Genomic DNA, 72,089 nt, shown 5'->3' on the forward strand with positions numbered 1-72,089 from the left:
GCAGGGGTTGGTGGAAGTCTCATGGATGAGTGAGGTCGAGCAACCACCATATGCATTTGGATTGTTAGGGTGTTGTGATGATACTTGAGACAAATATGGGTAGGTGTGGAAGGTAGTATGGGCCCATACTACTGAAAGCACATGACTCATACGCATAGCAAGGAAGTCACGACCCCTAGGGTTTAGTCGGGAGTTGGTTCCCAGATATTTATGCGGATTGTCTGATATCTTCCTGTTGTATTTTCAATATGGTGGTTACTAGGTGTTTAGTGGCTGGATCCAGATCGGGATCAGGGCAGGGCGATTAGGAGGCCTCGGTAGCACATGAGGTCATCGGTCAAGAGGGGAAAGTGTTGATAGAGGATCGATTAAGGGAGATCATTCGCAAGGAGGTGGTCGAGGTTGTCCGGAGTTAGATTCCGAAGTTTTTTGTGTCTATTAAGGCCGCCATGATGGAGTACTTCGATGACACATACGCAACCCTTGCGGAGACGGTTGTCGCTGCAGCTGCAGCTGCATCAGTTGTAACAGCGGCAGGCGAAGGAGTAGGAGCTAGTCGGGGATTCCAGTATAGGGACTTCGATAACATGAAGCCCCCTACTTTTGATGGGACTTAGGACCCCATCAAGGCTATGAGGTGGGTTTCCGATGTGGAGGGATGTTTCTTTACTTGCTTATGTCCTACTGACTAGAAGGCCAGGTGTGCTTTGAACCTGCTTAGGTACGGGGCCAAAGACTGGTGGAGATTAATAATCGGGTCGTACACTGATGATCAAAGAGCTATTGTTACTCGGGAGTAGTTCAGGGATATGTTCCGCGCTCGGCACATTCCATGGGTTGAGAGGGAACAATTGTCTTAGGAGTTTTTGAGTTTGAGACAGGATGAGGAGTCGGTGTCAGAGATCACCCATATGTTCACTGATAGTGCGATGTTCTGTCCAGAGTTTTCTTTTGAGCAGGCTCAGATGATTCGTTATCTGAGCATGCTCAAGACGGACATTCGTTAGTTTGTTGCCACACAACGATGTGATACTCTTATGGATCTACAGGAGGCTGCTAGACGGCGTGAGTTGGAGATTGAGCTGCAGTTGAAGGAGCAGCGTCTGGCCCCAACACACTCTCAGACGGCGCCAAAGCGGCCTAAGACCGCTGATTCTAGGACCGGGCGTCAACAGAGCCGCACTTGTGGAAAGTGCGGTAAGAGTCATTCTGGAGTTTGTCGAGCGGGTAGTAGGTGCCACAAGTGTGGCAAGGAAGGACACTATGCTAGGGACTGTCGCCAGTCCGCCCCTGGATCGGATATGATGATATGCTATCACTGTCATCAGGTTGGTCACATGAAGACCAACTTTGCACAGCTCGCAACCAGGCCGACATAGGTTCCAGCACCAGCTACATTAAGGATTGGGGATGGGAGGCCAGTTAAGGCGGTGCCTCTGAAGGCTCAGGGGGGTGCCTTCCAGCTTACAACCGATGAGGCCAGGGCAGCATCGGATGTGGTTGTTGGTATGTTTCTATCCTTTGTCTCATTTATTATATTTTTCTTATGCTTATCTGTTATACCTGTGTTTAGGTATGTTTTTAGTGAACTCCTTGCCTACTTTGGTTTTATTTGACTCGGGGGCGAGTCGGTCTTTTGTATCTCAATCTTTTAGTGGGAAGTTCAGTGCGCCAGTGGGCGAGATAGAGTGTCCGTTGCGAGTTTCTATCGCTAACGAACTTTCCTGTTGGCGAGCTAGATTATATATATATATATATATATATATATATATATATATATATATATATATATATATATATATATATATATATATATATATATATATATATATTCTGAGGGTTTGTCCAAACCTTGATTTTTTTGAATTAAGGTCCTTTTGAGCTTATTTTTTGGTTTTGATCCCTCAGAAAATTAAAAAGACTAAAATGTTCTTTTGAGCTTATATATATATATATATATATATATATATATATATATATATATATATATATATCACACGATTTAAAGAAAAACCCCACATTGATTTCTTTAACTCCACCTTTCATTCGTCTGTTCTAAAACCTGGAACTCCTTCATCTGTTCTAAAACCCGGAACTATATATATAATAGGCGAATGCCCGCGCGTTGCGCAGAAACACCTATATAGTTGAAGTCTTTACCAATATATTTTTTTTTAAATATAACAATAATGTTGTTGTTAAATTTGATATATTAATCTGTATATACTAAATTGATATAATATATTGATTATATGATAATATATACATTTATTATAACTTCATAATTTCAATCGTTTGAATGATTTCTACCCGCGAGTTACACATGAATAAAATTAAATATAATATATGATTTGATGTTATTTATAGTTGTTTTTATTGTTAATTAATTTTTTAAAATTATTTGTTTAATGTTTTAGTTTCTATCATTATAATTATTTAAAGAAAGAATTTCATATATACCCCTCTTAAACTTCAAAATATCATATTTGTCCAAATTAATTTCTCAATATTATATTTACCCTTCATAAACCTTCAAAATATCATATTTGCCAAAATCCTTTTTATAATGTTTTTAATATTTTATAATTATTTTTATACCTTAGAATTATTATAAGAATTTAGAAATTTAACCATATTATCCTTACGTCTATGATAATTGAATGTAAACTTTTAAATTGTTGGAATGTCGACCTCTTGACAGGCAAAAAGATTCATCTTCAACTCTTTCTATGGAATGTATATTTTGATTGTTTAGTTTTTGTTGTTGTTGATTATTATCATGTTGTAGATGGAGGATATTTTAGGTATTACCATTGAGATTTTGATATTTAAGAAGAGTATATATATGATATTTTGATATTTAAGAAGGGCATATATGATATTTTGATGTTTAAAAAGGACATATATGATATTTTGAAATTTTATGAAGGGTAAATATGATATTTAGAAATTTCATGAAGGGTAAATATGATATTTAGAAATTAAGTTGGGTAAATATGATATTTTGATGTTTAAGAAGGGTATATATGAAATTCTCCCTTATTTAAAACATCAAACATTGTTTTTTATTTTAAAACTAACAATATAATCATTTATTTAGAGTAGTTTTTAACTATTGCTATTTTGAGTTATTTTAAGCTGCTTATTTGGAAACTTTTAACGATTATAAAAATATATTTAAGAAATATTTTAGTTAAATTGAGATTACAATTTAGTTTTTGCTTTTATCACTATAATTTATCACTTTTAACTATTTATAAAATATTCTTTAGTTTTTTAAATGGAACTGAAATTTATATTTGAGTTGACATTGTAATGCGCAGAAACACCTATATAGTTGAAGTCTTTACAAATATATATATATATATATATATATATATATATATATATATATATATATATATATATATATATATATATATAACACTAACATTGTTGTTAAATTTGATATAATAATTCATATATTAATGTGATATAATATATTGATTATTCTGAATTATATGATAATATATACATCTATTATAACGTCATAATCTCAATCGTTTGAATGACTTCTACTCGCGAGTTACACATCAATAAAATTAAATATTATATATGGTTTAATATTATTTATAGTTGCTGTTATTGTTAATTAATTTTTTAAAATTTATTTGCTTAATGTTTTAATTTCTATCATTATAATTATTTAAAACATCAAACATTATTTTTTGATTTTAAAGGTAACAATATAATCATTTATATAGAGTTATTTTTAATTATTGTTATTATAAGTTATTTTAAGCTACTTATTTGAAAATTTGTAATGATTATAAAAATATATTTAGGAAATATTTTAGTTAAACTGATATTAAAATCTAGTTTTTGCATTTATCACTATAATTTATCACTTTTAACTATTTACAAAATATTATTTGGTTTTTTTAGTGGAACTGAAATTTATATTTAAGTTAACATTATAATATTATATTTAAATTAACAATTGAAGTATTTTGTCCAAACTGTTCAAAAGTTGTAGCTTTAAACTGATAATGGTTTACATGCAACAACATTTTTAATCTAATAAATTGAGTATAATATGTTAAAATTTAAAGACATAACTTTATAAATAGAAGTAAAGATATTATTTGAAAATTGAAATTTAGTCAATTTATGATTATACTTTAGGTTTGATATTTATTTAACCTTATTAATCAACTTACAATCATTATTAGAAAAACACTACAATTTATCACTTTTAACTATTTATAAAATAATCTTTGGGTTGTTTAAGTTAAATAAAATTTATATTTAAGTTGAGCCTATAATGTTATATTTTAATTAGTAATTTAAGTATTTTATACAAATTGTTCAAAAATTATACCTCTAAAATGATAATGGTATACATCCAGCATTATGTTAAAACTAATAAATTAAGTATAATATGTTAAAAGTTAAAGAAACATAATTTTATAAGTAGAAGTAAAGATATTATTTTAATACTGAAATTTAGTTTATATATTATTACACTTTAGATTTGATATTTATTGAACCTAATTACCAAATTGTAATTATTATTATTAAGAAATTGAAAAGTCATTGGAGTTTCAAATGAATGTGGTGAAAGGAAAAAAAAAATGAAGGATTCAAATGCATGAGATTCAAGAAAAAATGTTAGCTTTATAAGTATGTATGATATTTATGATTTAAAGAAAAAGCCCACATTGATTTCTTTAACTCCACCTTTCATTCGTCTGTTCTAAAACCTGGAACTCCTTCATCGGTTCTAAAACCCGGAACTCTATAACATTACAATGGGTGATACAAGGATGCACATCATTATCAGAGCTTGACTCTTATATAAAATGAAAAACTAAGCCCTCAATCGAGCCTAATTTTCAAAAAGAGAGTTTGAATTTAATTCCTACCAATTAGGGGAATCGGATCCATCTTGCCTGGTGAGTTAAAAGTTTGAACTTACATGTTAATCAAATCCTCTTTCTACATGAACATCTGATCCAGGATGACGATGAGTGCCATGGCAACAATTGAATCAATCTCAGGTTGCAGTACAAACAAACAGAATACGTCTCTACCAAAAACGACTTCTCCCACCGCTTCCTTTAGCCTAATCAACCACGCGGCGCTGTTTCTCATCATAAACACGGCGCCACCTCTACAAGTACGATCCTTCAATCTTGTACATCACCTTCTTTGTCGTGGATCCTGGAGCATGAGCACTTTGTGTTGGATTTTTTAATCTGATTTTTGTACTTGATCTAGATTGTTATTAGTTTCGATTTTTTGATTTTGATTTCTGAGTGGGATGTTGGCGATAGAATGGGGAAGTGAGATGGTGGGTTCGAAGGTGTACTATGGCTAATATGGATCGTTTCAGTTTCGATTTTGGGTTGTTTTTTTGTATTGTCATACCACCTGTACAGGATTCAAGTTTCATGTTCATCTTCTTCAGTGTGTGTCTCACACAATCGGTAAAGGAAAGAAAGAAAATAAGGTGAAGGGAATACATCTAAATGCAAGAATCGATTGTTTGAGAAGGGTAAATCAGATCTTTGATGGTGGAATCGAATGTTTGAAAGAAAGAAATTGCATCTCTAATGTTGGAATCGATTGTGAACAAGGGTTAGATTGCAAGTAGGTTTACACAGGAGAGAGAGAGAGAGAGGCTCAACTTTATTATTTATTTCTTTTTTTTAATTAAATAGAAAAAACATAATATATATATATATATATATATATATATATATATATATATATATATATATATATATATATATATATATGTTCAGGTTCATTTGAGACCATGCTAATTTTGTGAGACCGTGAAACCAAATCTAAAAATAATTTTAAAATGCAAAATAAATGGAAAAATCCAAAAAAAAAAAAAAATTAAATATTATTTTCGGAACTTTAATTAACTAAAAAAAATTAAAAAAAATCCCGTTTTTTTTAAAAATACGTGAAATATTCTAAATAGAATATTACACTGACATATTCTAAAAAATAATTTTAAAATGCAAAATAAATGTAAAAATCTAAAAAATCTTTTTTTAAATATTATTTTCGGAACTTGAATTAACTAAAAAAAATCCTTTTTTTTTTGAAAAATACGTAAAATATTCTAAATAGAATATTACAGGTGTACATATTCTAAAAATAATTTTAATATGCAAAATAAATGGAAAAATCAAAAAATTCTTTTTTTAAATATTATTTTGGGAATTTGAATTAACTATAAAAAAAATACATCTCACGGTCTCACAAAATTAGGCCGTCTCACATGAACCTAACCCTATATATATATATATATATATATATATATATATATATATATATATATATATATATATATATATATATATATATATATATATATATATATCGGAAAAGTGAATATACCCTTAAGGGTATATAAGCTTAGGTACCCAAACTCACCATACTACATCATTTTGTATCATATATAGACATTGTAATTATCCAATGTTCTTATAATTCAACTTCTAAATTGAATTACTTCAAAGATTTTTATAAATTTCATATTTATCTTCCTCTTACATAATTGTCATTTTCAACAATAATATATATAGTCTAGTAAGTGTTCGACAAAAAGATGTGATGTAAAAAGCAGATAATAGTGAAAATTTAAAAATATTGAATATAAATCAAATTAAGGATTGAAGTTTAACAATATTATAATAAATATATCAAACAAAACGACGTATTATTATGAGTTTGGGTACCTAAGCTTATATACCCTTAATGGTATATTCACATTTCCCTATATATATATATATATATATATATATATATATATATATATATATATATATATATATATATATATATATATATATATATATATATATATATATATATATATATATATATATATATATATGGTTACATTCATTTGAGACCACCTATAATTTGTGAGACCATGAGACGTATTTTTTTATTTTTTTATTTTTTTTAGTTAACTCATGTTCCGAAAATAATATTTAAAAAAAGAATTTTTTGATTTTTCCACTTATTTTGCATTTTAAAATTATTTTTAGAATATGTACAGTGTAATATTCTATTTAGAATATTTTACGTATTTTTCAAAAAAAAAAGAATTCTTTTAAATTTTTTTTAGTTACTTCAAGTTCCGAAAATAATATTTAAAAAAATAATTTTTAGATTTTTCCATTTATTTTGCATTTTAAAATTATTTTTTAGAATATGTCAGTGTAATATTCTATTTAGAATATTTCACGTATTTTTCAAAAAAAAATGGAATTTTTTTTTTTACGATTTTTAATATTTTATTTAGCTAATTCAAGTTCCGAAAATAATAGTTAAAAAAAGAATTTTTGGATTTTTCCATTTATTTTGCATTTTAAAATTATTTTTAGATTTGGTCTCACGGTCTCACAAAATTAAAATGGTCTCAAATGAACCTGAACCTATATATATATATATATATATATATATATATATATATATATATATATATATATATATATATATATATATATATATATATATATATATATATATATATATATATATATGAGAAGGATATTACAATCATTTCCATTTAGTGAAGAACCAAAAACACAAATAAAATACCTCAAAATGACCATGAAGCCAAATGAAACGAGGTTTGGACTAAACCTCGGAAAAAATACATACCATAAGGACCATTTTTGCAGTTTTGTCTTGATTTTTTTATATTAAAATTTTTTGAATTTTTGCAGTTTTGTCTTGATTTTTTTATATTAAAAATTTTTGAAAAAAAGTCCCTTATTTAACACGTAAAATGACACATTAAGAATCCATTGCACTAACAAAAGTTTATTGAACTACAATAACATTTTCTCAAAAAAGAAACTAAAATCTAATGATTTGAATAAAAATACCTATTACATAAAGAATGGTAGAAAGAGCGGAACAACCAGGACCTCCGGTAAGCCAAAGAATGAGAGGGTCGCTTTGTGGGCTCCCTTAAGATGGAATAAAGTAGTAAAATAATTGAACGTCATTGGATTCTCCTACCCCAATATAACTTACAACACATTCATGTCATGATAAGTTAGCATATAAGCTTTATTAAAGAAAATATATGATAATAATCATAAACGGTTGACAAAATTCTATTACAAAGAAAGTGACCTTACCCAGTTTCAAGTGTGAGGCAATGTCTTAACTAGGATCCGTGATTCAGTAACCTCCAAAGAAACTAACAAAATAAAAACATAAAATAACAACGGAATGTTGAAGCTATTAAAAAGGCTCGAAGGTTGAAGTCGAGATTTTGACCTTGATTTCATGCTGCTTAATTCTAAGAAAAAAATATTGTAAACAAGATTGGGAACTTAAAGATTTCTATCTCTTTAGGTAGTGGTAAAATCCACACCCCCAACGCTATTATTGAATTCAATAGTTAAGCTTTTCGTACAAAAGCTAAAATGTTATAAACAAGAAAAACGTTTTTTTTTTGTCACACATGTTTATGTTTCCTTGGTAGACGTTTAATCAACCAAAATCAATTAAAAAACAAAAGTCAAAGACATTTTTATATTGTTTTTTTGTTAACTTAAATCAATTTATAAATAAACTATGATATATTTGGTCATTGCGGTTTGCAAAAAAAGAATACCGCATATCATTTTGAGAAATTTTGGGCACGAGGGGTCAAGAAATTTCATGTTTGAAATGAACACCAATGTTTTTTTTTCCGACGATCTTAATTTTTTCAGTTAAGTCCAATATAAAATGGCATGGTCGTTCTTTCTTGTTAATGCCATAAACCATTTTTGTAATTTTGTCTACTATTTATTATTGTTTTTAAACAAAATTGTAAGAATTATCCATGTGGTATGTCGAAAATTGGCACTTTGGGCCAAACAGGTTTTGACTAACACAAATTGTCAAAAAGTTTCCATTTTGTTGATAGTTTGGTCCATTCTGCTTTAATTTTTTATAAAATAACGATTTTGTCCTCTATATTTTCTTTTTTAATTTTTGTATTACAAAAATAAAAGAAGAAAACAAAAAAAGAAAAGAAAAAATACCCTCTCTCTCTCTCTCTCTCTCTCTCTCTCTCTCTCTCTCTCTTGTCTTGCTTACCACCAACAAAAGAAGAAGAAATCGGCGACTGTCTCCGAACTAGGCTACCCCTCCACCTCCTCCGGCCAGGTAGCCTCGCCCCAAACACTAGCTTCGATCGTTGGTGCCCTCCCTTTGAACCTCGACAACCTACAACGAGAGAAAGGAGATCGAGAATTGATGTTATGGTTTCATGGCGGCTAGGGTTTTCAGATGGGTGTTTCGCTACTGGAAATCGAGGCGGAGACACCTACAATGTACTGCTCGACGAAGCTAGGGTAGCTTAAACCCACGATGAGACCATTAACAAAACCGGATTTATGTCAAACTCTACCCAAGTCTGTTCAAACACCACCTCAGATCTGTATGAGAGAAGCAGAAGAAAAAAATAACGTTTTAGATATGTGTGTGCGTGTGTGTGTGTGAGAGAGAGAATCGATTTTTGGGTTTTGTGTGTGTGTGTGTGTTTGTGTTGAATCTGTTGAAAAATCGATGGATGTTTGTGTTGATTTGTTTTTGTGTTCTTTAGGTTTCATGTGTTTGTATGTTCATTTGATTTCGTGTGTGATTGTTCATCTATGGGTGGTGGCGGACGGTGCTAATGATAGATGTTCTTGAGTGTTCTTGAGGAAGAAGAAGATGGAAAAAAAAGATGTATCTAGGATAAATAACATGAGAGAGAAAGAGAGATCGAGAGAGAGAGAGAGAGAGAGATCGAGAGAGAGAGAGAGAGAGAGAGAGAATTACTACATGCGTGTTAATGACACGCAATGCGTATCAAGGAAGCCCCTGTCATCAATGAAGATGACACACATTTTTGCGTATCGTAATTTTAAATGTTAAAAAAATATATTATTTATAGAATTACTAATTTTCTATACAAAAAATACAATACATTGCATAAAATTTAATATCATACAAATAATCGATCCATGGAAAGATAAAACAAATCAATAGAAGTTGTTTTCTCCCTATACATGATTATTACATAAAGTGAAAGATAACATAAACTGAAACTCACCCGAATCATATGCATAGCCTCACATTATCTCAACATGGAGTTTCCTTGAGCAGGTGTTGGTGTTGGTGTACTGGAAGTCAACAAACCAGTGGTGGAATTCATGATGGAGGAAGAGGGGGGTCTTGCCATCTTGATGCCTCTAGTCATCCCACACATAACACCCATACCGCTTCCAGCTGGAAACATGCGTACACCTGTAAAATGTAATTTAGAATATTTTAAGCTCAAGTCCAAAACAAATAAATAAACTTACTTACAAATAAGATTAGTTTCAATTCATCACATAACTAACATCACACTTCTGGCTAACAAAATCCCAAATACAACAAACAGAATCTCAAATCTCAAATTCTGAATAGGAGGTTTTGAATTTAAAATTGGAATAGCATATCTGATTCATATCCCAAAGCTTCAAGATGAGCAGCTATCGCCTTGTTCACTGGTGGTGGTCCACATCGTAAAATATGTTCACACAACAAACATATAATATGTATTTTAGCCTTTTTTACCACTGTTGAATAAATATTTGAAAACATGTTTGAATGAAAGGAGTAGAATTAGAATAAGATACCTTGATATCAGATGAAGGTGCAGGTAAATGGTCTTGGATCATTTTTTTTCATACAAACCCAACGCCACCTGTCCATCCCTATGGTGGCTTCACAAATACAAAACCAGGCCCTTTATTTTAATTTATATTTTATAATAAACCCAAAAATTATTAGGTTTAATTCAATGCAACAAACAGCAACCTACTATCATTGATTTGTTTATCATAGGCTTTTTGTTACTAAGAATAATACCTACCTGATTCAATACATAGTAAACTTTGAAGCGATTAGGGTAATTAGAAGTAAGTCCCTCCAGTTCTTCGTGTAAGTATAATTAATCCCTCATCAAATTATTTAAATTATCCTTAATTTAATACTTTGGAAAAAAAATACAAATTCATTAATCTAAAATTCCAAAAGTAGATGACTCCTCTTAGAGAAAATGGAAACTACTTGTTTTTGTTTTTGTGTGTGTCATGGAAATTAGCATTTTATTAATGTATAGTAACAAGTAGAATCGAAAGTTGTTCCTATCTTCTCTCATTTGTGTCGTGAATTTGATTATCAGAGTTGCAACTTCTTGGTGACAAGCTTGTTACACAAAAAGTTACTATCAAAGAAGTATATAAAGTTCGCTTACTTTCAACTGATCGATCTCATATAATGTACGTTGGTTCACCAGATTCACCATCTGTATTCATAGGGGTAAATTTGGAAACAATGTAATATCCAACAGCTCCTAAGGGTATACGAAAAGCCTGAAATGAAAATAGTTATAATTAATCAACTAAAATCATGTATTTTTATAAGTGTCCATGTTCATAAGATCATAAGAGTTAAAAGACCACTAACCTTGGCCAATTTGGATGGCTAAAATATAGTGTTTATCAAAAAAGTAAATATGCAAATAACTAATATAAGGAAATCAACTTCAAGAAGCTTTTCAAAGATACACATTAGCTACCTTGTATCTCCTTCAAGTATGAAATAATCTATTAAATATGAAAGAAAAATCTATATTAGGGATGATAAGTTGGTGGTTATGTGTTTTTCAATTGAGGCTAAAGAGAGGGTGTTACCAACAGAGACAATATTAGTAAAAATTAGAACAAAGATATTGTTAAAAACATTACCTGATCAGAGTAGTATTGGCCCCTCCTTTTATACACAAGACTCGCTCTTTTTCTGATATGTCATGCCATCTGTCTGGGATAGTAGAACGAGCTCTTCAAACCTATGACTTCAACATTTTCACATAACCTGAAACCAATAAAGATGGCGCTGAAAGGATTGAGAATGTGTATCAGAAATCAATCATTTAATATAGATAAGTTGTTAGAGGCATTTTTACAAACAAGTGGTGTGCACCATGAAAAACATGTGGAATTAATCTATCTAACGTGGATGATGATCACTAACTCCCATGATCTAACAAGCATTCATATCTAAGTATCCGAAATTAAACCTTTAAGCTAGATAAGTTCAATTCTTTGGGCGAGTAACGATAAGATGTAAGAGACATTTTTACAAGATGAGTCCAATCCATACCAGTCCAATCCTACATATTATACAGAATACACCACTAAAATGACTCATCCATAATTCCAGATGCATCAACTCAAATACTAAAAATACAATAAAATGTTTTACCTTTTGCATTTCAAAACCAAGAAGCTCAATCACCCATTCAACATAAGCACCTTCAGGAACATTATCTGGCCTACTCACACAACAAACAAACAAACATCAATATTACTTCATTTCATAATTTTACATATTTGTATGTATTAAGTTATCAGAAATTTACCTTGTGAACTTGTCATAAGCATAATCAGGGGGGCAGGTGACATGTGATACCTCTTCAGGCAACATAGTCGAACACACATCTCAAAACCTTCAGGTACCTAATCACAATCACAACCTCATATTACAATTTACAACAAAACTAACTAACACCAATCACATTTTTTATTTAAACTCAAAACTTACAAGCCCTTCCCCTGAGGAAAACTCCAAAGGTTCTCCATCATTATCAACTTCTGTATCATAGAAAACTATCTTTTTCTCAACAAGAAGCATGCCCTTGTAATGGACACGTAGTCTACTGTCTTGAAGAGGGCAATCCATAGGAAATTCACCTAATTGTTTCAAAATTCACATCCAGTGTCATTACTGGTATAAACCAAGGACTAATATGCAATTATGTGTTACTTGAAGGACTGAGATAGCACCTTTTCCATCTCTTATTCGACGTTTGATTAGACGACCATCTCCTATATGTTGAAAATAAGAGCAAATAAAGATACCTGAGACAAAAAAAAAAAATGGAAACCTTAATAATCAGAATTAACCAGACATCCAGACGAAACAACACATAACGAGAAGGAAGAAGAAAGGTTATTGTTTGTTTATTGCTTCCGGACAGGATGAGGACTTTGTTCTTTTTGAAGAACTAGCAATAGATGCACGAATAAGTCCAAATGGGCCATTACTACAACAAATCAATTTTATTCATGAAGTGTTAAGGGATTACTACAAGAGGGGAATGTCGACTTTCAATTTCAAATGAAGTATTAGAAGACGTTTGACCAAAAACCTAATAAAAGTCGTCGGAGCCAGAAGCACGGGAACTACCGGAGGTATTATTGACATGAACAACTTACCTGATGGATTTAATAAGCAAGTCAGGGAATGAAACCTATGTAAAATTCACACAGATATACATGAAAAGAGATGACTGCATCAACATTTGCAGTCTGAACACCAATATTTAGGAAGTTCATAAAGTTATGTCAGAAAGGAATTGTCAAAAACACAAATTTTAAGATAGTTTACGGTCGGAGATCGTGATTTATATCAAGTTGTTTCTCCTGTAGTAATCTATAATAAATCTATCAAACAATCAATAACCAATTTCACCAAAACAAGCATGAAATCGAACTTTTCTTTTTGACAACATAATAATCGAGATCAGCTTCAAGTGAGAACGATTTTCAACTCCAATCAAGTAGACAACCCCAAAATAAACCCAGATTTAACAAAAACAACTGACCCGTTGTCCCCGGGGATGATGACTTTTGGAAGCGTTCTTCTTCTTTAAGGCATCGTAATTTAAAATAATAGACGTTAACTGACCTGTAGAGACAATCGGTGATGGAGAGCGACGGTGGCTTGGACCATGGTGGTGAGCGACGTTACGTAGACTAAATTGATCGGAACTGATAGCGGTAAAACTGAACTGCGATGACGCAATCGATTTGCGAGACCTGAAGACCACAACGCCTCCAGTCACCGCCACTGGCAACCCACGCCGTCGCACCACCAATACCAACAGCGACAACTGAGAGAGTTGATAGTAGAAGAGGAAACATCGACAATATCCACGACAACCAAGACTTTTAAATCTGTAAAGGGACAACTGATTACGACTTTTTAGGGTTTGTTGAAAGACCTGTGGGGGTGTAGTGGTGGTTCTGGGCTGTTGCGAAGGCAGTGTGGTGGTGGCTCAGGGCTGGTGTTGTGGTGCAATGTTGTAACGGTGGAGTCCGAAAGAAACCACAAATTGTGATGGAAGCTATTGTTGTTGGTGATGTCTGATTTATCAAAAGAAAATCATTCTTCGGTCAATCGTCTATTTTGTGAAAGAATATATTACTATTGCAAATGCATTATGTTTGATTAGGGTTTGCACATAGAAGGAAGTGAAAGTCGATCCGAGAGGAAGGGGTTTGCAGAGAGAAGGAAGGGAGAGAATGAAGTCGATCTGGCGGGTGTAGAGAGTAGAGAGGAAGAGGAACGCGGGTGTTCAAAATTTTGGGGGATTTAGTTTTCCCCTTACCTATCAAGGAGTCCAGAAACGCGCGTTTAGTAAAAATTATAAAGCGACGTAAAAATTATTTTTGTTTCTTGGACATTAATTTTAGGGCGCGCAAAAATACCGTGTCCTCTATTCTTCAAATTTTGGAAGGTTGACATTGTTTTTAGGGGCACACAAAAATGCGTATCGTAAATCAGCGAGTGTTATTGTTTGCGCATTATTAAAGGGTATTTTTCTTGTAGTTATACTAAAAAATGGTACTTTTATGTTAAGTGTTGTATACCAAAATGGGAATATATTATTTTTCTTTTTAATCAATGTAATATTTTTTTGAAGAAAGGGAAGGTGTGAAAACGACAACATCTGCTACCCAAGTTTCTTAAAATGACTATGATTTCATGTATTCATTTGTTAAGTCAAATACGATATATGATTTCAGAATGATAAAGTAAGATGATGAGTACTCATAGTGTGTGGTTTAATATGGACCATGTATATTTTGCCTCAAGAGAGAAGGTAGAAACAGAGACAAAGAGAGAGTGACCATGCAAAGATTGCTAAAAAGTAGTAGACATAACTAGACCAAGTAGGAATGAAGTCAACATACTTATGAGGGTCAAAGTCGTTTATTTTACTAGCATATGTTATATTCAAACTATTTGCCCACAAAGCTTAATAAAAATTTGGGATGTTTTATCTGAGAACCAAGAGAACCAAATGATTGAGCTATTCAAAAAGGTGCGTATTAATTTTGTTTGAGACATAATAGTACTTTTTCATTTTTCCTCTAATTTGTAGATATCATGTTCCTTGCTTCTTCTCAATTTGAGAGTTGAAAGCATTATATTCATTTCTCAAATGAATCGCAACTCATTTACAATATGTTAAAATTTAATATAATGACTAGATTTTTTATTGAATTTTATAGATAATCATATTTATTTATTTATAACATAAAAATATTTTTAACAAAGACTGAAATAAAAAATTTATAACATAGAAAAGCATATGCACACACATATCCCACCCACTCACACACACATTCCACTCACTCACTCACACACACAACAGACATAGCCACATATACATGTCCTATCACAATACGTAAAAGAATGGTGGAATATGTGAGATAGCTAATTAGGTATAAGAAGTTGAATGACAGGGACAGATAATGAACATTCAATACCAAAATAGAAATTAAAGTACCGTGATAACCATCCGCCTTTAAAGGTATAGCTAACTACCTCTTTCGATAATAAAAATTTATAAGATTAATCAGGTAGTGCCTAGAACTTGCATATAAAGTTCCTTAAAATAAAATAAAAATAAGAGAAATTCCATATCTTGTCCAGAAGTCCCATAGGCAAGTCTAGGGAAAAAAAACGAACATGGACTGTAACATACACCACCACCAGATGCATAGATTATTGTAAACAGTCAGATTAATGACAAATTAAAAGTTTCCTGTCAATTTAAAATTTGCAATTCAGCTAATTGCGGTATTTGAGAGGGATGGTATTACTGAAAAAACATAAAATCATATGTACCTCAAATAAAAATGAGGCTCTGTCTCTTTTTCCTTATCAAATCAATAGTTATACACTACTCAAATTTGAAAATGTAATTAACTTAAATTTGACAGGGAGCTTTTGTTTTTGTTATGATTCAATTTAACGTCTTTGTTTATTATTTCAAAGAAGCTTAAATGTATAAGCATCTGTTTTTTTTTTTTTACCACAATTGCCTGCCTCCCAACATATGCTTGCCCAAAACCAATGTTCCCAACTTATATATAGAAGAATATTAACTTGTATCAGCATATAAGCATCAACGATTATTCTATAGAATGTATATAACATGATTATCCAAACAACTACCATTGGTAGTTTCATCTTGAATCTGAAAAGTTCCCAAGTACCTACATATATTGCCCATTTTCATGATTATATAAGACTTGCCTGACACTTAACCATCAAAAATCTCTGTTCCCATACTACCCCAACACAAAACACCTTTAACTACCCTTGAAAATAGATAGAAAATGCAATTAGGGCTAAGAAAAAAACGAATTAAGCTAGAATACTCAGAATCAGGGGAGCAGAAAGAGTCAAACGCTGAATCAAATACTTATACACTTCAAATTGCCAACTGTAAGAAAACAGTAAGATGAATGTAATAGATAGGCGCTTGGTGAAGCAGCGGAGATGTGTTTGATGAAGGAATTGGGGTGTCGCTGGAACAAGAGAGAAGAAAGTGGCATAAGGAAGGCATTGGGGGAACAAGGGAAGAGGCGATGGACAGATAATGGATTGCAGTTGAACCATAATAGGAAAATGGAGTTATCTTGACCCAAAATCACGATCCACAAGAGGAATATGCTTCACCTTCAACATGTCATATGTTTTTCTCTAACTTTTCATACGTACGCAGGTTCAATGGGTTTTGAAGAAGAAAAAATCATATTGGGATATAGGTGTTCTGATGGATGATGGAAACGGTGGGATACATGTTTTGAATCGATACCACAAGCGGTAGAGAGAACTGATGTGATGGTTGAGTCACCTGTGAAGGATTTAGTTGGGCGTTTTCTTGAAGAAAAATTCGGAGTTGTGGTTAATGGAGAACGGGGATCGGTGGAAGAATTGAGAAGGGTGGACGATTCGTCGGGGAAAAGTGTTTGAGTGCAGAATTCCAGAAAGAAAAGTGGATACGGCACAATGGAACCGAGTCATAAGAAACGGTGGTTATGTCCATGGCGTCCTTTCAAGAGAAAGGTGACGTGGCGTGAATAGAACCGGCTTAAATTGATGTAGAAGGCACGACAATAATAGGGTTTTCATATATATATATATATATATATATATATATATATATATATATATATATATATATATATATATATATATATATATATATAGGATGTAGATCCGGTAAGAATTTATTTTTGGTAGAAAGGTAAGAAGTTTTTTTCTACATATTTTTTTGACGAACAAAATAAATGAATCACTAGATGATTCATTTGTAAGATGATTCACAAGAAAAAAATTCCCAAAAAAACATCTTTATGATTCATTTTTAAGTAAATTAAGAAAAAATTTATTTTTATGATAATTTTAGCGAATAACAACAAAATCATTGTATAAATAAATCATCGAGATGTTTTTTTGAGAATTTTTTCTTGTGAATCATCTTACAAATGAATCATCTAATGATTCATTTTGTTTGTTCGCGAAAAAAATATGTAGAAAAAAAAAAAACTTCTTACCTTCCTACCAAAAATTTCATTCTTATTTGATATTGACTCTCTCTCTTTATATATATATATATATATATATATATATATATATATATATATATATATATATATATATATATATATATATATATATATATATATATATATATATATATATATATATATATATATATATATATATATATATATATATATATATATACACACACTAGACTAAGTTACACTTTGGTACCCTCTACAATACATAAAGTACTAGTCTAATAGACATAAATTTCAGCCGCATATAAGTAAGATGATATTTGGAGTAAACATATAAGTGTTAGTACGATGCTATTCTATTTATATGTGTTGTGCGTTTAAAAAATCATATGATAATGAATAGTCAAAGTTAAATTATTTATTTAAACACCATAATTTGAAGAGAAAAATTATACAATTTGTCAAATTGTAAATTTTGGTTGTATGTATTCCTACAAAGGATCACATGAATAATCCATTTGTGATGAACAAGATTCGGAAGCTGAGGATCTTTCCCTTTGCAATGTAGGTTTTGATTTTTGAAGTTATTTATGATCGAATTAAAAGTGTAATGTACTTTCAACAAAAATTATTACTTAAACTCCCGCTACAACATGGTTGCTTAAATCGGTCGTTATAAGACACAAATATCAAACTCCACTATTGTTGCTTACAAAGCATCATTAGCAAGCCACATTATCAGCATGTTGAAACATTCTTTAGGTTTGTATTCTGGAGCTGTGTGACCTCCTCCCTTTAACATTACAAAATATTCAACCATTAAAATCATAACAAGAAATGTTTCTTTTTCCTCGTGAAAACTATAAAATTTATTTTTTTTCAATAGGTTCAACAAATAATCCTTCTAATTATAAAGTCAAGGAATATAAATTTTCACCTTCAAAGTAGCAAATGTCAAGTTGTATTCATGGTGTGAATATTTCATGGTGTATCTGCAAAAAATAAGATAAAAGCGAAGTGTCGATATATTGTCTTTTTTAGCTTTTATTGTGATGATAGCAATGAAAACGCAACTAACCCGGCTACTTGTTTGTCGAAAAACCAAGGTCTCCAATCATTCACAACTAACAAATTTAGAGATTCAATCCATTTCATTGTTCCCAAATATGGATGCACCATGTCATGATCTCCACTGCTCAAACAAAAGACATAAACATGCAAGAATGCAATGTATATTTGTTTGTTTTCAAGTTCTTAGAGGTAGTGTTTAGTAAGATGGAACTAGTCAAAGAATAGAATGGTTCATTACATTCGAATAAAAAATTGTTTTATTGTCCAATGGAATGTTGTAATAAACCATTCTTGAAGAAATGTTCCACTCCATTCCTATGTGGCAAAAATGTACCATTTTATTCCCTTTTGGATTATTGATATATTGCATACCAAATTGTGCCTAAATACCACATGCATACATGGACAAGATCGACCAACAATGTACGCTAGGAGAAAAAGAAAATTAAAAATTAAGAAGAATAGCTAAGGTTATATATAATACCTGTATACAAGAGCTCGACAATTTTTATTAGCAAGGTGTCTATGATAGGGAACAGTATTCAGGACATTGTGTGTGTAAGAAATGGGTTCCTTATCGATATAAAAAAACAGGGTTTCATTGCAACGTACCCACTCGATTTTATCAAATTCCTGTTGATCATAAGATTATTAATTATCCCATCACATTGTATTAATTTAAGAGACCTGAATATAACTCACTATGAACTACAAACCTCATCAATATGAAGAGCCTCTCGCACGTCTCTACGGTTAGCCCATACATAACTGAATAAATAATGATCATCCTATATACATAAAAGACAAAATTATAAAAATTAAAAAGTTTCATATCTTTCCCTCGTTTCTAAACAAAACCATAGGGAAGCATATAGTTTGGAGAGAGTAATACGCGACACCCTTGTATCTGAACTTGCGTTAACGACCATATATCCATAGAGGCCTTGTCAAGAGATCTTAACCTCCTCCGGAAGAGATCGGATTTTAAGGTATTTGAAGTGTCACAAGCAGGTTCTAGAATCTGAGGCTTGTTAATTCTTCCAATACACTGACATCGAAATAGAAAGACATGCATTAAATTGAATACATACTCTCATGATATCATTACTAGCTAATAATCCAAGTTAAACTGTATAGCTCATGTACCTTATCCACGACTTGAAGATCATTTATGCAACGATTGTTGTCCGGATTTACATTAATGTACTCTCCGTGGCAATTTTCTTTAGTCGACTACAAAAATTGATATGCAACTTAATTCCTAGTCGTATTACAGAAAATGATACACAGGAACTTAATGTATTAGTGGGCAACTCAATTGTAGTTTTTACTTTGTAGATTTGATCTGATAAGAGTCCGACGCGATGAACAAATGGGATTCTTGAATTACAGTCGCTACTTGTGTCTGTTAGAGGATTACCAAGCATGTACCCCTAATTTGAAAAAAAGATATATCAAGTTCAACGATCGATGAAAAGATTATTTAAATATTGTTCAAGCATTGCAGATGATCAAATTCATTGCAATCAAGAGTATACACCGACAATTGTTTATTTTGGATATTGATCAATTAGTTTGTACCTTGATGTTTATCTTTGGCCCTTCTCCAACTTCATTACCTACAAAAGAGGGAAACAAAGCAAGCTTTATAGCACACAAATCAAGTATTTGTGAATCAAACTAGTGTTTTTCAAACCCAACTCTATAACAAGAACGTCAATTATTTTAGATACCTTTGTATATTTCCTGAATAATCATTGGCCCCACTATGCCCATGTAGGACTCACCACCAAGATAAAATGGATTGTTGAGAAATTTAGGATGATCCACAAGCCACTGGTGGCATAGACATAGCAAGAAAAAATTCATGATCTTAGCTAATTTTACATCTAAACACAGACAGATTAAATTATGCTCCTGATGCTTGGATGACATGAAATGTATCATTGTCTTATATATTGAAAAAGTCAGTTATAGAATTAGTAACGAATCCATTTACAAGAAAAGAACTAGAGCATATGTTAATGACTTCGATTTGTAGACGGCTATATTTATTATTTGGTGAGATATGTTAACTCAAAAAATTGACAAAATAAACTTGTTAGCATGAAGTTACTATACCTTCCTCAGAAAATCATATGCATGCATTGATGATAATGTGTCATTTGTTATGTAAGCGTCAAGAGTTTTTGCATAAGAGAATCCGGTCCCAGCAGGTTGATCGAGGAATACTATGTTGGCCACCTAAAATGCAACCAAGATTTCATTATATCAACAAACTTGTACTCAGTTGGGTTGTGAACATCAAACATGTCGAAGATTTTCAAATGAAAAAACCCATCCTTAGAGCATCTCTAAGAAATGTATTTTATGACTAATTACTGTTTGATGTTTTTGTAATTTATCATTTAGTTCCATTGTAGTACATACTTTTTTTTGTTTTTTTTTATTTGACCGATTACGATATATAGTGGTCGATACACTTTTATATTTTGTATATCTAACTCATCATCCTTTAATCATATTTTATTTTACTTCTTTAATAATATTTTATTTTTAATATTTTTTTATTTTGTTAATTAATTATTTTTTTAATATATAATGACACTTCACTTTTGAAATATAACTTTATAACAATTCCAAATATATATATATATATATATATATATATATATATATATATATATATATATATATATATATATATATAACAAAAATCAAACATAATTGTATTTATACTTTGTTGTTTGCAACATTTTAGATGTTATGTGTTAAAAAAGAGTAATGAAATGAGTAAGTTTGATAAAATATTTTAGTAGATAGGGATAAATTAGTTATATTAATAAAATAAACTATTTAAAGAGGTTAACCGTTGGAGATATCATTTAATTAGAGGTTAAAGTTAATAAATGGATGGGTTGATAATAATTTTGAGTCATAACATAGATTAGGTAGGTTATTGAAGATCATGTATTTATAAAAATCACTATGACAAGTCAAAAACAATTGCCAAAAAACAAGCAATCTATATTTCATACTTTTCTATTCTTACATATCAACTCAATTTCCACAAATATTCAAAGACAATATTGATTAAGGTTTGTATAAAATACATGGTAACAAGTATGCACCTTAGTCCAACTGTGAGGATTTATATCAAGCATTGGTTTCTCCAAAGTGGAATTTGCATAGTTGAATGTGAAGGGTCCTATACATATAACCACCAACGCATTTAATACATATACATAGTAGGACTATCAAATCTGTATCACATAAAATCAACCAACATGTTATCTACTCAAGTAAAAAAGTTGGTGGCCTGTTTGATTGGTAGTACAATTTCAATTGACTATATATGTGTGTGTGTGAGAAATCTTATATTTCAATTGTCAAGTGAGTTTGTTGTTTACAATTTTAAGACTAATTTTAGTAATGGTCAGTAGTTATTACCATAATAAATAAATAAATAAATTACTATAAAGTCGATTCAATAAAATTCTTAGTTAAACGAAGAATCACTTCATTATTCTCTTTTACCAAATGAAAAAATTAATCCATGCCTTTGTTAGTATTTAAATATTACAATTGTAAATTAGAAATAAGTTGATACATACCATTATAAATTTATACCAAAGCAGCCAAACAAGTGAGTTCCAAGTATATTTAATATGATATTGATAGCAAAATTTGTATAATACACGGTTTGGGAAAAATAAATCAGTAATGTACCATATTCACTCTTAATACATGCATTATGATATTAAAATACATATTCTTAATATATTCTTAATATGATATTGGTAGCAAAAATTTGTATGGTACACACTTTGAGAAAAATAAATCGATATCATATAATATTCACCCCTAATACATGCATTATGATGTGTAAAATACATATTCTTGATGCAAGATAATAAGAATAACATGTCATGTGTCCTACTAAATTTGTATATTCCGTACAAGGATGTGTCTACCAATCCAAACCAAAATGTTTGCCAATATATAAAAAAAAATTGCAAACAATTTATCATTCTTAAAAAGAGCATATCCAATTATACATCTCATTTAGAGGTCAAAAACACTACCATTTGCGCACGGGCGATGCAGGATTTCATAGTATGGGTTGCACGGGAAGATTAGGGGTTGCATGATAGTAGAAAAAATAAAAATTTTAAAAAAATTCGAAAATTTTTCCACTGCAACCGGAAAATTTAGGGGTTGCCGGTGCCACCCCGAAACCCCCCTAAATCCGCCCTTGCATTTGCGTCATCTAAATCACCAACATATAAAACAAACTCTTGTTTTGATAAACCTATCTCAATTATTCATAAAATTTTAAATGTTTATAAATGGGACCTAAGATGGGCCCTACCATTTTATTTATTAGTTTAATGTATACAAATCATATTAAATCATAAAAGACAAACAAGATGTTGTTATAAAAGTAAAAATATATGTGATAATATTAGTCTCATTTCTGTAAAACTAAAAATAACGTTAATGATACAAAAATGTTTGACAAAAATACTATTCTCGTTTTAAATTTATCTATTAGCTCCTCTTAATTACATAATTTACTGATTAATATTTAGATGGTCTTTTGTATTTATAATACATTAAAAAAGAAATACACAAAGTGGAAAGATTACATTTTTAAAGGAGACTGAGATGAAAATTTATATTAAATGGTGGGTCCATCTGTTTTATATGCATGAAATGCTCATACATTCCACACCACATATGCATGGACCCAACGTCTCGATATGTTGTTACCCTTAACATTTTTTTTTTTTTTGGGTTGTCACTGCTTAGATGATGTACCAATAGCCCCTTAACTTTTAAAAAATCTTGATACACAATTTTATTTTATGAATTGAAGTAGAGTGGTTATAATATTTATAATTTATGTCTCAACTCTAAAGTCAGATTTCTTTTCTCTCTTTATCTCCCTTTACCCACATTAAATAGGAACACATGCCATTTTGATCTCCATTCCTTTCAAGCCATATGAAAAACTGTTATATTTAATGTTTTCGTAATAAGAACACATGCCATTTTGATCTCCATCACTAGCTACTTCGTTTGCATTCTAGTGTTTTGTCAGCAGTAATTTGAGCAAGATAACCATGGTATTTTTGCTGCAAAAGCAAAGTAACTAAATGCCAGAAAAACAAAACAGAACAACCACGTTACAAGATAGTAATTATTGTTTTGGTTTTTATTTGCTAGCTAGATGCTTGGTGGTGTTTTAACATAACTAGCTTTGTGAATTTTTTATAGTGTGAAGTTGAATGGTAGAAAGAGCTAAAAATATTGTCAACCCACTGAAAAAAGAAACTAAAAGCTAAAAATCTTGGTCAGAAATACCTATTTCATAAAGAATGGTAGAAAGAGCAGAACAACCAGGCCCTCCGGTAAGCCAAAGTATGAGAGGGTCATTTTTTGGGTTTCCTTCAGACTCAATGAAGTAGTAAAATAATTGCACATCATTGGATTCTCCTACCCCAACATAACTTACAACATATTCATTTCGTTATAAGTTAGTATATAAACTATATTTGAACAAAAGATATAATAATAATCATAAACGGTCGACAGAATTCTATTACAAAGAACGCAACATTACCCGGTTTCAAGTGTGAAAGGAAGATCACCAAGCCAACCTGGAAGTGTCTTAACCATGAACCCTGATTCAATGAGCTTCGATGAAACTAATAGAATAAAAACATAAAACAACAAGAAGGGAATGTTGAAGCCGTTAAAGAGGCTCAAAGGTTGAAGGTGAGACTGTGACCGTGGTTTCATTTTGCTTCTAAGAAAAAATATTGTAAACAAGATTGGAACTTAAAGATTTCTATCTCTTTATGTAGTGGTAAAATCCACATCCCCTATAATTTCTATCATATTAGCTTTTCATACAAAAGTTATCATGCTGTAAACAAGAAAAACGTTATTTGTTTCCAAGAAAAATGTTTATGTTTTTTATTTGGATATTTAATCGACCAAAATCAATTAAAAAATAAAAAAACAAAAGACATGTTTATATTGTTGTTTGTTAACCAAAATCAATATATATGCCCGTTTGCCTTTTATCGATATGTATTGAACTATATTTGTGTTTATAATCCACAAATATATAAGTATTTTGTAAGCATGATCGAGCTATCAAAATTTGTAATTTGCTCTCTCACAACTTACAAAGTAGTGGCCTACCGGCTAAGGCATTGATCGGTGTTCAAGTATTGAGGGTTTCAACTAGGAGTTGGCCACGGGATTATAGGTGACGTACTTCGATGTCAAAATATATCGCCCAAAGGGCGAACCTGTCCCCTATCCTCACAAAAGTGAGGAGCTGTAGTGGGCGGCCGAAACCCATGCAGATTCATTCACATATTGTCGGGGACGAACAATGTCTAGAAGTATCCCGTGCTATTACTTAGTTTTTTTGTATTATTGTAATTTATTATTATTATTTTTATGCACCTGTAAAATTATATATATGTGTGTGTGTGTGTGCGCGCGCACGCGCGTGCATGCGTGTGCAGAACTAGAGTTGTGTCCTATGGGTTAAGGCACATAGGTAATAAACAAGAGGTTTCAAGTTTGAAACATGCTTCTAACATTTCCTTCAATTTATTTTTCCTCCACTTTAAAAGCGTCTCACGTAACCTATGGTTTAAAATTTAATGATAATATTACGGAAATGTATGAAGTCAAATAAGCAAATTTAATGATAATATTACGGAAATGTACGAAGTCAACAAATACACATAAATAATCACATAACATAAACATATAAACACTCATCGGTCCCCGCCCGGCATCGTACCGAAATCCAAAAACATATAATATAAACATATAAGCATTCTTCAGGCTTACCCCGACATCGGATTGAAGTACGGAACATATAGCAAGCACATGCAAGAATCACGAAGACACCAAGTAGTGCTCCCGCATCTCCTCCTCGGGCTCCCAAGTCCACTTTGAGCCCTTTCGTTGTTGTCACTGCACCTTTACCAACTCTACCCTCTTGTTCCTGAGTTCTTTCGTCTTCCTATCGATAATGGCTACTAGTCTCTCGATGTAGTTTAGGATGTCATCAACCTGTATATCCTCTAAGGGAACAACCGCGGATTCATCGACTAAGCACTTCCGCAGCTATGAGACATGAAAAGTATTGTGGATCTGGCTGAGCTCTGCTGGAAGATCCAAACGATAAGCAACCCGACCCACCCGAGCCAAAAACCTGAACAGACCGATGTATCTGGGGCCCAGGTTGGCCCGCTTCCTGAACCGGGTGACACCTTTCCAAGGTGACACCTTCAGGAGAGCCATGTTGCCCACCTGAAACTCCAAATCTGAACGGCGCTTGTCGGCATAGCTTTTCTACCGACTCTGAGCAGTCTGGAGCCTGCTCCGGACCTGCTGAATCCTCTCAGTAGTCTTGAGTACTACCTCAGTACTCCCCATGACTCTCTGACCGACCTCGCGCCAACAGATTGGGGTCCTACACTTCCTCCCCTACAACATCTCGAAAGGTGGTCGATCTATGTTGGCGAAGTAGCTGTTGTTATACGAAAATTCCACTAATGGAATATACATATCCCAATTGCATCCAAAATCCAATACACATGCACACAGCATGTCCTCTAAAGCATTAATCGTCCTCTCACTATGCCCGTTAGTCTGAGGGTGGAAAATGGTACTAAAGTGAAGACGAGTACCCATATTGTCGTGAAACCACTTCCAAAATCTGGAAGTGAAATGAACATCTCGTCTGACTCAACCGAAACAGGCACTCCATGTCGTGCCACTACCTTACGTAGGTAGATCTCGGCCAGCTTTTCAGCCGATATACTCTCCCGGATCGGGATGAAGTGAGAACTCTTGGTAAACCGATCCACAATAACCCATATCGAATATACTCCACGTACGGTCCAGGGAAGCTTCGTGATGAAATCCATAGTCATATCTTCCCATTTCCACACTGGAATGTCTAACGGTTGCATCTTGTTATGGGGTAACTGGTGTTTGGCCTTGACTTTCCTGCAAGTCAAGTACCACTCCACATACCATACTACATCCCGCTTCATGTAGGGCCGCCAATAGCCAGGGCGAAGATCTCGATACATCTTCGTCGCCCCGGGATGGATGGAGAACCTCGACTTGTGAACCCCATCCATCAGAACCTGGCATACACCGCCCCAATATGGGACCCAGACCCTCCTATGTAGGGTCAAGAACCTACGATTGTCATAATCAAATGAGGCCACATGTCCTATGATCCGCTCACACTTCCGACGCTCCTCCTTCATACCCTCGACCTGCGCCTCTCGGATCTGCTCTAGCAACGGAGTGATGATTGTCATCATCAGACATATGTCTGGAATCGGAGTCGCCATTGGCTTGCAGCTAAGAGTATCGGCCAACACATTGGCCTTCCCTGGGCGATAAAGGATATCATAGTCGTATCCCTTCATCACATCTAACCACCGATGCTGCCTCATGTTCATATTCGGTTGATCCATGAGGTACCTCAAACTCTTTTGGTTTGTGTAAATGGTACAACGAACCCCATGGAGGTAATGTCGCCAGATCTTGAGGGATAAAACAACAGCCCCCAGCTCCAAATCGTGTGTCGGGCAATTCACCTCATGAGGCTTCAGCTGCCTTGAAGCGTATGCTATCACGTGACCCCACTGCATCAACACTACAACCATGCTTGTGATCGGTCCCTCGTGATTCTACTTCTCTTTCTGTAGTTTTTAGTATACTAAGGTGAGCGCTGAAGCGCTGCACGAATCTTTCTTAGAAAGATTCAGCGACGAAGTTCTGCCCCTGCAGAGCCCGACTCCTAGCTAAAATCCCCTTGTAAGTAAGTTATGCTTACCCTATTTTAATATAGCTTATATTTAAAATTAATATTGTTATTATGAACTTATAATAAATATTTGAGCTATTATTATGACTTATATAAGTGTCGTTATAATATCTTTTTAACTACTCGCGGTACGGGGAATCTGGTTTAAAGGGCAATATAGGGTTGTTGGATTTCAGAAGTGTTATACGCCAAAATAGTCCTGCCCTCCGGTGTTTTATGTCTGGCCCCTGTCTGTACATAGTGGTTGAAAAGTATTGTTTAAACGCTTATATAATAATAATAATAATAATAATAATAATAATAATAATAATAATAATAATAATAATAATAATAATAATAATAATAATAAGACTAATAATTAGTCACGATAAATATTAGACTAAAATCTAGTGGTAATAATACTAGGTTTCGTCGAAGGAAAATATTTTAAAGTAAACGAAGCGCTATCCGAGTACCGAGTCACCACCTTCTCAGGCGAGTGCATAGTTACTTTCATCTTACACATAGATACGAAGTATATTATATAAATTACGTGTTATGTATGCATATTATCTTAATACTTGTTGTCTATACTGGATGAGCAATTTTATACATGTTTTAAATGATTTAAACAGTATATGTATTTTATATCTACGATAATGTTGGGGTAAACCATGGGTAGATGTAATAGATGGAATATGAGTTTGATGATGAGTTGAGAGGTGTTATAGACCACGATGTGAGGGTGAGAGGTGGACGATGTGAGAAGCCTTTTCCCAAATGATGGCCCCGTCATTCAGCAGAGTATAGATGACAACCACGGACTATTCTAGACAGTCCAGTGGAACACTAGCAGGATCGCAACCTGTAGGTGTTGTGAACGATGTGTTCACCCGGTGTACTCTAAACCTTGGCGACCATGCAGACTTGGTGCCTAAACCTTGGCGATCATGCAAACTTTATACCTAAACCCTGGCGACTATGTAGACTTAGTGTCCGTTATGTAAACCTTGGCGATCATGCAGATGTTATGCATAACCCCTGACGACTATGCAGACTTAGTGCCTGTTGTGTAAATTGTGGCAACGATGGACTTCGTGTCGATTACTTAGGATGATCCTTAGGAATAAATGAACGAGAAATAGCTTATTCTTATGGTAGATCCTTAAGAATAAAGAAGATAATGGGGATGGGTAATTGGGTTGATTGCTTAATTGTTTAAACATAATAATTGTATTATTGTAGGTTTAAAACCCTATGTACTCACTAGGTTTCCCAACCTGACCCACTCAGTTTATTTATATCACATGTGTTGTTATGAAGTCAGATTACAGTGAGAGATGAAGGAGATATAAATCACTAGTAATAATGAATGTAAGTTCTGTTTATGCTTATGTTTATGTATTGACGATGACATCCCAAATGTTTAAAATGAATAAAAATACTTTTCTTCATAAATGCTTTGATAACGTATTTATCATGTTTTACTGGGAACAAATTCCGCAACATTTTTATTAAAAGAGGTATTCTGATTTTCATAAAGCATAAACAAAATCGGTCTTTTCTGGCCGTGAAAATGGAGATGTCACATTCAGAAAGTAGATTTCCTCGTTCACGTGGTCAGCAAAGAAGGGATATACGTAGACCCCTCCAGAATTAAGGCAATCGAGAACTAGTCAGCACCAAGAACGCCAACAAAAATCCTTCAATTCTTAGGCCTTGCTGGCTATTATCACAGATTCATACAGAACTTCTCCATAATCGCTAAGCCACTTACCACCCTGACTCAGAAGGGTGTTACCTTCAACTGGGGAGAGAAACAAGACACTACGTTCCAAACGCTTAAGCAAGCCTTGTGCAGCACACCTATCTTGTCTCTTCTAGAAAGGACATAAGATTTCGTATTATACTACGATGCATCCAAACAAGGGATAGGCTATGTACTTATACATCGAGGAATGGTTATTGCCTATGCCTCGAGACAGTTAAAGAAACACGAGGTCAACTACACCACTCATGATCTTGAATTGGGAGCAATAGTGTTTGCTCTGAAGATCTGGAGGCACTACCTTTAGGGTACAAAGTACACCATCTTCACCAACCATAAAAGTCTCCAGCACATACTCGACCAAAAGAAGCTTAACATGAGACAACGACGATGGGTAGAGCTACTTAATGACTACGAATGCGAGATTCGTTATCATCCCAGCAAAGCCAATGTAGTAGCAGATGCCCGTAGTCGAAAGGGGTACTCAGTTCGTAGAGTAAAAGCACTAACCATGACCATCCATTCACATCTGTCCACATAGATCAAAAAGGCTCAGCTGGAAGCCTTGAAGCCTAAAAATGTGGTGGGTGAAGCCTTAAGAGGAATGGAGAAGAACCTAGAAATCAAGGGTGACAGAGTTCGTTATTTCATGAACCAGATCTGGACACCGAAGTTTGGTATATACAGAGATGTTGTCATAAACGAAGCCTACAAGACTCAATAATCCATTCATCCAGGTTCAAATAAGATGTATCTGGATCTTAAGAAACTCTATTGGTGGCCGAACATGAAAGCAGAAATTGCTACCTATGTGGGCTAGTGCCTAACTTGCACCAAGGTCAAGTTAGAATACCAGAAGCCCTCGGGTTTATTACAACAACCAAATATACCTTAGTGGAATTGGGAGCGGATTACAATGGATTTCATAACCAAGTTGCCTAAGACCGCGGGTGGTCATGACACCATTTGGGTAATCGTCGACAGATTAACCAAGTCCACACACTTCCTACCAATAAAGGAAACAGACAAGATGGAGAAACTGACCAGAACTTACATAACACAGATAGTACGACTACATGGTGTGCCAATATATATTATCTCCGATAGAGATAATAGGTTCACATCAAGGTTCTGACAGTCACTACAAAATCTCTGGGAACTAGGCTGGACATGAGTACAACCTACTATCCACAAACCGACAGGTAGAGTGAGAGAGCTATTCAAAACTTGGAAGACATGTTGAGAGCTTGTATGATCAACTTTAGTAAAGCATGGGATGCCCATTTTCCTCTTGTCGAGTTCTCATACAACAATAGCTATCACACCAGCATCAAGATTGCCCCGTTCAAATCCCTCTATGGCCGAAAGTGCAGATCACCTCTATATTGGGCTGAAGTGGGTGACATGCAAATAGCTAGAGGGCAAGTTCCTGACATCACTCTTACCGGCCCGGAGATCATCATGGAAACAACAAAGAAGATCTTTCAAATCTAAGAACGACTAAAAGCTTCTAGAGACAGACAAAAGAGCTACACAGATAAAAGACAAAAACCCTTGGAATTCTAGGTTGGTAACCGCGTTCTGTTGAAGGTCTCACCCTGGAAGGGCATGATACGCTTTGGAAAGCATGGAAAACTAAATCCAACGTACATTGGGCCGCTCGAGATTCTTGCTAGAATCGGCCCAGTAGCTTACAAACTCTGTCTACCACAAGAACTTAATAGCGTACACCCTATATTCCATGTGTCAAACCTAAAGAAGTGTCTATGTGACGAGACTCTTGTGATTCCACTTGATGAAATTGAGATAAATGAGAGTCTGCAATTTGTGGAGGAACCAGTAGAGATCATGGATAAGGAAGTCAAGAGAACAAAACAAAGTCGCATACCGATAGTGAAGGTCCGCTGAAACACCAAGCGAGGACCCGAATTCACTTGGGAGCGAAAACACCATATGCAATGAAAATACCCGCATCTTTTCCCTAGTCCATGAGTACTCTCTATAGAAATAATTTCAGGACGAAATTCCCTCTAACGAGGGGATAATGTAACAATCCGTTATTTCAAGTCAATGTAAGTCAAACTTGCTTAAATAAAAGTCTAAACTACAACCATGCACAAGTGAAATCACATCATAACATTAATACAATAAGAACTTTGGATGCCAAAAAAACAATACATGTTTATATAAGTTCATATGTTAACATATAAGTGTAAATTGAAACCTACATTAATTTGAGTTATTATAAGTCAACACAAGTCCACATATTAAAGCTAAAACCATAAAATATCACACTACATTGGAGTTTTCGGTTTAGGGAATCTAATCCCTAACCAAAAACCGAAAACACCCTGCTTTTGGAAAGCCAAAACTGAACCTTTCTTGTTAACTCTAAGACCGAAAACCCTTTTCTATTTGACTTTGGACCGAAAACCCTATCATGGCCCATCAATAGGACCGAAATCTCTATGTTTTGGGCCCATTAGGGCTAACAACACATGTTATATGTATATATATATATATATATATGTGAGTGTGTGTGTGTTTAACCGCAAATACAACTCATTTCTCATTTCCCAAACCAAAAACACCTCAAATTTGCTCTTAAAACTCATACATGATCTTCATATTTTTAAAAGATTTTGCCTAGATCACCATCCAATCTTCAAATCTTCAACTGAAATCCCTCAAGAAGATTCATCCGATATTCAAATCTTCATAAATTCCTACAAATCTTTAAGTTTTCCCCAAGAACACCAAGAATATCTTCAAATGTTCATATTTCATCCAAAAACACCAAGAACACATTCAAATAATTCCTAAGACTTTTGTAAGTATTTCTTACATGATTTAATGTTGTCTAACACTTTAAATTATTATTTAAATTAATATCTTATTAATTTAAATACGATATCATGTATAAATATTATTAGGATACGACTACTCACACGGGTTCTAACTCGAGGATCATCGCTACCACTTCGTATCCAAATGAGAACGCACATTCGAGGTTAGTTCATACCCCTATGCTTTCACTAATTTTCAATGTTTTTAAGGGGGATACAAGTGAAACACAAGGAATCTTCTGTTAACATTCAAACAATTTCAAACCGTTTCAATCTATTTTTAAACTGTTTCAAGCTAATCAAAACTATTTCACCTGTCGTTTTTACCAATATATATATATATATATATATATATATATATATATGTAACGCCTGTGTTTCCAGGCTTGCCATTTTTAGCAATGTAATATTCTAGGTTAACCTTTGTAACCCGTTTTGAAATAATAAGATTGTATTATTTGAGTATTATGTGTTTTGTGCTTAATTGCTTAATTATGTGGTTTGATTAATTAAGAATAAAAATAAGCGTCAAAATTTAAGTGTAAAATAAACTTGATATCTTTAGATAATGTTGTAGTAGTTGAAACAAGGTTTCCGGAGATATAAAGAATACCGAAATCCGAGTTATAACGAGGAAGTTATGACCTGTCGAAGTTTCGCGACAGAACCGGCAACGCTGAATAACGTAAAAAGTGAAATTTACGTTAAAGCGATATTTAGCCTTAGTGATCTAAATGAGAATCGAAGATCTCGTTTTTAGTATCAAAGCGAAAAAAAGTTAGGCGAGAACGGACGTCAAACGAAGAAGTTATGAATTTATAACGAAAATTTCTGTCCCGGCTTATTAAAAATAAATAATAAAAATAAAGTCAAATTAGCCGATGAAGTCTAAACGAAAGTTGTAGAGCGTAGTCTCACCTTTCCGTGGATATAAAGAACGTCGAAAACGGAGTTCTTATGAAGAAGATATGAATTTCCGAAGTTTGATAAATAATTTGTATTTATTTTTAAATCAAAATTCGGAAGCCTTATCCGAAGACAAGTCATCGATCCGATCCGACTTACGCATCGCGTAAGTGAGTATGCCCCGCGTACTCTGAAAGTGTCGACATCGCAGCAAGTGGCTTCGGATACGTAAGCGATGACGTTTCTGAGGCACGTACGCCCCGCGTACGAGAGGCTTCCAGCCTCCTATAAATAGGATGCGAGGGTTCCGGGTTTATTTGCTAATTTCCTCTCGTTTTTGTGCCGAAGCTCTGCGTTTTTACCCCCGAAGCCCAGGTAATATTCCCGAGTCCCGAAGCGAGTCCCGAGATCCCGAAGATCCCGAGAAGTGCGGTTTCCGAGCCGAAGCTCTGCCCGCGAGAAGTTCGATTTTTGTAGAGATCTTCCAGATCTGCGGAGGATTACTACTTCTGCAAGCCGTAGTGCTGTCTGATCATCTTCTGATCAAGTGAGTGTATACTACCTTTCATAAACGCAATAATAATACAAGTATGGTTCGAGGGTATTAAGTTTATTGTCGTTTATACGCGTGAATGCGTTATTACTTTCTTCTAACGTATAATTATGAAGTATTTTATACGAGATACGTGTTATGTGTATATTTTGTTGTTATGTGTGTGAATGTATATTCACTTTCTTCTATCTTACAGATATGATTATTTCTATATGAAATACGTGTTATGTGTGTGTGCCTCATCTGTTATATGGAAAATGTATTGATCAAGCATGCTATACAGGTTTTGAAAATATGTATAAAAATGTATGTTTTTATCTACTAATATGTTGGGTAGAACATGGGTAGATAGTTGGTGTGTAATAAACAGATGAGAGGCCTCGTTGTTGTTTTGATCCAGTCATCTAGCGGAATTTAGATGACGACCACAGACTTTTCTAGATAGTCCAGTGGAACGCTAGCAGGCTCATAACCTGTAGGTGTTAATGAACTTGGGTGTTCATTCGCTGTATTCCATCCCCCTCATGGTTGCCTTATTTGACTTATATTGCTGAGGAAACCCCACAGCATGTGTTGTCACCCCGAAGAAAATATTCTTAGATTAGGTCCCTTGTGTTAGTTATTTTAGGGACGTAAAGTGAGAATAACGGGAATGGGTAACTGGGTTATTGTTGGTTGATAATAATTAATTTAATTATTTATTGTGGGTTGAAAACCCTATATGCTCACCAGGCTCCTAAGCCTGACCCACTCAGTTTTATTTGTATTACAGGAAGTGGCGCAAGGGCGTAAGATGGATGAACCATCAAGTTGTTTTGTTTACAAGTCTACATATGTTTATATTTGTTATATGACTTGTAATGTATTCGTTTATGCTTATTAGTTTGTATCGGAACATGACACCCCGAGTTTTGATTATAATGAAAATACATTTCTTTTATGAAATGCTTTGGTAAACATTGTTTTATCATGTTTTGTTTTTGGGAACAAATTCCGCAACTCTTTCAAATCAAAAGGATTTACTCTGAATTTATTTTAAAAGCATAAATGAAAATCGGTCTTTTCTGGCCGAGATTTTGGGGATGTCACAGTATATGTACATATGATTCAACAGGATTAGGACTGGTGTTTTTGTCTTAACTCTTGTTTCTTGTTTGGTTGTGGGCTTAGGGTGGAATCACTTGTCCGACTGCCTTTTCAATCTCAATTATATATGTCGTGTATATATATATATATATATATATATATATATATATATATATATATATATATATATATATATATATATATGATTATAAAACTTATTTAAATAAAACTTTAACCTCTTTGTAACATGTCGAGCAAATGGGTACTTTTCATAAATATTTCAGTACACACATATCATACCTATAAATTATAATAGGTATAGTTTATGAAGCATACATACTACTCTACTAGTTCAAGGAAAAGTACAAGAACATGCATGATAAATTATAATAGGTATATTTTATGGAACACATACACTATTTTACTAAGTTTCAAAGGTACAATACATAAATAATTATTTAAGTATGATTATTTTACACTACAAGTACAGTACAAAAGGGAATATATACATTTAAAAGAACAAGAGAACATTTACACACTATACGTAAACAAGTTAATACAAGAGTGTTAGCCACATACGCCAAACTTACATCCAACGTACGTCTTCGGGTAGCCCAACTTATCAGCCCACTTTTCTAAAGTCCAACTCAATAATCCACTTTATCCAATTCATAGTCCAGCAAAATAATAAGCATTTTAAAATAAATAATACCTTAAGTGACGGATGTTACAACACTGCAATATTTCAGTTGATTGGTTCTCAGTTTCTTCGGCCCTTGGTTTTTTCTCGATTTGGGATTTCCACGTAAATTTCTATGTCTCTCTTATTTACTGCTTTGCTTAGTATTTTTCATTGCACGTGGTTGATTATTGTTTAAGTTATTAGTCATATTCCGCTTGAACTAATATTTTTCTTATGATTTAGATTTATGGGTTGTTTGATGTATTAGGGATTTTCGTTTTAATGCATCATTCACTTGTTTGTTTACTACATGCAACTTTATAGACAAAAATAAACAAGGAAAAAACCTTTAAGCTTATCAAGCTAGCTATACAAATATTTACTTATAATATAAAAATTCTATTTTACAGTTATTTAAGAATCAATCGGGATTTTGTTTGACCTTCCAATTCGACAATATTTATCTAATACACAATTTATAAATTTATTGTTGTAAAAGATGTGAGTCAAATTTACAAAACACTCATAAATATTAGACAAAATTGCAAAAATAGTCCCTGTGGTATGCATTTTTTTGGGGTTTCACTCCAAACCTCGACTTTTTTGGATTCATGGTCCTTTTAGCCTAGTTTGTTCGTAAAACTGGTCCCCCGACTTAACTTTCGTTAAGTTGTTATTGTTAACTCACTCATGTGCCTCCCACATGAGGGTATATTTGTCTTTTCACTTATAAGGGACCATTTTTGCACAAAAAATATACCTATTTATTTGTTTTAATAATTAAAAAATAAAAGAGGTCTCTCTCTCTCTCTCTCTCTCTCTCTCTCTCTCTCTCTCTCTCTCTCTCTCTCTCTCTCTCTCTCTCTCTCTCCAGCGACCACCACCGTGTTTCTCACGAAATCACAAATTCACATAATAACAAAAAGGGGTTTAAGGCAAATATGGATCGTAACAACTAAAAACTCTCATTGACATTTTAACAAACACTTTGTTGGCATATTTCACTGAGCTAAAAATTAATAATCATAATCACTTTTCCTGTGTGCCTTTCTTCTTATCTGTACAAATTCAAATCGCAACCCCTTCTTCCTTATCTTCTTTAATTACATATTGAAAAGGAATACGCTGATGTTCTGATGATGGACAACAAGACAATGTAAGAGAAGAGAGAATGATTTCAATAGAGATGGTGGTCTTAACTCTCCACAAAGAAGAGATGTATGCCCTGGTTCTTGATTTAAAAATGTTTGTGAGATAGATACAACCATACATGCGGTCGGTGGTCAAATTAAGAGGTGGAGGAGAAGATAGACTGAATGGTCTATTAGTTTCGGTGAATCGACCTTAAATCTTGACACATATATATCGAAATAAGAGTGGTGGTCATCGTTACCTGCTGTATTATCAAAGTGGTGGTTGATGGGTGTCAAGAGGTGGTGTGAGGAAGTGCTACACATATGGGGATTGTAGCAGCAATAGCAGAGCTGCGGTGGTGGCTTTGTTGCCTCGCCTTTCTTTTCGTCTGACGGTGATTAGCGAAAGGAGACATCAAGTGGTGGTGATCGGAGTCCTCATGATGGCAGCGGGTGGCGGCGGCGTGCAATGACAGTTCCACTTCCTTGCTCATTTGTCGTTTTCCGACGTGAACTCAAAAGGAAGGGCAGTGAACGATGATAGGTAGTTGGAGGGAGCTGGTTTGATGGAGCCACGCAAGCAGTAACAACAGCACATGTGAGGGTGTTTGGCTAGCTCCAAACGAAGAGTGAGGAACATGGTGGTGGTGGCTGCTGATATAAGAACGAGAGAGAGAGCTTTTTAATTTTTTAATTATTAAAATAAATAAATAGGTATTATTTTTTTTTTAAAAGGGATATATTTTTTGTGCAAAAATGATCCTTATGAGTGAAAAGACAAATATACCCTCATGTGGAAGACACATGAGGGAGTTAACAGCAACAACTTAACGGAAGTTAAGTCGGGGGACCAATTTTACGAACAAACTAGGCCAAAAGGATCATGAATTCAAAAAGTCGAGGTTTGGACTAAAACCTCAAAAAAAATACATACCACAGGGACTATTTTTGCAATTTTTTCTAAATATTAGGGGTATTTTTAAAATCTATTAAAGCTAGAAAAAAAAGTTTGTCTAAAATATTCTTTTATGGTGTTAAAAATGGTATAATAATTTAAAAATGAACAACCGTTTGTACTAAATATTATATATTTTCTATCATATTATATATACAATTAATTCATATTACCTTTTTTAATAATATAGTAGGTGTGAGATCCGTGTATTACACGAGTTTTATTAAAAAATTAATATAAATTATTAAGAATTACATGTTTTTTTGTAATAATTTTACATAAATACAAAATTCTATAATAAATAAAGTAACTCTTTTAATATATTTACCCTACTAAAATGGTAAATATTTGTAAAATGATGACAACAATAATGATGTAAACATTAAACATGAATTAATTAAAACTTGCTACATATAAAAAAACAAAACGATGTATAACTAAGTTAATGTATAATAATAAAAACAACTATTAAAATATCGTGACTTATTTTTATGAAGTACAAATTTCCAAAGACTTCCTTAAGTACAACATTAGATGCCGTATTGATAAGTTTAACATCTTTATCTAAAATTAATATCTTTAATCCAACTTACTTTTAACTCTCGACAGTGCAACATACAGTTGTATATGAGTGAATACTGGTTGTCTCAAAAACAATCCCACCCTCGATAGTGACTGTCCTTGACTTTTATTTATTGTCATTGCAAAACATACAACCAGTGGAAATTGTCGTCTTTGAAATATGAAAGGAATCCTTTTATCTGAAGGCGTCAAAGACATTCTTGGAATAAACGTACGGTTTTCGGTATTACTTCCAGATATTATTTCAGTTTTATAACACGTTTACCCAATGCAATAACCCGTAACCTCGTGCCATTGCACAATCCGCATTAACTTTGAAATGTGTAACAAAAATATACTCCTTTTTATTTCAATTTAATATATATTCCAAGTTAGTGTGGATTAGTTTGTTTTGGTGACATGCAGGGGAGAAAAGGAATTAGTTTGCTGTTTTGAAGTTTTTGTGTTATAACAATATGGTTTTTTTAAATAATATCAAACCTGACATGTTTATTTAGGTGTGTTCAGGTATAACCAAAAAATGTTTATTAGGGTTGATTAAGTAATTCATTTGCATGTTCTGGTATCGTTATTAAATTTATAAGTTTGATTACTAAATGAAAATGGCATATATTTAGAAATCGAATTATTAATAAAAAAAAACCATACATACATAGACATGCACCATATTTATCATACACACAGTAACAATTTAAAAGTAAATAAACAACAACAATTAATAATGAAAACATAATCCATATTTAACATAAAACGAAAGTAAACAGAATCTCTAAAACCAACAAAGAAAGTATTTTTAACAAACCATAAAACCTCAAAATTGTTGTTGGACTGGAATGTTAAATAAAAAACGAAAAATGGAAAATTGTTTGAAATGTTAATAAGATGTCACTTCTCGACTTTAGGAATCAATAGTTGTGTGGACACAACACTTTCCTTGACACCAATGGATTTTTTTGAAGGTTTTGTTGATGACTCACAAATAGTATCTTCAAGATCGTAAACATCAACAAGTTTACGTTTCGCATTGGTAGGTGGTGAAAGGAGGCTAGTGGTGTCATGGTTGGTTGATGGACTCATTGAAATAGTATTTGGAAAAAGTAGAGATAGAAATATTATCAGCAACAAAGGAAGCAGAACCATTAAATGCAAGAATTATTATATGTTAAATATTGAGATAGGAGTAATGTGATACAGCGAAAAGAAAAAAAAGCAGGAAATTATACCTTAAAACCAATTGTATCCTGAGAGTTGAAATCTCATACCACGACATTAACAAACTCAATTTCAGTGTCCTATATAACAATTTGTAAATTGTATTTTAGATTGGTAAATATAAACTATATAAAACGTAATATGTAAATGGATTAAGATTTAGTTGTAGTTAAACCTGTTCAATGTGGTTTGCTTTTTGAAGCTTCTCGAGCGCATAAATTACGTCAACGTTATCACTTATCTTTGATATGTTGTAACTACGGATGTATTTTCTTCCAGAGGTAAAGCCTTTAACTATAATTTTGAAAGCCATTTTTCTACCAATAAGTTCATTAATCTCAATAGGAAAACCAACACTCTTACCCAGCTACAAAAAAAAATGTAAATTAAACAAAAGTTAGAATGAAAACGTAGAAATCATTAGAATAAATTATGGATTTTATATTATGGATTTCACAATATATACCTTTTCATACTTTTCTATCAAATCTGATGCAGAAATGTTTAGAATACTTCTAACATCATGGTCAAATAGAGTAAGTGTCACTACTCCCACCAAGCCTTGTACTCGAATTTTGAGCATAAAACTAAGATATTCAACAAATAAATAAAAGAATACAATTTATATAAATACAACAATGAAAGAATATTAAATTTCTTATGATACCTTGGTTCAACAACTGACTTGTCATTTGCACTTCTCATGTGTACATACCAGCCACATGGTACAAAACATTGGATTGTTCAAGGGGCATTTTCTGAACCTTTATCTTACAATCATTGCAAGCCGAGTAGTACCATTGTTGAGTATCTTCAAACATCTTAATTGTGCCAAGAATGATGGCATAACTCCCTTATAGTAATAAGAAACGATGGTGAATTAGGAAAATTAAGTATTATTAATTTAAGATTTAATAATATAAACATACCTCATCTAACTCATGGATCATGGAAATTTGGTAGAACGGATTATTTTTAAGAAAGTCATCATGTACAGTATACATGATGGAAGACTTTGTAGCACGACAACATGAAGAAGCCGATCCACTTTCTTTTTCATTCAAAATGTTTACAAATAAAGTGTAAGTATAATATAAATAAAAGATATATTTAGTTTAATAGTAATATAATAAAGGACTTGATTGTAATATAATCAAACCTTTTTTTGAAATCAATAATTTCTTCAACTTTCTTATCAATGAATAACTTTGTTGCTAAATATGTGTTATTCACATATGCACGCCCTAAAAAGAAAATGGAAAAAATGTTCATATAAATTATTTCTTATATAAATATTGAAAATGTTAAAGATAAAACATTGTATTAATAAAAGGACCTCGGTGATTCTTTAACTTAGCACATTGAATTATCATTACAAAATTCCCCCGATGTTTGGATACATAGGAATTAATTTGTTCAGCGTAATCTCCCTACAAAGTAGCAAACACTTGTCATCCCTTAAATGTATATGAATTGAAACAATAATTCTAAAACTAATAATACACAAGTCATGAAAGAAACATACTCTAAATCTTCCAATTTCAATGTAATCCTTTTATCCAGTTTTTGGGTTATAGGTTCAGTGGATAGCATTGAAAAACATTACCAATGACATTTATAATATACACGATGAAACATGTTAGTATATAATTAGTGTTAGGATGGACAAATTACATACAAATATTATAAGATGTAAAATGTGAAATCAACGTTATGAACTTACCCAAAAGAAATAGTTGAAGGGATAACCTTATCGATAAGATGTTGGAAGTTTGCGAAAGCGAAATAATTCTTGGGCCCATTAAAACCAATTCACTTGGTTACTCTAGTGATATATTGGAAAAACAATTTGTTTTGAGTGTCAACAAACTTCATAAAACCATCAACATATAAACCAAGTGTTTATGAATGTAAACATCAACATATTCTTCAAGTGCTTTCCCCAATATCATATATGATTTGTCGACAGTGCATTCAATTTTATTGCCCTTCAAAAAACGATTAAATAAATAAATAGTAAACAACTATATTATTAACATGGATAGTGTATAACTAATTATATGATATTATGAAATCATTAAATAGTTTTTTAGCAATTCATTTTAAATGCCTCTTCATCCATTAAAATCATTCTGATTGTCGTGTTTCATGTGGTTTCTTCCAAGTTGTTTGTTTCCAAAGTCTAATTATTCGGACCTTAACTGTGTAGTTGTCATTTAAGAGACCTAGATCATTAATCATTGTGATTTCGGTTGGATACATGAGTTGTAAAAGAAATATAAAAACTATGATTATTACATTGACAAAATTGAGAATGATAAGCAAATAATTCATTGGAGTAAAAAAAATTAATATTCATATTGATATAATTTGCATACGATTCAACACAAGAGATTAGAAGATTAATAAGACAAAGATACGGAAAGTTTCATTGAAATTGACAAAAATATCCTTCTGCAAAAATTATTGTGTTTCATTTTTGTTACTACAAACATTTATAATTTGCATATTTTTAATGAACTTTATTCTATTGCAAATATGTAGTCGATATAAATCATTATAATGTTCAAAAGCATAAAGATTACTACAAACCATGTTAAAAACACAATGATAATAGACAATTACATTCCTTTTATTGATTCCATTCAATCACAACAAACAAATATAACAACTTTCAAAGAAATAGGAAAACACATATAAACAACAGAGTTGAACATAAACACATCTTATAGTCTTTTTTTTCAGTATATTATTGTAAATGGTTTCAAGTTTGAAAGTAAATTGCTACAATAAAAACTTTCATCAACAGATCCCACAACATGTAATCAAAACATACGAAAAAAGTTCTTAAAAATATGTTAAATTTGATTTTTCTATAAAAAGACCAAGAAGCCCTTTATCCAAAATAAAAACAAAAAATAACATTTTGTTTTCTTTTTAACCAACCATTTGCAAATGTCACATTTAATTGATTTTTTTAATGAAATCGGGGAAAATAGTTCTTAAAAAAATGTTATTGGCATGAAAGTCAGATTTCATAATAACCTTTTGTTGTATATTGTTCCCGAAAATATGTTGTTGAGAAAATATGTCGTTGGAATGAAATTTAGAATGAAATTGTGAGCAAGGGCAAAACGGTCACATTTGATGCAAAAAAAAAATTTGGGAAGAAATAGTCACACAACAAAACATAGTAGTTTCATTTGTAAAATATGTTAAAAATCATATTTTTGTAAAGTAGAATGCTATTTTCTGTGTATGTTATAAAGTTTTATTGTTAAATTTCCTTTTTCTATAAAAGGACCAAAATGCCCTTTCTCCATAATATGATCCTGTCTACTATTCCGGAAAACATGTTCTTAATAAAATACTACCACTTATCCAAAATTAAGATTTTTTGCATATTTTCTTAAAAACTATTTTATGTTGTGAGAACAAAAGGTTGGGATAGTAGACAGTAAATTAATAAACTTTTAAGATTTTCTTCTAACTTGGCCAATAAATATTAACAAATATAACAACTTTCAAAGAAATAGGAAAACACATATAAACAGCAGAGTTGAACATAAACACACGTTACAGTCATTTTTTTTTTCAGTATATTGTTGTAAATGGTTCCAAGTTTGAAAGTCAGTTGCTACAATAAAAACTTTCATCAACAGATCCTACAACTGTAATAAAACATACGAAAATAGTTCTTAAAATTATGTTAAATTTGATTTTTCTATAAAAAGACCAAAATGCCCCTTATCCAAAATAAAAACATAAAATAACCTTTTGTTTTCTTTTTAACCAACCATTTGCAAATTTCACAGTTAATAGTTTTTAATGAAATTGGGGCAAAATAGTTCTTACAAAAATGTCATTGGAATGAAAGTCAGATTTCTTAATAACTTTTTCTTGTATATTGTTCCCGAAAACATGTTCTTGAGAAAATATGTGGTTGGAAGGAAATTCTGAGCAAGGGCAAAGTGGTCACATTTGTTGGAATAAATTTTTTGGGAACACATAGTCACACAGCAAAACATAGTACTTTCCTTTGTAAAAAAATGTTAAAAATACTGCCACTGGAATAAAATTAAGATTTTTTGCATATTTTCTTAAAAACTATTTTATGTTGTGTGAACAAAACATTAGGATAGTAGACAGTAAATTAACAAACTTTTAAAATTTTCTTTTGATTTGGCCAATAAAAAATCAACAAATATCAGCAACATATATTCAAATTTCTAGTGAAGATGTAAAAAAAGAAAGAAAGACGAAAAGACTTTTGTAGTCAGATTGAAACCAATATTTCAGAATCTAAAGTTAATTGTTCTAAACTGATAATGACATGATTTGCACAATAATTTATCTTTAACTCAAAAGACTTTACTAAGCTGATGTAGAAAAGCCCGTATTACATTGTGATGATGCATAGATTTGGAAGAGATGCTGTGAACTTGATTTTTGAAGAAACGGTGATAAAAAAACGAAATGGAATGTAGTGATACATAAATTATAAAAATTATTTTGGGGAGGAGATCAAACTTTAATTTGAAAATATACAATATTCGAAATATTATTATGAATGAAAGGGATTGCCTTGAATTTCAAAGGTATTGCCGAAATTTATGTTTGTAATACGGGAAGGTTTATTTTTTGAATGTAATCATTGATTGATTTCTTACTGGACACTTTAATGATACATTAAACTTTCTTTAAATATCATAAAAATGTAATAAATGTGCAGTAAAATATGTATATAATGGTAGAATAATGAAAAAGCAAAGAACCACAAATTGGCAAGTGGAATTTAGAAAAATTCAAAAAATAGAGAAAATGTCATGTGACAATTGAATGAGGTAGTGACATTTGACAAAAGTGTTTTCATTTATTAGGTAGGATTTTTGTATTGTTTGAAGTTTTGCCACAAAAGTTTTAATATTTTGTTACTTTTGGTCCCTCATCAAGTTTTTACAATATTAGTTTGTGGAGTTGATACTTTTGGTCCTCTAGCTTTAATATTCTTTACTGTTAGCCACAAAGGTTTCAAGAATTTATCATTTGTGGTCCCTAACATTTATCAAACGTGACATCTTAAGTTTTGGCCACATTAATCTGTGGATTTGATGTTTTTGGTCCTCCTATCTTCGGTATTCTACTATACGACCATACTTTCATCAAAACATTATACACACACAAAATAGAAACAACAAACAAGAAAAAAAAACAAAGAAAGACTGAAATATGTAAATATGAAAAAGAAAAAAAAATCGAAACGCCACGAAGCGCAACTCACCTTCTAGTTAGTACAAAATTTGTGTAATGGGCTGAAAATGGTCTTAGTGTAAGATTGTTTGTCCTATAAAAATACATATCACTATATCAGTTACTAAAATCGGGAAGGAGATATTTTAGGTCATTTATACATCTTTTAACTAAGATCAGGGACTGTCTCTGTAACTAGACTCAAAGGAAGGTCGAGAATATGAAGGCGGGCAAAATCCAATTCAAAATATGATAGAAGCAAAAGGACAAAGACGAATCTCTGACTCTCTTTTTGTTGCTCCGATTTGAACTTCGGAAACCTGGTTCTTGCTTTTCCAACACTCTGATTGGTCGAGTTTCTTGTACGATTAAAGGTAAACTTTGGTTGATACTTGCTGATTTTGTAAGTGCAAGTTTATTAGGTATCTGATTTCTGGCTAGGGGTTTTCATTTGAGTTTGATTTTTTATGCGAATTCGTTGGATCTATGTGTTATATGTCTTGTATAGTTTGATTCTTGCCTTGTTTACCTGATCCTGTCGTTTCGTTGCTTGCAAAGTAGGGTTTTCTGAGTTGCATTTAACTATTTGTTAGTCATATTCTGACTAAATTATGTCAAGTTTGCTGTTGCTGTTATATTGAATGGTTGCTAACATCAAATTTAATACTAATTGTCAAAAAATAGATAATAACCATACTTTTTTGCATATAGTTTATTTGAAATTTTGAATCGGAATATGCCAGAGTTGAGATATATTGTTACTTAACTTCGCTGGAAATAATGTGTGATTTCACTTATAATTTTTTCATAAATAATGGTTGTTTCTTTAAGTTTGTTAATGTGTACAATTAAAACATCTGTAGAAATTCAAAGATATCAATTTTTACAAGTTTATTAGTAGTTTAACAAGATTTGATATGAGGATTTCTTAGTTCATTCTTGTGTTGTCATCAAAACAGGAAACCTTGAGATTTATTACATACCATGACAGACTTAAAAAGAATGGATGTTCATGAAGCACTAGACAAAGCTAGAGCAGAAAAAGAGAGGCTGGAGGAAGAAGTTCGTAAAAAAACAGATCTCTACAATAACTTAAGAAAAGCTCAAATTGAAATGGTAACTAAATTTCAGGAAACAAAGCTGCAATCTGAAAAGCAAGCCAAAGAACTGAATGCCAGGTCTGAAGAGATGATATGTAAATTGGAGGAGAAACTTAGAGATGTTGAAGATCAACTGAAATGGAAGAATGAACAGTTTCAACATCTTGAAGAAGCACATGAAAGGCTTCAAGAGAGTTTTCGATGTAGCAAATCAGAGTGGGAGAAAGAGAAATCATTGCTTTTGGATGAGATTTCTTCTGTTCAGAGAAGCCTGGATGCTCAAATTAGAATATCTGAAACCCTTCAGACCCAATTAAAGATATGCAACCAAGCTTTAGCACATGAACAAAGCTCAAAGAAACTTTTGGAATTTGAAGTTTCTGAGTACAAATCACGTTTTGACAGTATTTACTTGGAGTGCCATGAAGCAAAGGCAACCATTGAGAAGTTGTCTCACAAGAGAGATGAAGAGGTTGCAGAATTAAGAGATACTTTAGCCACAAAAGATTCTCAATCCAAAGAGATGGGGTATAAAATGGTGTATTTAGAACAAGAAAATCAAGAACTAACAGCATCTCTCAAAGAATTCCAGGAATCTCAGATTGTAAAAAGTGGACCTACTGCTTCATTGAAGAAACTTCAAAGGAGATATCAAGATTTGGAACAAATACACAAGAAGTGTAAAGAAAATCTTGAAGAAAAAGAAGTTGAGTGGAAATCTCAAATGGAAAAGAAAAAGAAAGAAATGGATGAGTATCTATCAAAACTGAAATTACAAAATGAACAAGTTAAGCAATTACAGGAGGAGTTGGAAAATTCTAAGATTCAGAATCTTAGAGATGTTTCAGATGATTTATCACATAAATTTATTGAGATAGAGAAAGAGAAACAGTTGATAGAAAACCAAAGTATGTTACTTGAAACAAGCCTAAAAGCATGCAAGATTGAGAATCAAAGTCTTTTATGTAAAGCAAATGAGAAGAATGAAAAAATTGTTGATTTGCAACATCAAGTAGTCTTACTAGAAACATTGGTTACAGAAAGAACAGGGACAATAGAAGCACAAAAGAAGGATATAGAAAAGTATTTCAAAATTATACAAGATAAAGAAAGCAGCTTAGAAAATGTGCTAATTGGTTTTGAGCAAGAAAAAAAGAGCCTTTTAGAGGTGTTAGAAGAGAGAAACAAGAGGATTGAAGAAGTTATAGAAGAGATGACCAATGCTTTCAAGAACTCAGAAGAAAAACAGATTGAGAATGATCTCATACACCATGCTTTAGAAAAAATGGAGATTGAAGTTTCTAATTTATGTGAGAAAATGAAGGTCAAAGATGAATCCTTGTTGCAGGCTTCCCAACATGCAGAAGAACTACAAGTCAAGAAATTAGAAAAACAGATTGAGATTGATGTTATAAACCAGGCTTTAGAAAAACTGAAGATTGAAGTTTCTGATTTATCTGAGAAAATGAAGGTCAAAGATGAATCCTTGTTTCAGGCTTCTCAACATGCAGAAGAACTACAAGTCAAGAATCTAGAAAAACAGATTGAGATTGATGTTCTAAACCAGGCTTTAGAAAAACTGAAGATTGAAGTTTCTGATTTATCTGAGAAAATGAAGTTGAAAGATGAATCCTTATTGCAGGCTGAAGAACTACAAGTGTTGTTGGGAATCAAGAAATTAGAAACCGAAAAGCTTAAAGAACTGTTTGAAGATGAGAAAAGACAGTTAGAGGCTGAAAATCAAGGGTTACGTGAAGATATTAAAAAACTGTTATCACATAGGGAGGATTTGATAAGTCAAATGGAAACAATGTCTGAACAGATGGGTGAGTTTTCTAAAGATGATGAGTTCTTAATGGGTATGCTGGATAACATGTTGCAGAAGTCCACTTTGAACAAGTAGAATATGTGTTGTTGTGTTGATTCTTTTAAAAGTGTTTTACAAGTTCTTTTAGTTTTAGATAGGAAATGGAAATCTTGATCATGATGTTATTAGATAGGCCATAGTTATGATTGCAAAATGTTGTTAATTTAAATGTGTGAAATGGTATATAGTTTGGCAAAAGACATGTTTTTCTACAATTTGTTCCAAGTCATGAGTTCATATTTTAAGGTCTTAATCAATTAGTTTTGGATTAGAGCAGTTAATGGTAAAGTCTTTCAAATAATTTTTTGAATCAGTTAAAAGAATTTGGATAAGAGTTTATTCAGCCCATGATGCCATCATCTATTTTGGTTGTTTGAGTGATATCCCATGTGCATAAAAAAAACAATGTTATATCTTTTCTGCAACATCCAAGTAATCTTTAATACAAAGTTACAAACACATACTTTCATTTATGTTGAGGTAAGTCATAACTTTTGCTTTCAGATATTATGCATCACTTCTATCGGTTCCCAAGGTTTATTTAGGGCCTTCCCCTTTTTAGTACCTTGTTAGGTTGAGTTTCTTGAACAAATTTGGGTTTGGATTCGGAATCAACTTTGAGTTTGGTGAACAAATTCAGGTTGACATTGAGACACAAAATCGAAGGGATTAAATTCAGTTTCTATATAGAGTTGTAGATGTGGTTGTAGACATGGTTGTGGATGGGGTTGATTTTGTGGTGGAGTGTGATGAGTGCCGAATCCATCAAACAATAAATGATATTTGTACTTATATGATTTAAAAATAATAGTATAATAGCAAACATGGTTAATCCTTATGGATTCAGTTTTAATCCATAAATAAATCAAAGTAGTCATGTTTTATTCCAATGCATAAAAAGTGAATATGGAGAATTTGAAATCAAGTAAACTAAACTAACATATAGTAAAATAATTAATAGAAACAAGAGCAAAAACAATCTAGTTCCAATTTTTATTCTCTTAATGATGTAAAGCTAACGATGAATTGATGTCAAATTGAATTCTAGTTTAAGTTGGTATTTTAAGATATTTATAAACTCTATTATCTTCCATTCACCAAATTGTTTAATCAAAACAAGCTTTTAGAAATAGATTTAAAGATCACGTTTATTTTTTTTGAATGTTCCCAACAATGTTCAATATTTCTCACAAGCTCGATCCCAACCGTAAAAACATGCAATTTTAGTTTACAACGAAGTTAATCCATCACAAAACGAATTCAATGTGTGTCACTTAACATCAATTCAAAAAACATTTGTGGATTTTACAAATCTGATAACGAAAATGAACTAAACCTAATTAAAGCGTCCAACATGAATTGAGTCAAGAATCAAATGTTGAGTTATAACAAAATTAAAATTGCTAGAAACAATAACAACATAAAATCAAATCATATGATTAACTATATAAAAAAGGAGTTCAAACTACACAACTGAATGTGTTGCTTCAACTTACTAAATGGAAAACTAAAAATAACCTAATCGACATTATAATAATAATCTTGTAATTGTTACAAAAACATGATTATAAGATTATGTTTGGCGTACTAACTGAAAGCTAGTAGACACAGTTAGCTTATAAGCTAGTTGATAAAAATGATGTTTGGTAAAAATTAGTTGATAAACTAGCTGAAAGATATAAAATGACATTTAGAATAATATGTATTCTATAATTAGTTAGGGGTATATTTGAGAAATTTAAAAAAACCTCCTTAAAAGATAGTCTAAATGGCTTTTTAAAAAACTAGTTTGTAAGCTACTTTTTTGTTTGACAAATATAACAACTTTAAAAAACTCAAAACATAAGTTAACATGTGGTGCGCCAAACACAACCTAAGTTGTAGTTGTGCAATAGTTTTGTAGACTCTTTTTAGGTTGATCGAATTTCTTAATGAGTTTATCGAATAATAAATCCTATTTAATTTTTCAACACTTTAATTAGAACTAATTGACAACATAATTATTGAACAAGCTCTATCTAAGAATTGCATTAATGTTCAAACAAATATAGCAACCACGAGTGATTTTCTCATAAGCTCGGATAACCAACAAATCTTATACCAAAATATTTCATAATGCCAATAAACATCTATTACCAAGTCACTTGCATTATTTGCTCATTTTGTTAATCGAATGTCGGATTACAGAACCAAACAATCAACATAACAATTCGATTATCTAAATCCTAGTTGAGGTGATCAAGTTCAAAAAAAATTAAGACAACAAAAATTATTGCAAATGGAAATCATATGGTTAAAAAGGAAAAAAAAAAAAAAAAAAATCAGCACTTTCAATAACAAATCCAAACGGACGATTTAGTGGTTTAAGACGACTAAACCACCAAAAACTAAGAAATCTTCAATAGTAAATCTAAGATTGTTTTGATTTTAGGAAACAAAAGAAATCTTCAAGTTTCTAATAACCGATCCCTTTTTGGAGACCAAAACATGGGCCTTTCATTTTAGAATCAATAGTAGGATAAATTAATGATATTGGGCTGTAGGTTAACGAGGTTGGCTGCAAAGAATGTCGTAAAAGTTAGATTTATGGGCTAATTTAAAAAGGCTCTAACAAAACAGAATCTAAGCAAATTCGGTTGCCACTGTTTACGAGGCCCAAATGTGTATCAAACCATGTCCAAATCCAATCTTCACTGTTCAGATTAAAGATCTGTGGGTTACCTAGATACCAGCAAAATTTCACATGTTTACCCCTTGATCAAATTATTTTACAAAGACTATCAAATTTCCAAAAAATATTTAAATTACTTGTGAAAAGATTTGGAAAGTATCCATATGCTAAAGAAAAAGTTATAAAGTAAAATACTCTTATATTATTATTTTCTTGTTAAATGATCGTTTAGAAAGATAAAAAATAAAAACTATTTTAACTAATGACCACAACAGACCAAATAGCACCATTGTTTTTACTAAGAACACGGTTCACATCAGCAGAGTCACACCAATAACATCAATCCTCGCTTTTTTTTTCAAAAAATTAAAAATCTTCAATCTCTCTTCAAACAAATATTTGCAAAAAACTATATAGCAAATATAATATTTACCACTATCCACATAACTATATATACATATGAAAAGTTGGAACATACCTTTGAACATGATTGATGATTTTATTATTTATTATTTGATTATTATTCACAAAGAGATATGATCTGCAAATCAGTTGAAGGGTTTCTCCTAAGCCTTTTTTGTGCTTGAGAAACCGCATTATGTCTTCTTTTAGGAGCCTGCTGCTGCAAACTACTACTCCCTTCTTCACATTTTACAGAAGAAGAAGAAGAAGAAGCAAACTTTCGTCTGTAACAAGAAAGATGACCCCCCACATCGTCTGAATCAGAGTCCTCCACTACACATGTTTCAAACACATCATCATCACTTTCATCTTCTTTCTTTTCAACAACAAATACATCTACATCTTCTTCTTCTGGCTGATTTCTTTCCTTAAGTTGTAATAAATTCAAGGATTTATCAAGACAAGTCATAAACAACGACTCTGACTCTGACTCTGACTCTTTCTTTCCACCTACTTGCTGCTTAACTTCTTCTTTTGCATTGCTTTCCTATACACGTGTCAAAATGCAGTTTAGATAATCATATATCAATGCAAAAAGACAGCTCACCTACTTATTATTATTATTACCTTTGTTGGTGATAAGACAGCACCAGCAATGGAAGGATCATAGAGAACCAACTTTCCATGATTCTGCTCATCATCATCATCATCAATCAATGAATCTTCATCATCTCCTGAGTCTTCACAATCAGACTTATATGGTTTGCTTCTCAGAGGTTTTACCATTAATGGTGTACTACTTCTTCCATGGCATGTCTCATTCAGAATCTCTAAATCTTCAGATTCTTCCTCCTCATTTACATCTTTGTCTTCAGGAGACAACTCATGGTTGCAGTTGGGTGATAAAGCTTGTTCAGATTTACTTTTTGCAAGTTCTATGATCAATCTTTTTATTCGGCCACGTTTTAAAGAAGCTTCTGTTGGATAGAACCAATCTTTACTTATCTGAGAATACAAGAGAAAAGACAGATAGATATATTGGATTAAGGAACAAAAAATTGTTGTAAAAGAAGGCAATAGATGACTTAGACTGAGACTTACAAAGTTGCTCAATGGGTTAAAGCTACTGGGAGCCTGTTTCATAAAAAGTTCCATGTAATGAAGCATGAACAACCCACAATCATATGAGTTTTGTTGCTGGGGTACCTAAGGTCAAAAGAGTCGATGATTATTTAACATTCAAAAAGAAACATAACATATGATGCTTCATGTGGCATGTAACATGGAGTTAAATAATAAATAGTAATACCACCTCAAGACGAAGAAACCGAAGACTCTTGAATTTTGTTGAGATATCTTCTGCTCTGTTGCTACTCCTCTGTTTCCACTCCTCCCAGAGATAGCTGTAGGGATAAATTTGTTATTACAGAAAAAGGATTCCCAAAATGAACTAATAATTTATTCAAAGATTCTGAATAGATTATTACCATTTAATACAATTTTCGATGCCTCTATGGCTTCCTTTAATAGAGTCCATGTGCAAAATGCATGGTACTTTCAGTGAAACCTCTAGTTCCTCATCTGCACAGATGTTACTTACTCATATTAATGGAAATGCCACATAACTAAAAGTTCAAAATCAAATAAAAACTTACCTTCAAAATTCACTACTTCCCCAGGATGACAAATAATAATCAGACTCCAATGCAACCTGCCACATATGTAGGACAGATGAGAGAGCATGATATCATGAATGCCACACTTAAAATAAGGAAGGAAAAAAAATCACCTGAAGTTTACAGGAATAAAAATGTAATCCTTTTGAAAAATATCCACTTTCTTTGTCCATTTCCGAACTCGTTGAAAAGATTCCTTGGCATCAAACATTTGTAATTGATTTTCATCAAAATCTGCCAGCTTTCTGAAGAAAAAGCTATTGAAGAAATGGACTCTTTCATCAGCAGGATTGATCTTCTTCAGGTATCTGTCATTAACTCAAACTTTGTCATTTAACTTATTGTCTTATTCTAAATCTATTCTCTTTAGTTATCCAATTCATGTACGAATTACATATATAGTTAATGTAAAAAAAATAACAAAAAACTCAACTCGATATAAAAGTCAACAATGGTATCATTGATAAACTTCTCCGGATGTAGCAGCTGAAAATCTCTCTTGGAAATAGAAATAGAATCACAATCCCCTCGATAGGTAATGTCTTCAAACAATTCATATGAGCTGTGAATCAATTAAGTAAAAATGTCACGAAAGAGATTTGAAATCAATTAAAGGTTTACAGAGAAAGGACTCACTCAAGATCAACTTCCCATTTTTCCTTATACTGATCATCCAGAGACTTAATAAGCTCTTGCATAGAATCCCAATTAGGGTCACAGACAGTGAAATTCACCTTCATAATGCCTGCAAGATTGTTTAGAAAATAAACTTATGACTTGCTGTATGTTTAAGTATATATGCATTGGTAAGAATAAAACCAGATATCTTGAAACAAATATACACAAAATGTACATTGGAAATGAAAATACCTGACTTTTGATTACTGATGGGTTGTTTTGGATGCTCCAACTTGAAATGAAGACAGACATCAGCTGTTGGGAACTGAAAAAGACAACGGAAACTAGAAATTTCACAGAAGTTAACCTAAAAAAAATGAAGGTTGATAATATAATAAATTGAAGCTCTAAACTCACGGGATCCAGCCATTTTGACTCAATACAAATAAGATCGACTGTCTTCCATTCGTAAGTAAGAGGACCCATGGGTGCTTCTTCCTCTGAAACATCGAGCTTAATGGAACTGGGAAGAAAAGTCAACTTTGCACTCCAGTAACAATTTCCTTCATATGTAGTGTATTTTGGGTGAAGAACAACACTCTGTTCCTGTAAATCACAACCAAGAAGAAGGAGAAAATTATTATTTCCTTCTATTACTTCCTTCATCAATTTATGAATAGACTAGAAGCACACTTACCATCTCATGTGAAGTAATTTCTTGCACAAGGCTCTGTTCTCCTGAAGAACCTGAAGAGGTAACAATCATGGTATTAGGAACACTTTGTTCTCCAATTAACATAAAGGGTTATTAAGATAATTCAAAAAGTACAGAACCTTGGGTGTCTGCAAGATCATTAGAAGACATTTCTGATGAAGTATCACTGTCCTCATCTGAGATGAGGGAAACAGGCTCATTCTGCAATAAGAATGAAAAAATGAATAATTGTTAGGTTGTTCAAAAAACAATGTACAATTCCTTGTGTAGTAAATGAAATACAAAATGCCAAATACATCAGCCAAACAAAACCGTTGGGTGGGAGCTTTGAGGGGCTTAGGAGTAATGAAATCAGAAGACTTGGATCCTGCAAAATTCTTTGAATTGTAGTCTGAAGAACTGGATTGTAAAGCAGTATCTGACCGAACAATCCTTTCTTTCACTGCATCATCATCTTCGTGAATAATTACAGTTTCATCCCTCAATTTCTTTCCTTTAGGCTCCTTTCCTTGGGCAACTATGGTGAAAAGGTAGGTAGATATTAGATAATGTTATGACATTGAGTACGTGTATTCATATATTAAGTACTCTGAAATAGTTTTAACCAAAAAGAAGTTCAATTATCGTCACACATGAACTAGAATCAACTCTAGCACCCATTCTAAGCAACACAACAACTATAAATTCAAAACAAACACATTGACGTGCAACTCCGTCCCTACTCCCAAATCTAGAGTTTCAAGGTCAAACCAATCAACGTTGATATCACTTGTCACAGATTTACTGTCGCGTTTCTACTTAAAGCAATTGTTATGAAATCAAGCGTAAACTATCTCAACAAAAATTGGATTTGAAATATAAAAGTGATCTACTGGACTTCAACAGTTCAACATCGAACTGCTACTAATCAATTTCCCGTGATTCCTTGAACATCAATATGATAGAATAAACAGGTGTACTAGTGTTAACTGGTACAGCGGAATTGAAAAAATTAGGGTTTTAGATATTCTCTCAATACGTACATGATTGCAAAAACGTGTAATTGTCGACGGGGGAATAACCGGAACGAAATTTCTTTTTCCCTGATCCTGTAGGGTTCCATCTGGATTTCATCTCGGCAAGTTCATCTGATTCGTCAAAGACAAATTGAGGAAATTCCGAGAACTTCTTGCTGGAATAACTGGTGCCCATCGTAAGGAAACCCTAGAGCAAGTGTTTGATTTTGATCATCAAGAGTCGAAAGTTGTGAAGCTTCAGGGACACGAAGGGTTCATGTAGGTTGTAACGGCAACTCTGTACGGTCACACGCATCGAAAATCTCCTTTACAAAATTTTCATTTTTTCTGAAATTTTTATTTGGTTTTGCGAACGGCCCCTCGGTAATCAATTATTTTGCCCAATTAGTCCTTCAAGTTTCACGAGAGTTACTTTCACACACTGAAAGTTTTGGTACCTTGAAAGGTTAAATGGATCTGGATACAGAGGTGCATACATGGGCAGCCATAAACAAAATATCGTATCTTAAACGGTTGTTTTGATTACCATGCAAATCTTGTAAATTAAGTATCTCTTTTGTCTTCTACATATTGTTTATGAAATTCTGCTAATATATAGTTTGCCATCAAATAAGTTGAATTTTACATTATATGTGTGTTGGTTATATTTTTAAAAATATTTTATTTTTAGATTTGACATTTTTCACTTTGAAACATAATGATCCCACTACAAAATACTTGCTTATTCATTATTCTAACTTCTAAAATTTGATAATGTGTACGCAGATTTCAAATGCAATTGCCAAATTAAAAATATGCCAACACCAAATATGAAACAAACTACTTATATATATATATATATATATATATATATATATATATATATATATATATATATATATATATATATATATATATATATATATATATATATATATATATATATATCCTAATTCTAATAAATAAGTAGAACTCTGCCACGTGTCAATCTATAAGACCTACAAAATAGAGTTTTCCCGCTCATTTTATTCATCTATATTTACATAAATGCCATACAATCCAAATTCAATAATTCCGGAAAAATCTGCAAACAAATATGTTAATCAATCTTCAGATTCGAAAAACACGCATTAATTTTGAAAGTTTGTTTATTTTGATTGCAAATTAAATCCCTAAAAATCTGCAATATTATTCTTTTCCAAACGTAATCTTCTTAATTCTTATTCTTATTTATTCAAACGTAAATAGCATTCATACGGTTATTTTCTTTTTACCATTCTGCTCCAGACGAATTCTGCTCCATAGTAATATTTGCAAACGTATTCTTCTTCATTCTTCTTGATTCTGCAACGCTTCAAAAATTATAATATCAGGTTAGTGTATTAAAATATCAACATTACTAATATTTCTAACCTCTTAATTGTCTGATTTACCAGTTTCTATCATTTTTCATTTTATTAGTGATGTTCTTCTTCTTCCTTTTGCTAATTCTTCTTAATCATGTTCTTCTTCTACTTTTTCAGTTTAAAAGACGTAAATGTTAATGAAAATGATTACAAAATACGAAATTAGTAATAAAAATGAGAACTTTATTTTCTTTAAAAAAAACTGTTCTTCAAAGCTTTAACTATTACAATATGTTTTTTTTGTTTTGCTGTTTCATTTACTTTGATTTGCTGTTAATTTAAAAGGTTGCTAATTTTCCTTACAATTCTATAATGATTAAATTTATTGCAGAAAATGGAATTCATATGCGAACCCAACTGATTGGCAATATGGTCATTAAATTTATTCTATAAAATCAAAACTTATCTGTTTTCATATGCGAACCCAACTGATTGGCTTTTCAAAATCAAATTCGCAACTCCAAATCGTTCGATTATTCTCCCCGATTCTAAAATCAAATAACAGATCCTTCGTATGATTCATTTAATAACCAAGGCTTCTTTTACTTCAAAATGACCATATTGCCCCTAACTTGATAAATATTTCATATATCGCAATTAACAATTAAGACAAATCAATCAATCAATCAATTTGTATAATAAAAATGCGAAATTCTTAGCTTTCTTCCCCAATTCGCATTCTACTGTAAAATTCACATTCTTCATTCACCATCTTTCTTCGCATGTTCCAGTCATTTTTTTTTTAGTTCATTCGCATTTGAGTTGTTTGTCTCACCAAATACGAAATGAATATTAACCATAATCACCTTCGCATCTTTAACCCCAATCCATACAACCTCATATGCGAAACCCAATTTTGATTTGTATTACCAAATGCGAACATTTTTGCTTTTACATGTGAACTGCATTTGACTCCAATATGCGAACATCTTTAACCCCAATCCGTACAACCTCAAAGCTTTAACTATTACAATATGTTTTTTTGTTTTGCTGTTTCATTTACTTTGATTTGCTGTTAATTTAAAAGGTTGCTAATTTTCCTTACAATTCTATAATGATTAAATTTATTGCAGAAAATGGAAATAGGAAATAAGGTTTACCTAAATAACATTGACCAGATAGATGAAAAATCGCATATCAAGGTTCGGGTGCTTAAAATTTGGAACTTTGTCAGAAATAATAAAGTTTGTTCCATTGAAATGATCATCATGGATGAGGAGGTTTGTTGTATTTGATATATTTTTTATTCATCATTCAATATTAGACATGTTTCATGAACATAATAATTTTTAATTTTTTTTTAAACAGGGTACACAATACCAAGCTCGTGTCTTCAATCATAATTTCTCCAGATTTCGTCATCTTTTAAAGGAAGATGAAAGTTATATAGTTATAAAACCCAATATGGCTGTTGTTACTAATGGTTTTAGTTATACAGGTCATAAACATACCTTAACTTTGGATTGGAAAAGCATCCTAAAAAAATGTGATGATTTCTCGGGTCCGGTCAATGGATTTATGTTTGTTGACTTTAATTCTATCATAGAACAAACATGCCCAAAAGACACATTCTTTGGTTAGTCATAAAATATTAATAAAATCATTTTTTATCATTTGTTTTTTTGGTTATACATTTTATTATTTAAATATTACGAATTTAATCCTAAACTTTTATTTTTTTGTGGTATCTGTTGTGTAGATGTTATTGGACATATCGTGTCATTTAGGCCTCTTGAAACTTCAAATCCAGTATCATCCAAGCATTATATAAAAGTCACTCTTAGCAACCTAGAGTGAGATTATATTGTATTATTTATTTATTATTTATTATCTTTAATTAATCACAAATTAATATTAATATACTATTTTATGGTTTATTTAGTTCTGTACATCTGAAGGTTACTATTTTTGGAAGTCAAGCATATCAAATTTCAGAATACCTAAAAACTAACCCGACTGTTAATTTTGTTGTTATCGTGATGCAGTTTTTGAAGCTAAACATTTGGAATGGTTTGTATTCAGTCTTTATATATAGATGTTTATAATTACTGTTTTTATATAAATTTTAATAATTGGATATACATTTTTTACAGGTCTTGGTGAAGCTAAAAGTCATTTTGAAGTAACGAAATTGTTCATAAATTCTGACATTTATGAAATAAATGAGTTTAAAAATAAGTTAGTTTCCAATTGTTTTTTATTTTTTTATAATGTATTTTAACTTAAAAAAAACACAAAACCTAATATTCATGAATTTAAATTAAACATTACAGGTTGAAATGTCATGACAATTTCGGTATAACTGAAAAAAGCATAACTACACTTCAAAGCTACTCTTCTTCATATACAGATGACTTTAAGGGTAATTTTCCATTAAAAACAATCTGTGAGATCACCGAACCAATTAAGGTATATTGCATTATTTTATATGTTTTACATTTTATTTTTGCATAATTTATTTTAATAATTTTTACATTTTATATGATACAGGAAATCAAGTTTTTATTAGTTGCTTCCATTGTTAATATAAGGCAGAATCTATCATGGTATTATGAAGCATGCAAAAAATGTGGAAAAAAAATTATCCCTGTTCCCAAAACCAATCATTCGTATACCAACCCTGAGGGAATTTCAGAAACTATGGTTGTTGAGTGTACAAATGCACAATGCAAAAAATCTGAATTTCAGTCAGTTATAAAGTATAGACATATTTATTTCTATTAATTTTGTCAATCTTAAAACAACACTAACAATGACATAATTATTTTTTGTTTTAGGTATATAATTCCAATTAACGTACAAGATTGTACTGGAACCATTGGATTGACTCTTTTTGATAGGGAAGCAAGGAGGTTGTTAAATATAAGTGCCTACGAGTTGAAAAAGATACATGATGCGGTATATTATTCATACCTTTAAAATCAGAAAACATTTACTTAATTTTTTTAATTTATTAAAATATATCTTACAGGCCGGAGACAGTGATGCCCTATTTCCAATGCAACTTAATGTGTTGAAAAACCGCAAGTTTGGTTTTGTTGTAGATATTACAGAATACAATGTCAACAACTATAATAACATCTACACAGTTCTCAGAGTTACAGAAGATATGTCCATTATTTGTGAATTGGAAAGTAAAATAGAACTTATGGTATGTAATTTTTTATTGTTGAAAATTTACAATTCTTTAATGTTAAAGTACATAACGATTAACATATTTCCATTTTATTTTTTAGAGTAATCAATCTGTCTCCTTAAATCAAGTTGCTTTGGAATCCGATGATGTTGTACAACCTGTTCAAAAGGTTTTTCATTTTATTTTATAAACTTTTAATTATATTAGTTATTTTTTTTAGGAATCAAACATTTTTTTTTAAAATTAGGATGTGATCTCACAAACAGACGAAAGTTTTACACCCTCAACAGTTGATAAGTCAATCGCAACAAGTCCTTGCAAAATATCAGGTGATTTGAAGCGCAACCTCCAAGAAATTTATGATGTTGATTCTGGATATGATTTAAGTTCAACTAAGGCTAAAATAAAGTCAACCGCAGAGGAAACTCCACTCTTGATTCCAAAAATTGAAAAGTGAGTTTCTATCGGTTATAAGACACATTTAATATATTTTGATCATTTGTTTTGGTTATAAAGATATTTTAATTGTTCGGTATGATTTTTATTTTGGGGTATTTAGGATGTCAAATATTATTGGTTTTGAATATTTTTGGATACTTTTATTGTTTTAAATTGGACAAGTTAGTTGATTTTGGTTATAACTCAAATAAAATATATTGCCCCTAACTTGATAAGTATTTCATATATCGCAATTAACAATCAAGACAAATCAATCAATCAATCAATTTGTATAATAAAAATGCGAAATTCTTAGCTTTCTTCCCCAATTCGCATTCTACTGTAAAATTCACATTCTTCATTCACCCTCTTTCTTCGCATGTTCCAGTCATTTTTTTTTAGTTCATTCGCATTTGAGTTGTTTGTCTCACCAAATACGAAATGAATATTAACCATAATCACCTTCGCATCTTTAACCCCAATCCATACAACCTCATATGCGAAACCCAATTTTGATTTGTATTACCAAATGCGAACATTTTTGCTTTTACACGTGAACTGCATTTGACTCCAATATTGAACAAATCACATTTCACAGTCCTTCTTGACTTCACATTTTTCTTCACGAATCGTCCCTCAATCAATAACCCAATTGCGAATCCAAAATCAAAACTTATCTGTTTTCATATGCGAACCCAACTGATTGGCTTTTCAAAATCAAATTCGCAACTCCAAATCGTTCGATTATTCGCCCCAATTCCAAAATCAAATAACAGATCCTTCGTATGATTCATTTAATAACCAAGGCTTCTTTTACTTCAAAATGACCATATTGCCCCTAACTTGATAAATATTTCATATATTGCAATTAACAATTAAGACAAATCAATCAATCAATCAATTTGTATAATAAAAATGCGAAATTCTTAGCTTTCTTCCTCAATTCACATTCTACTGTAAAATTCACATTTTTCATTCACCCTCTTTCTTCGCATGTTCCAGTCATTTTTTTTTAGTTCATTCGCATTTGAGTTGTTTGTCTCACCAAATACGAAATGAATATTAACCATAATCACCTTCGCATCTTTAACCCCAATCCATACAACCTCATATGCGAAACCCAATTTTGATTTGTATTACCAAATGCGAACATTTTTGCTTTTACACGTGAACTGCATTTGACTCCAATATTGAACAAATCACATTTCACAGTCCTTCTTGACTTCGCATTTTTCTTCACGAATCGTCCCTCAATCAATAAACCAATTAACCCAATTGCTAATCCAAAATCAAAACTTATCTGTTTTCATATGCGAACCCAACTGATTGGCTTTTCAAAATCAAATTCGCAACTCCAAATGGTTCGATTATTCGCCCCAATTCCAAAATCAAATAACAGATCCTTCGTATGATTCATTTAATAACCAAGTCTTCTTTTACTTCAAAATGACCATATTGCCCCTAACTTGATAAGTATTTCATATATCGCAATTAACAATTAAGACAAATCAATCAATCAATCAATTTGTATAATAAAAATGCGAAATTCTTTGCTTTCTTCCCCAATTCGCATTCTACTGTAAAATTCACATTCTTCATTCACCCTCTTTCTTCGCATGTTCCAGTCATTTTTTTTTTAGTTCATTCGCATTTGAGTTGTTTGTCTCACCAAATACGAAATGAATATTAACCATAATCACCTTCGCATCTTTAACCCCAATCCATACAACCTCATATGCGAAACCCAATTTTGATTTGTATTACCAAATGCGAACATTTTTGCTTTTACACGTGAACTGCATTTGACTCCAATATTGAACAAATCACATTTCACAGTCCTTCTTGACTTCACATTTTTCTTCACGAATCGTCCCTCAATCAATAAACCAATTAACCCAATTGCTAATCCAAAATCAAAACTTATCTATTTTCATATGCGAACCCAACTGATTGGCTTTTCAAAATCAAATTCGCAACTCCAAATGGTTCGATTATTCGCCCCAATTCCAAAATCAAATAACAGATCCTTCGTATGATTCATTTAATAACCAAGGCTTCTTTTACTTCAAAATGACCATATTGCCCTTAACTTGATAAGTATTTCATATATCGCAATTAACAATTAAGACAAATCAATCAATCAATCAATTTGTATAATAAAAATGCGAAATTCTTAGCTTTCTTCCCCAATTCGCATTCTACTGTAAAATTCACATTCTTCATTCACCCTCTTTCTTCGCATGTTCCAGTCATTTTTTTTAGTTCATTCGCATTTGAGTTGTTTGTATCACCAAATACGAAATGAATATTAACCATAATCACCTTCGCATCTTTAACCCCAATCCATACAACCTCATATGCGAAACCCAATTTTGATTTGTATTACCAAATGCGAACATTTTTGCTTTTACACGTGAACTGCATTTGACTCCAATATTGAACAAATCACATTTCACAGTCCTTCTTGACTTCGCATTTTTCTTCACGAATCGTCCCTCAATCAATAAACCAATTAACCCAATTGCTAATCCAAAATCAAAACTTATCTGTCTTCACGACATTCCCGTGATAAAGAATGACTATGATCGTATGTTTCTTGCATTAACAAATGAGCAATGGAACATTTTCCTAAACATCAAGAGTGCTATTCAACAAAATAAAGGAGGTGTCTTCTTTGTTTACGGGTATGGTGGAACGGGTAAAACTTTTTTATGGAAAACAATATCTGCAGCAATTAGATCTGAAGGAAATATTGTATTAAATGTTGCTTCAAGTGGTATTGCTTCCTTATTATTGCCCGGTGGTAGAACAGCACACTCTCGATTTATAATTCCATTTGAGCTTACAGAGGATTCTTTTTGTAACATAAATCCAGACGGTGAGTTGGCAAGCTTAATAAGGAAAACCTCTTTGATAATTTGGGATGAAGCACCTATGGTCCATAAGCATGCATTTGAAGCTTTAGATCGAACTTTGAAGGATTTATTAAGGTGCGTAAATTCAACCATCTCAAATATTCCATTTGGAGGTAAAGTTATTGTCTTTGGAGGAGATTTTAGACAAATTCTACCTGTTGTGCCGGGTGGCAGTAGACAGAACATTGTAAATGCTTCTTTGAGTTCTTCATATTTATGGGAACATTGCAAAGTCCATAGATTAACAAAAAACATGAGGCTAACTGTTGGAAGGGATCAATCAGATATAGGAAAAATAAGAGATTTTGCAAATTGGTTGTTGGATATAGGAGAAGGAAAACTTGGTGGTTCGAACGACGGTGAAACGATTATCGATATTCCGGATGATATTCTCATTAATGATTCACATGATCCTATAGGTTCCTTAATTGAGTTTGTATATCCTTCGATTTTAGAGTACTATAGCGATATAAATTATTTCCAAGAAAGAGCGATACTTGCTCCAAAAAATGAAGTTGTCCAGGAAATAAACGACCGTTTACTTAAGAAGTTTCCAGGAGATCAAGTTGAATATTTAAGTTCAGACTGCATATGTGAATCCGAATTTCTCCATGATCAATTTGATGCAAATCTATACTCTCCTGATGTATTAAATGGACTCAAAGTATCCGGTTTACCAAATCATAAATTAGTTTTAAAAATTGGTGTTCCAGTAATGTTACTGAGAAATATTGATCAGAAAAACGGCTTATGTAATGGCACAAGACTACATGTGTTATCATTGGGCAAACGTGTTATTGAGGCACGTATAATAACTGGAACTAATATTGGAAATCAGACTTTTATTCCAAGAATGTCTTTAACTCCATCAGAAAAAAAGATTCCCTTCAAATTCACAAGAAGATAGTTTCCTTTGGCTGTATGTTTTGCAATAACTATTAACAAAAGTCAAGGACAATCGTTGTCAAAGGTTGGTCTGTTTCTGAAAGATCCAGTTTTTTCACATGGACAATTGTATGTTGCCTTATCTAGAGTTCAGAGTAGAGAAGGATTAAAATTATTAATTTTAGATAAAGATGGAAAACTCACAAATAAAACTTCCAATGTTGTTTATAAGGAAGTTTTTCGAAATTTGTAGCCAACTTTTTTGTAACGTCGTTTTATTCAATTTTAGGAAATCACACTTAATCCATCATATTACTGTATTTTTTTATAATTACGTATTGTTGTATTTTATGTTAATTTCATTACACACATTGGTATTGTATCATCTGCATATGTCCAATTAGAATGATGAATAAAAAAAAATAGTTTTCAAAAATCTTCATTCCTAATTAAATACTTCCCATTTAGTTTGTAATTAAATAATTACCAATAAAAAAATTATTTAAATATTCAATATTACAATTTATAAGTTATCAGAATTATTGATATAATATTTTATTAAATAATTAATTTTTAAATTCAATTCAAAAACAGCACCCGTGGGTTCCACGGGTTTTAACCTAATATATATATATATATATATATATATATATATATATATATATATATATATATATATATATATATATATAAAAGCTTCTTGTTAATCATTGTAATACTCATTGTTAGCGTTGTCTACTAATATATTTATAATTTTATTTTTAATTAAAAACGGTTAAAATTTTCATTAAATTTGAAAAAAAAAATCTGGACCTATGTGTGACATAAATAAGTGAGTTATCAATGTTAAATGGACCATACTAAATACCAAGTATTTCCATTAGGTGCTACTTCTGCCAAAACCTTCAAAATACTGTTTATTAAAGTGATTTTTCGGGTAAATTCACCAATAGATGTTTGTAAATCATTACATGCTATAACAAAAAAAAAAAAATTATAGTGTCGTGTTTTAAAGTAGTACGACTTACTTGTAGAAAACAATATTCTAACACATTTTGAATATGATCGATCGGCTAAAGAAATCGAACGATTGCCCTTCTTTAAAAACCCATTTTATCGATAATTTTCATTCTATCTCATTGTCATGCTGGAAAATTTGAGTATTTCCATGTATATGGGTTTGTCCCGGTAAATTAATTGCTTTTTCTTTTTACATACACCCTAGTTACATATAATAAAAATAATATAATATATGTATAAAGTGTGACATATCTAATTTCACGGTCCGAAAAGATCGATTTGTTTATGCTTGATTTTAAAAATCATGGTACCTTTTAAGGAAATACGTTGCGGAATTTGTTCCCAAAAGCATGATAATATATTAAAAATACATTTCCTAAAATGAATAAAAATACATTTTTTTGGAAAATGATTTAATAATATATTATCATGTTTTTGGGAACAAATTCCGCAACGTATTTTCTTAAAAGACACTCTGATTTTTAAAATCAAGCACAAACAAATCGGTATTTTCGGGCCGTGAAATTTAGGATGTCACATAAAGAGTTCTCATAAAACCTGCTTGTTGAAGTAATTTTCATTAAATTACTGAGATTGCAAGGGCGATCATAAATAGTTCTCATAAAGTAGTAATAAGGGACCAATGAGATGAAATGTAGAATTAAACCAAACATAACATATATTCATACTTAAAAATATGTCTAAAATAACCCCATCTTTTAAGACAAAAAAAGTCTAGATTTGTAAAGTATAAAAAAACTAAAAAAGGTCTAAAGGCTTATTGCCATTTTTTTTTGAAAATCCATGGTACACATAACAAGTACTTTTTTTATCTTTTCTTTTTTTGTTAAACGGTCAAAATATGTTTAACATAAATAAACGAGTCCAACAGAAAGTTGAAACCAAGTATACAAAGTTTGAGAAGAAAGATACAAAACAAAAGAAAATACATAATAAGGTAATTAAAACTACATCTAACCAATGATAGAGCCTGCAACTTCTAATGAGGAGAAACCATTCCTCCCACTGTTATCCTCTTCTACATAACCATCCCCTGTTTTCATTGCATCTCACTCTATCACTGGCTATCAAGGGGCAACCGAACAACACCATGTTGTTTTTAGAAGCTTGTGACGTTTGCCATAACCCAACTCTTCATAACCATACAACCCATTAAGATCCTACATTGAATACCTTAGTACCCTTGTTCTACCACTGCAACAATTTTGTGAATATATACCAGATGAGGTTATATCTGTCCACCAACCAACACCTATATGTACATCCCTGCTGGACGAAATTTAGGAACAGATTGGTTGCCCACCAAGATTGGAACAAAATATATTGTCACCATAATTATAGGACCCACTGTGTATTTGCAACACTCATAATATCTTGATAAATCCTCCCATCATCTGAATAGATTCCGCATGATTGACATAACCACCCTAATTACATGTACATCATATTTCAGAACAAAAAGAACACACACACAAACACCAATTATCCCCCCCCCCCCCAACCCACTAATATATCACAAAAAGAAAACACTTACCGACCAAAACATGATTAAAAGCAACCACACCCTAGAAGATGTCTACCCCATGAAAAAAACACCCACCAAACATACACTGGCTGTAATTAAAACATGACACCAAATACACCACCAAGATTGGAATAAAATATATTGTCACCATAATTATAGGACCCACTGTTTATTTGCAATACTCATAATGTCTTGATAAATCCTCCCATCATCTAAATAGATTCTGCATGATTGACATAACCACCCCAATTACATGTACATCATATTTCAGAACAAAACACAAACACACACACACCCACACCAATTACCCCCCCCCCCTCCCACCACCACCACCAATATGAAGATGTCTACCCCATGAACAAAACACCCACCAAACACACACTGGCTACGATTAAAACATGACACCGAATACGCCAAACAAAAGAACCCCCCCATCATCTATAAAAACACTCACCCTTAATGAACCATAAAAAGGAATACCGACCAACTTTCCCAATTTATCACTATCCCTTTCCCCCGTTCTTCAACCATACAAAAGATTGTTCTTTTATTTCATCCAACAACCTCCATGGTGGTAACACTATATTATTGAAATTTCTATGATTCCTAGCTTTCCAAATAGACCACATGGTTACGAGAATCACCGCATTTGAAACTTTCTTCTGTCATGAACAAAACACACATTGGCTGCAATTAAAACATGACACCACAAACACCAAACAAAAGAACACCCCCCCCCCCCCCCCCCCAAATCTATAATAACACCCACCCTTAATGAACCACAAACGGGAATACTGACCAACTTTCCTAATTTATCACTATCATTTTCCCCCTGTTCTTCAACCATTGAAAAGATTGTTCTTTTATTTCATCCAACAACCCCCATGGTGGTAACACTCTATTATTAAAAATTTCTATGATTCCTAGCTTTCCAGATAGACCACATGGTTATGAGAATCACCGCATTTGAAACTTTCTTCTGTCATGAACAAAACACACACTGGTTGCAATTAAAATATGACACCAAAGACACCAAACAAAAGAACACCCCCCAAGATATAATAACACCCACCCTTAATCAACCACAAACGGGAATACCGACCAACTTTCCCAATTTATCACTATCATTTCCCCCTTGTTCTTTAACCATTGAAAAGATTGTTCTTTTATTTCATCCAACAACCTCCATGGTGGTAACACTCTATTATTGGAATTTCTATGATTCCTAGCTTTCCAGATAGACCACATGGTTACGAGAATCGCTGCATTTGAAACTTTCTTCTGTCATGAACAAAACACACACTACTGCAATTGGAACATGACACCAAACAAAAAAACACCCCCAATCTATAATAACACCCACCCTTAATGAACCACAAACGGGAATACATACCAATTTTCCCAATTTATCACTATCATTTCCCCCCTGTTCTTCAACCATTGAAAAAATTGTTCTTTTATTTCATCCAACAACCTCCATGGTGGTAACGCTCTATTATTGAAATTTCTATTATTCCTAGCTTTCCAGATAGACCACATCTAGGTATAATGTGGGCAAGCTTGGGCATAGCTCGATATAGGCTCAATCATAAATCCAAATTTCCAACCTCATGAAGCCATCATTTCTAGATTACGTACGCATCTTTACCCAACTTTATCTTAACTCCCCCATTTTTGTTTTACGAATTTAGCTTTAACCTTTTTTTTTTGACAAAGTTGCTATAACCTTTTTACAAATTTATGTTTGGTTTATTCTTTTAGAAAATTTTCTTAATGTCTTTTGATTTTTCAATTGGTCAATAGTTACTTCATTTCCATCTTCAAATATGTCCCAAATTCTTCATTCCCTTTTACATTTCAATACTAAAAAAACCAACGATAGTAGTATTGTGTTTTGAGTTTGTCAAGAGTTTCTTTTATTTTTTATTGTTCTCAACTCTTATTACGTATTGTTTATTTATGTTACGTATTCAATACATTATCTATGTGTTATTTTATATTTTGTTGTTGTTTTGAAGCAACTTTTTATATGTTTATTTATTTATGATTATCTTTTATATGTTTAAACTTATTTTTGTTTAATCAAAGATACGTATTTATATATAAAAAAAAATCCATTTTAATAGCATAAACTACAATTAAACTCTTAGAGAATGATTTTTTTTAATGTTTTAATTTGCATGAGATTCGAAATGAATATCAAGGTGACAAATAATAAGAAATTTCTTAATGAAAAGTACTTGAATATGAATTTCTAAGATTTAAATTTATATTGAAAATCAAAGATGGGATCACCATGTATTTTTTGAAAGGACCTATAATATCAATTTCTTTATGATATATTCTTTTATTCTATTTAAACTAGATTATGACACGCGTAAAATGCAGAGAACACATAAAAAATACATATAAAAGTATGAAAAGTTCGCAAAATAATTAAAAAGAAAGTACCAGAAATAGAATTAGTTTTATTGGTAACATTAAAAAAAACAATGAAATTCTTTAATATCTATAACCGATGAATGACCTCTTTGTAAAGAATATTTTTTGTTTTATTAGTTGGACGATCTTGTCACATATGAGTACCTTCAATACGATATATTTGTTAATTTATACTCTTTTTAGGTTCAGGAACCAATGTCAGTTGTTTTTTTTTCTTTCTTGTTGATGTATCAATTAATGTAATACAAATTGGTGCTACATGAGGGTTCGGCGTCTTATTTTGGGAGTTTTTCGATACTTTTTTTTAGTCCAAAAGAAAAGTTCCATTTTATTTTAGAGGCAAAATTATAAAATTATTTGACCACTTCTATTTTTTATGATCATACAAATAAATGTTGACCACTTTTTTATATTATTTTACCAACTACTCAATCAATCTGAACTCTGGATAACTCACTTAATATCTTTTGAAGACAACTTCTTTGTCTATTCTATGGTTTTATACAACTAAAAGCAAATACAAAAGAGAGATATATTTAACTATCATATTACTTGTTCCATCAGTAACAATATATATATATATATATATATATATATATATATATATATATATATATATATATATATAATGAGGGAAAAGAAGAAAACGGTAACAAAAATCGTATAAAATGCAAAGTAAGAGGTTGGAGTGGTGTAGAAAACAAACCTATGAATAAATCAAAAAGATGAACACATTAAATGTGTGTGTATGTCGTCTTTCTAGTTTTTGCAACAGATAGAAGTTGTATCTGAAGAAAGGGAAGGAGACGAAATAGATGAGTGCTTGCGTTGTGATCATAAGATGAAAGGGATTCAAGGTGGTAACACTCAAAGTCTACCCCTGACTGACTCTACTCGCCGAGTCAACCCGATAACTCGCCGAGTCCCCATACACAGAACCTCCTTCAATTCGCGACTTAACTCGCTGAGTCATCCCTTAACTCACCGAGTCACAGCCTTCCCAAAAGAAACTTGGACCCTACGACCAGACTCGCCGAGTCTACGACTATCTTCAACTTACTCGCCGAGTTGTTCTTCCAACTCGCCGAGTTCCAGACCATCTTCATCCAACTCGCCGAGTTGTTCTTCCAACTCGCCGAGTTCCAATCTTTCTTCAAGCAACTCGTCGAGTCCACCCATGTGACTCGCCGAGTACCAACGGGTCTGAATCCATACAGAGGCTTTCCAAGCCATGCAAATGATCCAAACCATAGATCTACCCCTCCTAAGGCCATCCATCACGTAAAGTGGCAATCTTTACGTGAATCCAAGAAGATCTAGACATTTTCACTGAAGGGTTTGGGTTTGGGACAAGATGGCTCCATCAATCTCTCAACAACAAGGACCTTTATGCATTCAAACCCCTTCTCCATTCCAGATCTGAGGTAGCAACCTCAAATCTAACCTCTAAACTCCAATGCACCAAAAGATATGATCTCTAACACCTCCAACAATGATGAATCTAAATAATAGCAACTCAAACAATGAAATAATACCTCAAAAGGAAGCTCCAAGAGAATATTAGCCCGAATCCTTGCAAAGCCCTTTGATCCAAGTATCTTCTCCTTCAAGATTTCTTCAACAAGCACTTCCCCAAGCTCCAAATGCACTCCAATCCTCCACAATCACGTATCTAGGGTTTTTGGACTTCAAGGGAGATCAAAGAGGCTGGGGAGAGGGTATAATGTCCTTTAAATAGGGCTCATCCTCTGAAATTAGGGTTTTCTCTACTTAGCACCTACTCACAGAGTCGATCTTTGGACTAGCCGAGTAGGCCACTTAACACGCGATCAAAGTCGCGACCCTACTTGCCGAGTCCACCCATGGACTCGCCGAGTTGCCCTTATATATAATTTCACTTTTAGCCCTTCAACTCTACTCTTGTTATTCCGGGATGTTACATAATCCATACTCACGGATCTAAAACTAGCCTCTTGATCTAATCCCTACTCACGGGTCTAAAACTAACCTCTTGATCTGATCCATACTCACGGATATCATCTACCCATGTCCTACCAAACATATTTGTAGTTACAAAATACGTATACAGTTTAACTCATTAAAACCTATATAGTTCATCCATTCCACCAACATGTCAAATAAACAACAATATATAGCAGATATTTCATAGCAAATACTTCATACTTATGTGTTAGAAGAAAGTAATTGTACACTCACTCATAACATGGATATAATACATTCAACCAATACTTGTATTAAAATCATGTTTATGAAAGGGACTATACACTCACTTGATTAGACGATGCTCGAACATCACTACGGCTTGTAAAAGTAGTACTCTTCGGTTGATTTGGAAAATCTTCACAAAAACCGGCTTCTCGCAGGCAGAGCTTCGGCTCGGGAATATCACTTCTCGGGATCTTCGGGCTTCGGGACTCGCTTCGGGTCTCAGGATGATATCGGGGCTTCGGGGATTTATGTAACGACCCAATTTTTCACATCAAAATTTTTTGTTTAAAAACGTTACTTTAGAAAATATTAATAACTAAAACATCATTCGATCATCCATATTATAAACTGAACCATGTCTGAAAACCAAAACATACAACTAATCAGAATATCAGAGTATCAATCCCAGAAAAGCTCGTAAATGCGGAAACTGAAGAGTGTGTGTGTGACATGCTGCTACCGCGCCGGCTCCTTTCCCCTAGCTGAGGAGGTACCTGAAACCAAAACTGAAACCGTAAGCACAAAGCTTAGTGGGCTCCCCCATAATACCCCATACCATGCAAGCATTTAACAAACAACATGCAATTAGGAGATACGGGCCACGCCCACACTCGTGAAGATACGGGCCCCGCCCACACTTCGCTTTCTGAGAGATACGGGCCCCACCCACACTCGTGACGATACGGGCCCCGCCCACACTTCGCTATCTGGGAGATACGGGCCTAGCCCACACTCCATTCTCGGAGAGATACGGGCCTCGCCCACACTCAACCGCCAACTCATATCATACAAGTATCGCACAGACAACAAGTGTAAACAATTCTATCATACTGGCATATATCATAATCAACTCAACTAAGAGATACGGGCTCGGCCCACACTCTAATACTAACGTCTCATCTATACGGGCCGGTCTTGGTGCCTTAGACCCGTTACTACTGGAAGGAAACTCACCTCGAAATAGCTGTTGGTCTGTGTGGGAATGATCACCTACTACTGCTGCTGCTGCTCCGGAAACTCCCCGGCTGTAATTCCCACAATATACTTAATCATACACTGCTAACTGTCCTTTGGGTAAAAAGACCATTTTTCCCTGGTCTAGCCCTAAGTCAATTCGAAGTCAACTTTTAGTTGACCCGACTCGCCGAGTGGATCTCCACTCGCCGAGTCCCTGTCCAGACAATTGTCTTGGGTCCCTGATTCTACTCGTCGAGTTGGGCTATGACTCGACGAGTTCATCTTCTAAACTGACATTCAACTCCTTCATCCTACTCGCCGAGTTGTATGAACAACTCGTCGAGTTCATCTTCATCCGAAGAACACATATGCTAAGACTCGCCGAGTTGTATGAACAACTCGCCGAGTCTGTTCTTGATCTATGAAGATTGCCTTGGACTCGCCGAGTCAGGGCAT

General features: G+C 32.5%; 6 protein-coding genes and 1 long non-coding RNA gene across 11 annotated transcripts; 3 read left to right on the forward strand and 4 right to left on the reverse strand.

The window, feature by feature from the left end:
- Positions 1-4,636: 4,636 nt before the first annotated feature.
- Positions 4,637-8,360, reverse strand: LOC145047453 (uncharacterized). Its single transcript, XR_013682237.1, has 2 exons — positions 7,899-8,360; positions 4,637-5,202 (listed from the first exon to the last, which is right to left on the reverse strand). It is a non-coding gene; the product is annotated as an uncharacterized LOC145047453 (long non-coding RNA).
- A 1,643-nt stretch (positions 8,361-10,003) lies between these two features.
- Positions 10,004-14,465, reverse strand: LOC145047452 (peptidyl-prolyl cis-trans isomerase PASTICCINO1-like). 3 transcript variants are annotated; one of them, XR_013682235.1, is made up of 9 exons: positions 13,795-14,465; positions 12,891-12,965; positions 12,649-12,797; positions 12,467-12,563; positions 12,310-12,379; positions 11,793-11,919; positions 11,300-11,417; positions 10,680-10,766; positions 10,004-10,547 (listed from the first exon to the last, which is right to left on the reverse strand). XR_013682235.1 is itself a non-coding variant. In XM_078995724.1 (6 exons), exons 3-5 carry the CDS (start codon positions 12,784-12,786, stop codon positions 12,339-12,341), a joined length of 276 nt encoding a protein of 91 aa, XP_078851850.1. In that variant the 5' UTR covers positions 12,787-12,797; positions 12,891-12,965; positions 13,795-14,465; the 3' UTR covers positions 12,200-12,217; positions 12,310-12,338. The 3 variants fall into 3 exon arrangements, 1 of the variants encoding a protein (XP_078851850.1); XR_013682236.1 differs by lacking the exons at positions 10,004-10,547; positions 10,680-10,766; positions 11,300-11,417 and adding an exon at positions 11,623-11,651; XM_078995724.1 differs by lacking the exons at positions 10,004-10,547; positions 10,680-10,766; positions 11,300-11,417; positions 11,793-11,919 and adding an exon at positions 12,200-12,217.
- Positions 14,466-18,248: 3,783 nt separating this feature from the next.
- LOC145047450 (serine carboxypeptidase-like 17) lies at positions 18,249-24,627 on the reverse strand. 2 transcript variants are annotated; one of them, XM_078995721.1, is made up of 14 exons: positions 24,409-24,626; positions 24,150-24,295; positions 21,914-21,990; positions 20,904-21,026; positions 20,516-20,618; positions 20,364-20,401; positions 20,114-20,215; positions 19,929-20,015; positions 19,675-19,830; positions 19,499-19,570; positions 19,267-19,415; positions 18,790-18,903; positions 18,649-18,703; positions 18,249-18,504 (listed from the first exon to the last, which is right to left on the reverse strand). In XM_078995721.1, exons 1-14 carry the CDS (start codon positions 24,585-24,587, stop codon positions 18,421-18,423), a joined length of 1,485 nt encoding a protein of 494 aa, XP_078851847.1. In that variant the 5' UTR covers positions 24,588-24,626; the 3' UTR covers positions 18,249-18,420. The 2 variants fall into 2 exon arrangements, with proteins under 2 accessions (XP_078851847.1, XP_078851848.1); XM_078995722.1 differs by lacking the exons at positions 18,249-18,504; positions 18,649-18,703 and adding an exon at positions 19,021-19,097 and having other exon boundaries at positions 18,805-18,903; positions 24,409-24,627.
- A 20,229-nt stretch (positions 24,628-44,856) lies between these two features.
- On the forward strand, positions 44,857-47,823 carry LOC145047455 (uncharacterized). The gene is made up of 2 exons (XM_078995725.1): positions 44,857-44,989; positions 45,575-47,823. The coding sequence occupies exon 2, from the start codon at positions 45,600-45,602 to the stop codon at positions 47,616-47,618; it is 2,019 nt and encodes a 672-aa protein (XP_078851851.1). The 5' UTR covers positions 44,857-44,989; positions 45,575-45,599; the 3' UTR covers positions 47,619-47,823.
- A 2,704-nt stretch (positions 47,824-50,527) lies between these two features.
- LOC145047457 (putative ubiquitin-like-specific protease 2B) lies at positions 50,528-54,980 on the reverse strand. Of its 2 annotated transcripts, XM_078995726.1 has the most exons (15): positions 54,687-54,980; positions 53,961-54,181; positions 53,784-53,865; positions 53,647-53,696; positions 53,367-53,555; positions 53,202-53,274; positions 52,968-53,076; positions 52,765-52,893; positions 52,445-52,639; positions 52,311-52,366; positions 52,143-52,236; positions 51,968-52,058; positions 51,757-51,861; positions 51,283-51,660; positions 50,528-51,202 (listed from the first exon to the last, which is right to left on the reverse strand). In XM_078995726.1, the coding sequence occupies exons 1-15, from the start codon at positions 54,853-54,855 to the stop codon at positions 50,774-50,776; spliced, it is 2,370 nt and encodes a 789-aa protein (XP_078851852.1). In that variant the 5' UTR covers positions 54,856-54,980; the 3' UTR covers positions 50,528-50,773. The 2 variants fall into 2 exon arrangements, with proteins under 2 accessions (XP_078851852.1, XP_078851853.1); XM_078995727.1 differs by lacking the exon at positions 54,687-54,980 and having other exon boundaries at positions 53,977-54,116.
- Positions 54,981-58,044: 3,064 nt separating this feature from the next.
- On the forward strand, positions 58,045-59,658 carry LOC145046544 (uncharacterized). Its single transcript, XM_078994832.1, has 8 exons — positions 58,045-58,086; positions 58,159-58,187; positions 58,339-58,474; positions 58,556-58,752; positions 58,843-58,963; positions 59,037-59,216; positions 59,302-59,370; positions 59,449-59,658. Exons 1-8 carry the CDS (start codon positions 58,045-58,047, stop codon positions 59,656-59,658), a joined length of 984 nt encoding a protein of 327 aa, XP_078850958.1.
- Positions 59,659-62,228: 2,570 nt separating this feature from the next.
- Positions 62,229-63,461, forward strand: LOC145046545 (uncharacterized). The gene has a single exon (XM_078994833.1). It carries the CDS (start codon positions 62,229-62,231, stop codon positions 63,459-63,461), a length of 1,233 nt encoding a protein of 410 aa, XP_078850959.1.
- The last annotated feature ends 8,628 nt before the right edge of the window (positions 63,462-72,089 follow it).

This window comes from Lactuca saligna, chromosome 5 (assembly GCF_052625555.1).
Source record: "Lactuca saligna cultivar CGN05327 chromosome 5, ASM5262555v1, whole genome shotgun sequence".
NCBI classification, from domain to species: domain Eukaryota; kingdom Viridiplantae; phylum Streptophyta; class Magnoliopsida; order Asterales; family Asteraceae; genus Lactuca; species Lactuca saligna.

Bases quoted from the DNA above. Each gene is read 5' to 3' on its own strand.
- LOC145047457 (XM_078995726.1), bottom strand. From the start codon at position 54,855: ATGGGCACCAGTTATTCCAGCAAGAAGTTCTCGGAATTTCCTCAATTT. The intron at 53,077-53,201 runs GTATTTTCATTT...ACAATCTTGCAG, and splicing joins CATCAGTAATCAAAAGTCAG to GCATTATGAAGGTGAATTTC. The intron at 52,640-52,764 runs GTTGAGTTTTTT...AGTTAATGACAG, and splicing joins ATTGTTGACTTTTATATCGA to ATACCTGAAGAAGATCAATC.
- LOC145046545 (XM_078994833.1), top strand. From the start codon at position 62,229: ATGTTTCTTGCATTAACAAATGAGCAATGGAACATTTTCCTAAACATC.
- LOC145047455 (XM_078995725.1), top strand. From the start codon at position 45,600: ATGACAGACTTAAAAAGAATGGATGTTCATGAAGCACTAGACAAAGCT.
- LOC145047450 (XM_078995721.1), bottom strand. From the start codon at position 24,587: ATGAAACCACGGTCACAGTCTCACCTTCAACCTTTGAGCCTCTTTAAC. The intron at 20,402-20,515 runs GTATCTAAAATA...CCTCTTTTGTAG, and splicing joins TATTCAGGAAATATACAAAG to GTAATGAAGTTGGAGAAGGG. The intron at 18,505-18,648 runs GTGAAAATTTAT...GTAATGTTAAAG, and splicing joins TGACATTTGCTACTTTGAAG to GGAGGAGGTCACACAGCTCC.
- LOC145046544 (XM_078994832.1), top strand. From the start codon at position 58,045: ATGCAGTTTTTGAAGCTAAACATTTGGAATGGTTTGTATTCA. The intron at 58,188-58,338 runs GTAACGAAATTG...TAAACATTACAG, and splicing joins AAGCTAAAAGTCATTTTGAA to GTTGAAATGTCATGACAATT. The intron at 58,753-58,842 runs GTCAGTTATAAA...TTTTTGTTTTAG, and splicing joins TGCAAAAAATCTGAATTTCA to GTATATAATTCCAATTAACG.
- LOC145047452 (XM_078995724.1), bottom strand. From the start codon at position 12,786: ATGGATTGCCCTCTTCAAGACAGTAGACTACGTGTCCATTACAAGGGC. The intron at 12,564-12,648 runs GTAAGTTTTGAG...GATTGTGATTAG, and splicing joins TTTCCTCAGGGGAAGGGCTT to GTACCTGAAGGTTTTGAGAT. The intron at 12,380-12,466 runs GTAAATTTCTGA...TTGTGTGAGTAG, and splicing joins GCTTATGACAAGTTCACAAG to GCCAGATAATGTTCCTGAAG.